Here is a 72089-nt window from a genome sequence, read left to right on the forward strand (position 1 = left end):
TTCTTCCTGGTAAAAATCCAAAGGGAGTGGCTTATAAACTGGCAGAAAGTTAAAAATGAAATACGCATATAATACATGATAGTTCATCAGCCTTGATGTATTGCTTTGAACTGATTGACTTGAGATGACAGCCTTTAACACAGAAAATCCATTTCTTTGGGAAAGCATTGTAGCTACCAGAGTTTCTGAGGCTTATCTACCCCATCTGCCATAGGTGTATGGCAATTCCATAGGGCAAATAGCTTACATCATCACACCACATCTTAGGAAACACCTGAACTCTAATGCTCCCTGTGTCCAAGGTGTCTTAAGACCTACCCAAATTATTCTGACTCCTGAAGTTGCTTATGACAGTTTTTACGTCCTCACACCTAAAAATAAAGAGGATATGAAAATCCCACTCGCATGTGAAGAGAAACTAGGGCTAATCTAGTAAATCTAGCAAAATAACTTGCCTGATGAAATGCCACATGAGCACAATAATAACAGTGTTCTTGTGCAAAGCTTTCAACGCTGAGGACTGGCCAAAAGGAGGAATGGAGGTGTCTATTCCATTACCCTCTGGAACGCCATGCACAGAGGAGTATTTGCAAGGATATCTGTCAGGTATGTGGAATGTCAATTTGGTATTTTATCTGCTAAGTCTATTTTTAGGTTTTTTTCCCACTGGTTTCAAACTCAAAGCACAATGTTTGCACTCAGCGCTGCCTTTTTACTGCTTGTTGCCCACACATGTGACTTGATTTTAATGGAATGATACACACATCTTGCAGAATGAGAGCCTTATGTTTGCACTTGTCAATTAAACACTGAAATGAGAGAATATTTTGCTCAGCTTTTTTTTTTTTTTTTTTTCTTCACTTTTCACTGCAGATTTTTCAGTTTACTGCTATATAATAAGGATTTTCTGGATCTTTAAACAAGCAAATTCCCCTTGGGTCTAATACTACTATTAAGTTGAATAATCTGGAACCAGCAAGAGTCAATGAATGGTTTGACTGAGGAATGCCTTCCACTAGTCGGCAATGTAATTTTTTAAACTCTGCTGTTAAATTATTTAATTCTTTTTAACTGGTTGTTGTAGCCACCCTTAGGGAAAGATGGTCTCTTCTGACAGGCATGGGACATTGTTGGATTTTTATTTTTTTTTAGCTCACAGAGTAGCCTGTTTCAATTAAAAGAGGATTTGGATTTTTGTCAAAAGAGTTTCAATTTAGCTGGACAGGCCAGCCAGATAGCAGCACAGTGAAGGTGTGTTTCCTAAGAAATGATCTTGTCAAAGGGGGTCAGCTGCCCTAAAGGGAGAATGTCCCTGTCCTCCTCTGTTCCTCCAATCTCCTGAATGCTCCCACTGCTCTCCCTCAGGCTAATTTGCTCGTCATTTGGCAGCTCCGTCAGCTCAGCTGAGTCAGGCAGCAAGGAACAGACCCAGCAAGTTGGATAGTTGTCTACTGTGATGGTGAACAAAATTAGCTTATGAAGAGGCTCAGTGCCTGCCACAGCCCTTACAAGGGAGGCCCCTGGACTGCGTAGGCAGAAGGAGAAGGAAGAAGAGCTGCGTAAGCAGGTGGGAAGAGAAGGACCTCTTCCTTTTAGCAGCAGGGCATTAGCTTAACTCACCTTCCCACAAGGCTATAGCTTCACTTTCACCAAGTGATGATTTCCCTTTTTAACCCCTTCAATACATGGTTGTGACGACAACCCGAGGGAACAGTTTTCATGTGGGGTTTACTGTGATTTCATCCCCTCTTCTTGCTTTTCGTGCCTCATGCATGGCCAAACCTTTTGTTTCCAGGTCTGAAAACCAAACGCTGCAAAAACCAATGCTATGTTTCCTTAGAATCCTTCCTGGCATACTTGTTGTGGGGATGCTGGTGCAGGCATGAGAGAAGCAGTGGCTGGGGCTGGAGCGCCGTACGTGCATCCATTTAATCTAGCTGTTAAACTGCACCTCACTGGCTTGGACCACCTCATGTTTTCCTCTGGCTTTTGATTTACACCCTCCTGTGGTAGCACAAAATATAACCAGTTCCAAAGTTTTATAAGAATAGAAATGAGTTACTCATCATGATTTAGACGTTTGTCTTTTGTGTGCTTAAAGAAAAATGCTAGGCTTCACTGGGCTTCTAAACAGTCCCTGTGAGCTTGGGGGTCAGTATATTCACCAGCAACACAGAGGACAAAAGCGTCTTTCCTGGCACCTGACCCTATTTCATCGCGTCACATTTTGGAAAGGCTCAGGCATCGTTCTTCTGATGTTATCATGGGCTGTTTCTTATTGCTGGAAGAAAACATCTACTGTTGGGGAAAGTTCCTGTATTATCTTCCTGTGCTCAAGAAATGACCCAGTTGTCACTAGGGGATGTTTAAAACTGGCTGGCAGAAGCCTTGGTAGTACATGGGATACTGTGCACGGTGACAAACTGCTCTGTTATTTTGATGAGGAAAGGCGTATCTTCCCTCTTTCCACTCCTGGGCAGAGGGGTGTCAGTCTCGGGCAGACACACGAGTTCTCCTTGTACTGCCTGTGGGAAGACACAGCTTCTTGCAAACGGGTCTCAGCAAGTCTGTCTGATGGAGAAACCTGATCCCTTAGCACAGCCTGCTGGCTGCTGGCGAGACGGCAAGCCAGGGAGAAAACTACAGGTTTCCATGAAAGAGGACAAATAACAGTGTTACTGCTGTAGGCATGATGGTCTCGGTCTACATCTGAGCAAATTTTCCAGGGAGGTGACAGCATTTGCTGCAGGTGGGAAAATGGAGACAGTGTCTGGCACACCAGCCCTCTCCAGACCTGAAACAGCAGCAGTGAACTAAAGCCAGGTACAGTCTGAGGGAAAAGATGCTCTGTGAGGAAAAGCAAGTCAACACCCAAGAGGCCAAGGCGGGTGCTAGGAAAGGAGAGGTGGTAAAACTGGGGGCAAAAAGGGGTATCTATTGCCTGCAGAATAAAGAGGGACATGAGGTCAGTAGAAACCCGCAACCTGCCATGCAACTGATGTCTCAGAGGGGATAGTTTCAATATCTGGTTAGTCAACATCCATGCTACTCCAGTATCTATCTATCCTTAAATAGAGGATGACATGGCGTTGACAATCAATGGTAACGTGGTGAATCTTTCAGATCTTGAGGACTGACGATTCACAGGTAAGTCACTTCAGGCTACTTTCAGGAGGTTCTGTGTAATGGAAGAAGAAAGCTGAAGGGATTTCCTGCCTAACTGTACCCTCTGTCAAGAAGTGCTGCATCCTGGAGTTGACCAGTGCAATTAGACCCCATGATCCCAAATCTCCTTATGTGATTTTGCCTCTCCTGAGGGCAGAATATGGCTGTGTGCAATTGCACACAGAAATATGCAGATGAGCTGGCTTTGAGCTGGCTTGGGTGAGTTCAACTCACCTGAGGCAAGCAGTGGGGGGCTCAGCTGGCACCCTACGGAGTGGGGCTAAACAGCTGAACACCCCCGTCTTTTTGGCTTTATCGTTACAGAAGTCAGGCAGTATAAGGAGGCTTACCTGTGCCACAGGCATCTGACTCTCATTTTGAACAGTGGGAGGTTACCCTAAAAATCCACATCAGGCCCCTTCACCTCCCCAAATTAACAGAAAAAAATAGGGCACTGATGAATGATTGCGTCATGGGCAAAACACTCTTGACTGATTCTTGTCAATTAACACAAATTTTTCATCAGGATTCAGGTACTGAGGAATCAACTAAAATGTGGTCTAAATACTATTTCAGTGGCCTCAGGTAGTTTCCTGAGTGTGGGTTGCCTGCAGCCACAGTCCTTTAGGGGTGTCCCTGTCCTCCTTGTTACTTATTATTCACTTATTGATTTGACCAGAAAAGGTTTCACTGTAGCATTGGTGTTGTGGTAAATTAACATGAAAAAAAGATTAGCTATGATTTTCCAAAGACCATTCAGTAATTTTTGCAGTGACTGACTTTAGAGCTATTTGATTTTCTCAGAACTATGGGGTCTTTTTTAAAATCATGCTGAGTTCTCTTGAAAGCCTTTTCCTACGAACAAACTAAAAGGCCTCATATAAATTTTTGCTTTGTACCAAACTTTGAACTGCATCATCTAGGATCAAATTAATTACTTTTGTGACAGGACTGATAATTGATTGGAAAATACATCATATAGGGTTTGTCAATTCTGAAATCTCCAAACAAGGCAACAAGATCAGCACTTTACCTTCCACTGGTATCCAGTTTCTAATTTGCCCATCTGATGTTTCTCTTGAATTTTTAAAAATTTTCTTCTGATTAGTGCTTCCATGTATTATATTTTAGCAAATAGAATGAAGGCAAAAGTACTTCTACTTTCATATATTTTGGCTGAATTTTTACTAGGCACAGAGTCATATTCTTCTCCTTTCCCTCCCCTGAGATTTCTAACAATTAATGTTTTCTTTTGCATTTTTAGAAGAGCAATGTATTTGTGAAAAAGACACACTTTCTAGTTCAGGATAATCCATAGTGTCTCCCATTGCTTAATGAGTCTGTGGATGTACTTATTCAACCTTTATTAATGAGTGCTTGCTTAGTTTAGTAAATGGTGTAGACATGATACAGACTGTTCAAATTTAATTACTTTTTTTGTATTTCTTCATTGGAATATTTCCTTGTGTCTGATGTTCCAGAGAATCAGAAGACAAAAGAAAAGGAAACAGGAGGGCTCAAGGCATGCACCATTCACATGTAAAAGATGCATCAGTTGGGTGTTTCTGCACATCTGTTTACTGTCACAGCCTCTCTCTTTAAATGTCCATTTTATTTTTCTCTTGTAATGCTCTTAGTATGTAGCATCAGAAGAAAGCTTTCTCCCCAGTTCCCTGCATGTTGAGTCAGAGGGATAAATACAACCTGGTGGATCCAAGTGTGTTGGGGGTCTGATGTCTGGGACAGCCAAACCCTCCTGTTCTGAAAGATTTACAAATCAAGATTGTTTCCATGTATCTTAGTGCAATTACATAAAAGCAGAGAATGGTGGCAGCATAACACTGGCTAACAGAAAAGTTATTATACAATGTTTAAGAGGTTTATTTTTTTCATGAGAAGATGAGATCAAACCTAAGCATCAGCTTATGATGGATCAGAATTCATACATTGACATTAACTCTTGGTAATGGAGAAGATGAGTACAATCACTAGAGGATATCTGAACAGGAGGCCTCTTATTGGTTTGCTGTTGCTAATAACTATAACCTCCCTCTGTGCTGATGATCTCTGGCTTAATGCAGTTCATTACAGAGTAACACAAGACTAATTTTTTTAAAGTATTTGATGATAGAGCATTTACATTGCATTTTTATATTGCTATCATTATCTCTGTCATTTGGAATTTGAATATGGGATAATTGTAAGAAAGCTTTTATCTCCAAAGAAAACCATGCATTAGAGGTAGCAGAGAAACTCCATGTTAATTGTACAAAAGTAGGAAAAGTAGCAGCAGAATTACACATTTGCAGTCACACCACCTGTGTTTCTGTCTATTGGTTTTGCTGTGGTAGAATCATAGAATTACAGAATAATTTATGTTGGAAAAGACCTTTTAGATGATCAAGTCCAACCATTAACCTAACGCTGCCAAAACCACCACTAAACCATGCCACTAAATACCACATCTACATATCTTCTAAATACCTCCAGGGATGGTGACTCAACCACTTCCCTGGGCAGCCTGTTCCAATGCTTGACAATCCTTTTGGTGAAGAGATCTTTCCTAATATCCAATCTAAACCTCTCCTGGTGCAACTTGAGACTGTTTCCTCTTGTGCTATCAATTTTTACTTGGGAGAAGAGACCGACCCCCACTTCCCTACAACCTCTTTTCAGGGAGTTGTAGAGAGTGATAAGGTCTCCCCTCAGGCTCCTTTTCTCCAGGCTGAGCAACTGCAGTTCCCTCAGCCGCTCCTCATGAGACTTGTGCTCTAAACCCTTCACCAGCTGGAAGTTTTAAATTTGAATGTGGATAGTTAATAGATTTTTTTTAAAAAAAAACAACGAACCAAACCCATGTATTTATTTATTTTATCATTAATTATCTGGAGTTAGTTTTTAGGAGATTCAAGAGTTTGCTTCAGTTTCGTGTTCAACTTATGTTTGTTTGCTTATTATTATTTTGGCTTTTGATGATTGACCTTAATAAAGGAGAATCACTTGAACCTTGTATGCCTTAATACAGGCAGATACAAAATCATGGATACGGGAACAAAAAACTTGCTGAAATAAAGTAACTGTGACACATTTTTAGACAAAAGAAAACAATTAAATGAGTAAGAGCTCCTGATATGATGCTGAAAAAGTGAATAAATTCCTTGGAGAATAAAACCCCTGGATGAATGTGCCCCACTCTAAATATGCAGGAAGGACAGTGACAAGTATATGAATGTATTTCTGAAATTTCATGCATGTGTCTGAAACTTTGGGTACTGTTCTCATTTCCATGCCGACAGACATTGGTATTAGCAGGCTAGTTGGCAGCAAGGGATACGCAATGAATGGAAATCTGGAAACCATGCCTTGTAGGAATAAAACTAAGAAGTGCAAAGGGTTTCATTTAATATATTCAGAGAAGTAGAAAGGTTTTGCAACAGTCTGTTTTTTCCTAATGAGGCTGAGCCTCATGCTGGTTCAGATGAGGCTCCCAGTGATAAATGCTCTGAACTGCCCTGGAGGAACATGCCTCTCTGCCTTGAATCAACTCAAGGGAAAGTTGGAAGAATAAATTCACTAGATCAAAGTTATCCCTGTAAGATGCATCTCATACTGAGCCAATAGGCAAGGACATGGCTTCTAATAGCGGGGAGTCCTTTAACTCTCAGGAAAGGCGTTGCAATAAGTAAGAAGTGAAGCAATGGCTAATTCAGGTAGTTCCCCTGCGTAAAACATATGCAGCAGATACAGGTTTTAGACAAAGTATCGTGAGGATATAATAGGATTTCTGTCCTTTAAACTGATTAGATAAAGAATACCCTCCTTCCCCTCTTTTCTTAAAACAACCCAATATGTTACAGCATGCAGTGGGATCATTGGGACTTAGTACAAGATTAGCAGAATGGTTTTGTAGAAAATCTGAACAGAAGGTTATAGCATTTGGTTATTGCCTTCAAATTTCTGGATTGGTGAATTTGCCTGTAAGGGATGAACAAAACACTATTTGAAGAAATCCTTAGGGTGTTTTGGTTTAAAAGTAATAATACAGGTCACTAGTAGCAGTAGATTTTTGGTAACCATGGCAAAATGTCAGTAAATCTCTTACAGGCTCTGAACAAACATACATCAACAATAATATACAATTAGAAATGTGTGAGAAAAAGAAAACAAACAGAGCAGTATAAGTGAATTTATTATGCAGGAAAATTCAGTGAAACTAGGATTACCTATACTGGAGTAAAACCCAGGGCAAGTTTTAAATGTCATGTAGGTGGTTATCTCCACAGGGTGTTTTATTAAGGTTTCCCCTTCCCACTCCCCCACCCTTTTCCCTTTAGCGTTACTGCCTCTGCTTGGTAGTTGCTACATTACCTCCTGTCTGGTGTAAGCTCAGTGGACCTACTGCTGCTTCTTCCCCAACACAGCAGCAATCTTCTGTTCGTTCTGTAATGCTTTTCTTTCCGGTCCTATTCCTCTCTAGCAATGATTCCTCCTTTTAAATGTATAGTTTCTTTTAAAGTCTTTGATGCCCGTTGCTGGGCCTTTTGTGGCGATATCAATGAGAGTCTAAAGAGAAACACGACTTTTTTCCTCTAAGTTTATGATGAAAAGAACAGTGAAATAAAATGTTATCTAAAAAGTGTTATGAAGCGAACAATACTGTGAGTGTTCAATAATTTTACAAGCTTTAACACATCTTTCTTCAAGCTCAAGGTGTTATGTTGCAACCAATACCAGCACGTTAACCTGTGAATCTGCATGTATGTGTAAATTTATGTGTAGTCTAGAAAAGGCTGCTGGATTAGAAGTAATTAATTGGAGTAATACACAATAAATGTCTGTCTTCCATCTTTAGCCATACTACTTTTATATTCCTCACTAATGTAGCACTTAGGAGTTTAGCCTGATAGTACAAGTCACTCCAAAACTTTCACTGAATTGTCCAACAAAGAAAAAACTATCTTCTGTTTCTTCAACTAATTCCAAAGGTGAATTTGGTGCAGTGGAATTAATTTGATGCTACATGAAATACTGAATACAGGTTTGTGTATAGTTATTGTGCTGATCCTTACCGTAAATCTTAGTAGAGAAAGGAGGAGTACAAAATGGTTGCAAAGATCCTGATCCAAAGGAAACAGTATGTCCTACCCTTAACCTGATGAGTCATTTTACTGTGGGACTTTGGGGGGTTGCAGATGGCTCTACATCCCAGAGGCCAGCTATGTCTTGCTGGGGAGCTGCTCAGTGTCTGTGAAACTTCCCTTGGATCATAAACAACATTTAGCACTGTTTCCTATCCAGTCAGTAGACAGTGCACCAAGGAAGATGTAAACTCACATACTAGGGTTTCATCTTACATGCTCTGGGCAATCCTGCTTCGGCAGGGGAGTTGGACTAGATGATCTTTATGATCCCTTCCAACTCTAAAAAATTCAGTGAAATTCAGTGAAAATCTCCTCCAAAGCAATAAAATAATTGAAAGATTGAAGGCTGGAGAAACTGGATTGTCAGTACTGCCCAAAGTGGCATCACTGTTCAGGCCATGTTCTGCAGCTCAGGTTGACCTAATGCAGCTGCCCACTACGTACAAATTGTCTTCCAGAACTGAACCTACTTTGGTTTCTCTCTTGTTACCTCCCCATCCTTTCTTGAGACCAACATATGGTTTACTACATCTGGATGCTCCCTTACTTTTTGGCCAGGTGTTGTCTATGAAACAAATAGAACTTGGGGACTGATGTGGTTTTGCATAGTCTTTTTTTTTTTTTTTTCTTAGTGGAATCCTCTTGCCTTGTGTCATGCTAGTTCCTGATGTCAGTTGATGTGCTCCCTGAGGACAACAGTTCTTCCCCAGGGGCTTATGCAGGCTGGGAACAGTTGAGGGCAGTGTGCTCATCAGCTACCAGCTTGTTTCACCTCACTTCTACTCAGAGAGAAATATGGATGTTGAATGGACATAAAGCAAGGCCATTAATATAGAACATTTTTTTTGCTTTCTTCTATATCAAAAAATTCACTGTCTTATGTCCTGTACTATGCAATCACAGAATCATAGAACTGGTGTTTTGAAGGGGTCTCTGGATATAGTAAGTTATTTCTGTGGTATTTGTGATGTTTCTCCAAATGATGCAGTGTCTGACTCTGACAGTGATGATAGGTTAGTTAGCTTTTTTGCTATGGACTTAGCTTCTTGACTACTCCTGTTATGTGTTGGCACTATGAAAAAATACTATTATGACCTAGAGCAAACATAACATGACTGGAAGGCTCCCAAAGGTCCAATGAATAAGCAGGAAATTAGAGATGTTGCAAAATGAAAAGATGTGTCAATTCTTCACATGGGAGTTCATTACAGAGAAATTTAGGACAGTTTCTGTGTTGCATCCTCCATAGAGGAGAAGCCTGAAGAAGCATCTCAGAGTGAAGGGTTAGCTGAAGTGGCTTAGAATAAGTCAAGTTTTCTAATAGGATCAAATAGTGAGTTATTCACTCAAGGGTTTTAAAAGAACTCAGGTATGAAATTGCTTAGCTATTAACTGTGTCTTATTATGCACTTTAAAATTTACTTTAGAACTAAAATAATACATGGCAGTTGGGAACCTCAAATTTTTTTTTTTTTAAAGAAGACCCTGAGTGTCTTGGTTTCAGCTGGGAAAGAGTTAATTTTCTTTCTAGTGATTGCTGGGAAAGGAATGTCAATAATGCATATTGGTTTAGTTGTTACTAAGTGATGTTTATACTTTTCAAGGACTATTTTCAGATGACCGCAGCTGAATAACATGCTAATCAACATATAATTGGATACAGTATGTTGCAAATATATAAGAAACACAAATATTTTTATTAAAGGTTTACAATGAAGACACAGAAGTTGTGTAATAATATGTTACTGCAAAGCACTACCAATGAACATTTATGCCTTCTGGGAAAAAACCAAGACATTTTACTTATTTTTGCTAATGCTTTGCTAATAAAATTTGCTTCCTCATATCCTTAGACCATCAAGGCTACAACAACATTATTACTGCTAAAAATATTTACAGTCAGGTTGCTCGATTAATTATTGGACTGCAGGAACCTAAAACACCTTTACAAATATTAGGCTGTCTGTTGCCAAGTTATAGTATTTTGCCTGTGAGCTTTATCCCATTCTAAGTACACAAGAAATAATGGTTTCAATTCATTATGTAAATTATGTGAAAGGTGATGAACTTTTGACTAGTCCTGAAACTATGATTTTAAGTTTAGTTACATCGGATCGGTGAGGTGGCATCAGCAGCAGCACGGGCGACAAGAACTGAGGTAAGCCTGAGGTGACGGTTGGATTGCGCTGTCAGGCACTGGAATGGCCTGCACAGGGAGGTGGTGGAGTCACCAGCCCTGGAGGTATCTAAGAAACGTGTAGACGTGGCACTTCGGGGCATGCTGTAGTGCCCAAGATTGTTGGGTTGGGTGTTTTGTTTTGTTGTGGTTTTTTTTTTTTGTTGTTGTTGTTTTGGTTTGGGGTTTTTTTTTGTGTGTGTGTATGGTTGGACTCAATGATCTCAAAGGTCCCTTCCAACCATGAAGGTTCTGTCATTCTGTGATACATATATGTCTGATTTATCAGTTAAGACTTTTCAAATGGTCATTCAATGTATTTAAATTTTCTGAGCATGGCAGACTACTGAGAACCTGTCTGATGGTAATGGAGTTGTATGATGCTATCTTGTTTGTGTTTCTGGTGTATTCTATGTTCTTCTTGGTATCTAAATAATGCTGCTGTGTAGTGCAAAACAGTATGTCAAATTCTTCCAAGTGCTTAACTTACGCTGTTTAAAAATTAGATGCAAAACCTCTTAGGATGGTAACAACTCTGGTTTAAACTTTAATGATGACTATGAGGAGATCCTGCTAAACTAATATGAAATTAAATATTAAATCTCTATGACAGCACAATGGAATTTTCAACAGAAAAGGGAAAAAAAAATAAAGGCACTTCTGCTATATCTAGTTTCCTATTCTGCTGATGTAAGGGGTTTCATATTTAGCTGCAACACACTGATGAAACTCACGTATTACTTTACAACTTGCATGGATTTGGCCTTCAATCTTTATTATGCAGTCCATGGCAGAAACAAACAATTTCACATTAAAAGCATATTGTTACATATATGGTAACAATGAAAATAAGAAATACATTTTGGCTGCAGAAATAAAAAGAAAAAATCCCCAACCTATACCGTCGAGTTGTATTTTAGAATACATTTAAATTCGTCAAAGTATATTCTCCCCTGGTTAACTACTGATGATTTATTTACAAAGCATGTAGCAAACAATGGCTAGAAAATACCATTGCACCACAAATTATCTATATGGATATTCCTATTTTTCATACTAGAAAACAGCTAAGGTGGCAGTCACTTCAGTACAATGTTTCTTCCATAAATCTTAATGTGTTTTAGCAGATAATACAAAAATGGAGATGCAGACTGTATTGCATTAGTTAGAAAAGCAAACATATTATGGGTCTGGTTAAGAGAAAAAATAGATTTCTAGCAAAACATAAGGTCTAATGCATTAACCACTCCAAGCGCTTCACGTAGGACCTGTCAACAACTTACAAATTCGAAATGTTGCTGACAGGGCAGTTGGAATTTGAGAAACTAGTTGAAAGAGAAGTCATCATCAGCCTGTGCCAGCCCCGACAGGCTTACAGTTAGATTTCTGTTCACACAGGAATTTATGTTAATAGAGTCTATGCTTTTTTGTGGATCATTCAACAATCAATAACAACATGGAATACTTTAATTTAGTCATCACTTTTAGAAGCAGTGATAACTCATTGTTCTGATTTTAGTTTTGATTTTAAAGTCTATTTTTATGTTAGAAATAGAAGCAGAAGGTGAAGCCTGGAGTACTGTTTTTTGTTAAGTGAGCACTGAAAGAAATATTTTCCCTTTGAAATTGCGGAACATGCAATCCTTGTAAGAGAGGACCTCTTGAACTGCAAATGTGTTGTCCTAGATGATCTTGAGAGACTTCAGCACACAAATAACCTGGACAGAAAACATCTCTACAAATAAATTTTAAGAGTAAATTGAGTACCCAACAGTATTACAACTTTGTTTCCCATTTTCTCCAGTCATTAAAAGCTCACCTTTATTTTTCAAACTATAGTTGTCTAGCCTTTGAATTCTTGTTTCCAACCTGTTTAACACCACTGTCACTTGCCAAGAGCATGCCAGATCGCTACAGTTAGAGTAGCTTTATTCAGACTAATGTATGTATTCCTGGTAAACATGACTGTTTTAAACACTGGAGCCTGGCAAGCCCCCGTATCTCTTGGCTCTGCTTGTTGTTAAGTTTCATGCTTCTGTTATACGCAATGTAGAAGTGATGCAGAAGCAATTTTTGACAGACTGGAAAAGCAGGCACTTTCCTCTGTGGTATTTTTTTGGGGGAAAGTGTATCCTACACCTTCCCATAGCATACTGCCCAGCGACACTGTGGCACTGGTGTGCAAGTGCTGTGAGAGCTATGCGGCAGGACACCCTGTCACGGCAGTGGAGTAGTTTCAGCTTCTTGAAGTTCCAACTGAAAGGAAAGAAATTGCAAATACAATGAACAATTACTTGATCTCTTCCCACCCACAAGTCTGTGTGCGTGTTTGTGAGTGTGGGGTGCTTTTTAAGAGGCATTTACTTATCATTTGCAGCTACTGTCCTGCCGTATAAAGCTAAACTGGTAGCCCAGACAGTAAGGCAAGACTATGCACTTGCAATAAAGCAACAAAGGCAGAGGGAATGGTCACAGAGAAGTTTCACATCTGGCCTTTAAAGATAATGAAATGTTAGTAGATCTGAAATTTGAATTAGAATTGGAATGTATTTCATACAAAACCAGTTTTTCTCCTTCTAGAGGGAAACCTTCTCTGAATTTCATAAGCATGGAAGGATTTCACTCCCTGCCTGTATTCTTTTTGTAGCAGTTGTAGGGGAGTTAGTATTTTAGATTAACACCTTCTGTGCCTACATCGGTATATTGGCTAACTTTTGGATTTGCAGTTAAAGCCCAGCTTAAATTCTGTGTGAGATGGACTTACATCAGCAAATAAACCCAACAGCCTCTTAGACCTGTGTGTCCACAGTATCCATGTCAAGTCCCATTCCCATACAGGCACAATAGCACTAGAGATGTTTTCATCAAGAAAATCCACCTACTGCACTGCACATCATGTCCTGAAAGACTGCAACCCTTTTTAATGCCCATTATCCTGGATAATGTTATCTGGCAGCACTAGAACCTATTGAAAACAGGGTGGGAGACACTGCAAATAAAGGGTTTATGGTATGAAAAGCAGAGTCGTGGATGCAACCTGACTGAGCCAAGAGAGGGAATGTGCTCCCATGAGAGTAACAGCACGTGGCTAGCAGTTTTAGGACAGGGAGAAGGAAACTGCATTTTCTAACTGCATCTCTTTCCAAGCACGTTCAGCAGAGGGGAGGCTGCTACGACTACTGATTTGGAGATAAATTTCTTTAAGGCTACAACATAATTCAAATGCTTGTTCAATTTAACATGCTATACTTAGGGATTTTCTTTATTCTGCAGTGAAAATGTTACTCCTTAGTTCCTTTTGGACAGAAACTGACCTGATCTTAAATGTGAATGTCCCTAGCTTTTGGAGAAGTCTAGATCCAGAAATTAATTTTGAAGTTTATATTCACTTATCTTTATGGATAGGTCTGTGTTCATACAGACAGATGTGAATCTGCCAAGGTCTGGGGTTACAGAATCTGTCCAGCTTCTGTCATGTATCTGCATAGGACTCACCAGCATTCCCCATATTTGTTTGTATCTGTCATATAGCACTAGGAAAATTAAAATGTAAGAAAGCACTTTCTTAATTTATTTAATTAAAGTGAAACTAGCTTTCAACTTTTCCTTTTTTTCAACTTAAAAATATTTTTTCTTTAATCCAATATCTTTTTTATTTGTTCATGTGGCTGCCAATCCAAGAAATAAGGGCAAAACTTTCAGAGCTGGACAGAAATACCAGAGCTTCTGGTTACTGAACCTATCTGAGGCCTCATTTTCAGCATATGAGGAGGATTTGCAGCTTCCATTATGGCATTTAGACACTTCAGTGGTTAAGGAGAAAGCACCAGAAGCTAAAAATACAAAAAAAAAAAAAGTTACATAGGACGACTAAATAGTCTTGAAAATGTGCCTATACATAATTTGCCCAGTTGCTTGGACACATTCAGGTGAGGCTGCTATAAAAACTTAAATGGGTCACAAAGAAACTAACTCACTGAAACAAATTAAATTTATCAGCTTTCTATAATTATTAAGAAACCATTTTCCTAAGTATTTAGGATTTGTTGTTATTAACAGATATGAACAATGGATTTTAAATGTTAAAAAATATTCAAACTTTTTAAAATCTCAGGATAAATTAATGCAGAGAGTCTCCGTGCATCTGAAGTGAAAGCTATTTCAAAATATTTGTCAAGGTCTTTGTTATGAATCAGCTTAATGTCAATGACATCAAAAAACCTCAGCCATTTGTAAAAGCTAGTATTTGGTCCTTTATTACTGTTCCCAGCCAATATTGGGTCATACAGAGAAAAGTTCAGAGTAAGTGGTTTTGCTTTACAAGCAATTTTTCCAGGATTCCATCACTCCTACTCTTGTTTTAACTCTTCATGTAAAAGCGCTTATAGGATTACTTATGCCTTCCCTAAAAAATAAAGTGAGCTGAGCCTTTAAGCTCACTTTGGAACAAGTGTAACCCGTGCATTTTACAGCAAGAGTTAGTTCAGTTGAACAGGATACATCTGTCACAGATGTCAAACACCTCAGTCTCACAACACTTCCAGTTTTTTGCATGTTTGATTAGCCTTTTCTCCCCCAGAACTATGTTGTTCCACTGACCACATATATTTCTATAAATACTCATACCATCAGTGTTAGGGATCAGATGCTACTTTGTGCATTTGAAAGAAGGTACATTTCTGGAGGAGATCTGAACTTGTTTTGTTCTTCCACTTTTCATAAATGCTGATAAAACAACAATCAAACCCTTAATCCAGAAGAAGTTTTTGGTAATGTCAAAGTAGATGAAATGCCACTATCTTAATGCATAGTATGAATATTTGTAATGTTTTCTGTTACTGCTTTTGCACTCTTATAAAACACAGTTCTTCCTTCCAGTGACTGCCTATTTTTAAGAGTGTGAGGCCCTAAGCTGTTGAGCAACTGAGTGCTTGCAGTTCTCATTAACTTTAGCAGGAGTAAAGAATTCTTACTTGGCAAAAAAGCAACTTGTAGAACATCTGTTTCTTTGAAAATGACTTGGACTGCGTGGAGTACTATACAGCCTGGCAATTAGAATTCATACCAAATGCTCTCCAAGGCCTTGTCTATACAAGAAAGAGCTTGTCAGTATACTTAGATCAATACAGATATACTAGCTAGACTTTCTTGTACAGAAAACATTTACCTGTAGAAAGAATGCCCTGTCAATAGAATTTACAAAAGCTCACTGTTTGAGCAAACAGTTGTTTGTTTGTTTGGGTTCTTTTTTTTTTTTATTTTTGCTTTTATTTTTCTTTTCTGAAAGCGAAAGCTGCATTCACTCTAGGGTTTTCTCTGTTTGAAAATAACAACAACAAAAAAAAATTAGATGTTACACTTGTAAGTAGTACCCCAGAGAACTTTTTTAGTGTAGATTAGTCCTACAACACTGTCATTCTGATAGTAGCAGACAACAAAAATGTCTTTTACTGAAAGGTTTTCTGGAAAAGAAAAAAAAAATAGTTTAAGATTGAAGTTTAAACATGGCTTGGTGTCAATGTATTCTATAGACTTTGTGGAGAGTGAGAAAGACTGCACCTGATAGCTGCGGTGCTGTACTCCAGGGGGTGCAGGAGTGAGAAGGCTGAGGTCAGCATCCAGCAAGCACATCTGGCAGAAATAAACCAGCAGCTGCTGAAGCAAGGATTGCAGGGACGGTGGTGAGGGAAGTGAAATTGGGCCCATTTATGGCCACTTCAAATTCTTTCAAATACCAGACCACACAAAGAGTCCTATCCACCCACCTATGAGAGTATGAGGTTTCAAGCGTTGTCTTATTCTCCATAGCCCTGGGGAAAACTGATGGCTAGTTGATACTGTGAGCTACACAAGTAGACAAAGCTGGGCAGTCGCACAATTTCTTACAGCTCTGCATACATCTTTTTTGTTCTGTGCATATTGGCTCTTCGCTTCAGTTTCCTTCCTTGCTACCTCACTCAGACCTCATTCCTGATGTTCCCCTTTCTCCTCTGCCCTCTTCTTCTCACCTCGCTTTTCCTTCAGTGTCTTCCCCTTCACTTCTCTTTACGTACGCTTTATCGCTGTCCTGGGTTGAGAGACACAGGACTAGCTTTCCTTCTAATGCTGGGGACAATTGCACTTTTAGAAGACTCTAGTATCTGAATTTGTGAAAATATTTACTTTATAGCCAGCCAGGCTCTGTGGGATTCAAGGTTAGTGTTTTCGAGCCTTGCCAGGAGCAGGGACAAGGAGGACCAAGGCCTGGGCATTTGACCCAGGCTGGCCAAGAGGAGTATTTCATACCATGAACGTCACATTCAATATAAATTAGAAAAGTTTGCTGCGTAGCTGGCTCTCTCCCTGATGGCGGCAGGTCCAGACAACTCCTTGCCCCAGTGCCGGAGCCCTGAGACCTTCCCTTCCTCCTGAGGAGGCTCATTGAGCTCGCAGTGTCCGATATTTACTGTCCACTGCTGGGAGTGCACAGCTTCCTACTGATATGGTTGGCTGAGTATAATTCCTGTATATCTTATATCAGTATCGGGATTAATACTGGTTCTTTAGTATTATTGTTAATTATTTAGTCTTAGTCTGTTAAATCTATTTATATTTCAACCCTTGTGTTTCTTTGTGTTCCCTGACTCCCCTTTCTGGGTGGGGAGGGGTCATTGGGTGATAGAATAATTGTCTAATGACAATAGATTGTTATGGGTTCTCTCAAACCATAACAATCGCTGAACTAATTCCATCACTATTCCCTAAATAAAAAAAACCAAAAACCAAAACAACCACCACCCCAAAACAACAAACAAAGAACCCAAATATGAGACTAGCTTTCTCCTTATTACCACAATAAAGCTCACTTCACTTGCTTGGTCTATCTCTGCCTCAGCTGGCTCTCTCCCTTGTTGGTGTAGGTTGAAAGGTCTTTGTGGGAAGGGTCATCTTCTATTCTGTGTTTGCTCAGTGCCGAGGGAAATAGACTTTATTTCACTCAGCCTCTGGGCAGTAAGTACCACATTAATCTTCGCTAAGGGTAGAAGTTTAGAAGGCTACAGCTCTCTTACAAATATTATAAAGAAGCATAATTAAATGTAGAAAATGTGTGCATACACACTGCACTGTAAAAAGCTGGAATTGTACTAGATATAGAAACAATCCTGTTGTCAGAGACATGCACATAATTGACTCCACTGAGGGTTACAAATGCATTATTAACAGATGAATCTGTCTAATAAGTTTTTAGTACACCTTGTAAATGCTACACATATGTACATACATACAGATATACGCCTCTGCCAAGTTTGGCAGTTCTGCTCCACCACCAAAGTGTGCGTAAGACTGAGCAGGTACTGATTTCACAGGCCACAGTTTGGCAGGTATGAGTCGGATGCTGGTGAACTACAACACCAACTGTGGATGCTCTAATAAAGCTTCCTCTTTTCCCTTTAGCCTGCTCCCTCCTCTTTGCTGCAATAACTATTTTGACTGTTTGGAGATGACAACATTCTGATGTGGGTTTTCTGGCAGCAGCTGAGTGACAGGTATGTGATTGCTTTCACAAGAAGCCATTGACGTCTGCACCTCGAGGAGGCAGCTAGCTTGTGGCTGAAGTGGCAGCAATGAGAAGTTGGTGCAAGAGCAACCTAAGTATATTGTTGAAGGATGGTGTGTCAAGGAATGAACTAGGCTTGTGCCTTTTGTTCTTTTTCATGAATTACAGAGACGACTCAAACTTTTTCTAGTGCTTGTGCTGTGCATGAGTTATTCCCATGAATGTTAAGATTTGCCTCCATATTTTGCTTGATGTTAACTGAGGGATGTGCATTGGAAATTCTCAGGACTAGTCACTGGGACATGGATGTTGAAGATGTAACAAAACAGCTTCTTTGCGAAAGCTAAGCAAAACTATCCTGAATGAAAAAACCGAAACATCTGTTTCTCTTGGTATCTGCTGTGCCATAAAATCCCTACTTCTCAAAGGCTTTTTCTACATGGAAAAGGTATGTTCTCAGTATACCTTAAATAGCAAAAATGGCACAATACTCTTTAACAGGTGGACTAGATGATCATTGTAGGTCCCTTCCAGCTATTCTATTCTATTCTATTCTATTCTATTCTATTCTATTCTATTCTATTCTATTCTATTCTATTCTATTCTAAACATGTGTATATATATATTTATATGTATATGTATATCTCAAAACCCACCCTGATACTAGAACTGCATGTAGACAAGCCTTTGTCTACTTTTTGTATGTCTTACAGGACGAACAAGGCCAGGTAGGCTGCCTTTGAACATCAAGAAAAAGTGTTCAAGCACAGTTTCTTCTCTTTTTTATTCACTGTTGCAATGGGACAAGAAGATTCTGTCCACTCCTGTCTCCCTCAGCAGACAAGGAATATGAATAGAGAAATCTGTGATTATTCTCCAGCCAGTTCTAGAGCAGTCACCTATTGTAAACATCCTGCAAAGGAAACAGTGTTTTTTGTGCTGTGTAGATGCATGCATGTTGGACCCAATCATACAAGGTACCTCTGAAAGCCCTCAGATTCTGAGCACCAACTGGAGGACAAAACAACTAGCACCATGCAGCACTGGGGTCTCTGTGTATGCATACACCAGTTTAAAATATAACCTTGAAGGTGTTTAGACCTTCAGATAGCTACAAATCAGTATAAACCGTAACTTCAGAATACATGTCATCTCCAAGCGGGAGGCCTGGATCCAGAGATGACATCTCCACTGCTAGTCATACCTGATGGTTAGTCCTGTCCACAGTGTTGGCAGTGGAAGCATGGTCACGAGTGTTTTGTCGGACTCGGGTGGAGTTTTGCTGCTCAATGGTTGAGGAAGTGGGGATGCAGAACTCTCTGAAACACCTTTTGAAATTCTCATCTAGAAATGCATAAAGGACTGGATTAAGGCAGCTATTTGTATACCCTAAAGCAATACAGAAATGCCAGGAGACAGTCTGGAAAGTAGTTTCTGGGATGTTGACCAGGGCTTTAACGATGACATAAATGTGGATGGGAGTCCAGCAGACGATAAACACTGCCACCACTACAAGAACCATCCTGGTGATTCTCCGCAGGTTCCTGTCCTTCTCTTTGGAGCCAGATAACATGCGAACGCTCTTTAGGCGTAAAATCATCAGCCCATAGCACACGGTAATGATCAGGACTGGCATGATGAAGGCAAAGATGAACACACAGATTTTCAGGAGGTTCTCCCAGTACCAAGCAGGATGGGAGAATGTAAGTGTGCAATCAATGGAGCCTAGAGACAAAAAGAAAACAGCAGAGAAGAACAAGTGGGTCAGTTTTTAATTTGTTTTTCTTCAAACCTTCTTTGTTAAATATCATAGGCAAATGCATGAAGATTTACTAAGTAAACAGCTAAACCGAAGCAATCTGTGACCTGTCATTGGCACAAACACTGATAGGACACAGTGCTGAAAAACATTATGAATCGTGAGTTAGAGAAACAAAACCAAACTAATGTGTTCTCTTTTGCATTTTACGGCTTGAAATTGTGTGTATGTTGGACAAGAAAAAGTGCAGAATTGTCATAAACGCTTGAACTTTGATTCATTTTCACTTTCAGTATAAAATCTGGCAAAAAAAAAAAAAAGAGAGATGGTTTAACCACCTTATCTTCTGAGAGTTTGGGCATTTCAGGGCAATGGGGAAGTGGATGACATGACACTTGTTAACTGTGCGCAATGGAGGGTTTGGATTTATGTTGAGATGCTCTTGCTTCATGGAAGGTCTTTAAGTGCCAGTGATGAGGTGGTGAAACAATGGAACAGGTTTCCCAGAGAGGTGGTAGATGTCCCATCTCTGGAAACATTCCAGGTCAGATTGGATGGGACTCTGAGCAACCTGATCTAGTTGATGATGGGCGGTTGGACTAGATGACCTTTAAAGGTCTCTTCCAACCCAAACTATTCTATGATTCTATCATCCAGAATGTGCTCTCTGATTTGTATGATGGCCTGCCAGACTAGGTACAAAATATCTATGGCTGCCAACTTCTGTGGGAATACCATAGGTAAAGCACAGACTTCTGTGCTATAGGAAAGTGCATAACCACCCCACAGCAGAAGGCAGGCAGGCACAGATGCTTTTCTAAACACTGTGCAGGACAGTAGGACTTGCACAGACCCAGAGATGGAGCTGGAGCTGCCTGTTGTAAAAGACAGACCACGTGCAGTTATGTGTCCCATCAACTACAGCCAGACGCAAAACTGTTGAAGGGGTCCATTTGCTCTGATGCCTGCTTTATACAGGCTGGAGGTCAGAAGTTAACTCAACGCCTCTACAATAAAGTGAAACAATGCAGAAAGGAGTTTAAACATCGAAATATTCAACTTGGGAATGAAAGTCAGACTTACCGTGCCTGTATTTAGTAGTTGCCATGAACATAACTGGCAGGCCAATGGCAGAAGAAAGAATCCAGTTGCAGACATTGACAATTTTGGCATTTCTGGGGGTACGGAAATCAAGGGCCTTAACTGGGTGGCAAACAGCTACGTAGCGATCCACACTCATGGTGCAGAGTGTGAAGATACTGGTGAACATGTTGTAGTAGTCTATGGATATAACAATCTTACAGAGGATTGTACCAAATGGCCATGTTCCCATCAAGTAATTCACACTCTGGAATGGCAGAGTACTTGTTGCTAGAGCATCTGCCAATGCAAGATTGAAAATATAGATATTGGTGGCAGTCTTCATTTTCGTGTACCTAGAAAAAAATCAGCAAAGCATGTGAATGACCACAACTGACAATGCTAAACAAAACCGAGTCCAGTGCACCATGCATAAGAAAATCCTGTGAAATAATGGGCTTGATACTATAAAAGATATTTTCTGCTTTTAACCGAATGACCTTGCTAAGGTTTATCTAAATAATCTTTGCAGTTCAGTGAGACGTTAGTTAAATGGTGTGAGAAAGAAAAGATTAATTTAACTTTTACAGAGAGAAAGGATCCACATAGAAGAAATACTATTATGGATGCTAAAGAACTGAGAAATTATTTGGATAAATTGCATTTGTACATATCGGACCCTGTATTGAATGGATAGATTTTCTGCATCTGCTGATGTCATATCAAGTATCAGAACTGTGGTCTACAGAAACGGGGAACTCATTCGTAGGTTGCGGAGTATTAATGATATAATTCCTTAGGGAATAAGTACCTAAAACATTAATGTAATTATCAAATTCGCTGCGTCTAAAATGCAGGCTTTTAAGAGTTTCTCATTTGTTTATAATTATAGAATTCTAAAGTCATTTGTAATGATGGTTATTACATTGCTTTACTAATCTTAATGCCCTATACAAGTTGGACAGATGGTTCTTCCAACTGAATGAGAGGACTGATGCTATTACCCAGATGCGTTGAGCGTATCAATAGAACGACTGCCCGTGTGGATGCTGCAGCCCTGTTGTTTGAGGTAGGAATGCCCGCTCTGCTCCACGGTGCCTATTTCAGCAGAAGGGTCTTCAAACTTCTTTGTACCTCCCTCCCTCTTGCTAAGTCTGTGCCACTAACTACCCAAACCCCACTTTTTGAATTTTTAATATGTCACACTTCAATCACAGCTGAGCAGGGGGAGTTTTTTTATGTTTTAATTTGTGTTTGCATCGCTAAAGGTAGAATCCAAATTCCTCCTTAATTTTAACAACTTTTGTGAAGACCCCGTTACAGTTTCAAGTCCTTGTGTCACCTGAGCAGCACTTGACACCTAATGCTGATGAGGATGCTACACTTTTGCAGTGGTACAATGACTGTTTCACTCTTAAGTTGTGTTCCTGGCTATGCTGCCCTGCTGTCCTGCTTCCTGCCAAGGTTTTCGGGCACTGGCTTTTGTGGGGACAGATGGCTTGCTCTTTTGATAAAACTCCCTTCTGTTTCTACAAAGTAACAAGTACAGTGTTTGATCAAACATTTTACAATTTATGGAATGATGTGCAAGACAAATAGACCATTTAAAAAGATCTTTCAGGCAACCTGCTGGGGAAGGCAAGGTGTAAAATCCAGTATTTCATAGTTTTTTGTCTCTGATCTCTTCAGAACATGAGTCAGCTGCAAAAAAATGGTGGCAGGGCTGTGTAAGGAACACATATTCAGAGCTTTTTTGGTAGGGTCTGGAGAAATTTAGACTTCATGCTGAGGGTATCTAGATAGCTTTTATGATGAACACCTGAAGAAGTTTGCCCTGCCTTTGTTCTCTCATTTTCTAGCATTATGTGTGAGGAGCCACTAGCAACCCTAATTGCAATTTAGGGTGTTTTTTAAGAAAAGATTTCTAAGCTCTTTCTTGACTGATAGTTTCTTGAGAAACTATGATCTGAGTATGATACTTCGAAGCTTTAAACAAAACCTACATTCTGAAAGTACTCTAAAAAACTTTTCTTACAGGAGTGCACTACATTTATCCAACAGATTGTAACACTAATTTAGGAAGAGGTAGAGGCTGCAAGCTTTCATGCCTCTCTCTGCTGGGAATTATTTAGAAAAAATGTACAGGATTGCAGTGGGGGAGAGGTACATAATAAGCTGCAGCTCTAAAAACAGTTTGGAGGGAGAAGAAAATATTTTCTGGACAATTTGCTGTAGAATCTTGCAGAACAGAATGAAAATAGCAACATTTTTATAATGACTTTACTGTTACTGAGAATGAAAATCTTGTACTAAGCCCTCCTTCTGCCATGTCTCCTGTTGTTTGTCAAAAATGAATGTCTTTTCCATAGGTCTGACAACAGACCCAGGACTAGGTACAATTGTGTCCAGAGAGCTAACTTGGAGGTTTAGTTGTGTTACGAGTAGATGTATCCAGCTTGCTCCAGTCTGAGCTGCACAGGCAGCAACAGCAGTGGAGGGACAGTGGCTCTCAGTTCTGCACAGACAAGGACAGGCAACAAGGATCCTGTGCCCTCACCCAGGCTGCTGATCCCTACTCAGCTCTGAGGTGATTGTCCTGTCTCTGTCGTTATGGCTGGGCAAGAAATCACGCTTAGAGATGCTGCTCAGTGCTGCTGCCATCACACATGATTCTGGCACAATTCTGTCTGCAGAGCACATCATCAGATGATAATGATTTTTTTTGTCAGTAATTAAAGCCACTCTGATGATTTTAAGACAATGCTTAATACAGCAAAAAATAAATGCATCAACCAATATGTAATTGACTCCCAGGCTAGCATGCCAGAGGATGGGCAGAGAAAAGCTCTGAATAAACGGAATAAAGCTTCTTCATTGGGACTGGCATAGGTGTTATCCCGCTTAAATGCTACACATTTTTTGGTTTTGCTATATTGCTCTCATTGTCAGTTTAAGCTTAAAAGTTCTTGGACTTATTTTGTTTAATGGGCTCTATAGGCTATTAGTGAAGGATTTTGCTTGATGTACTCTGTAATATTTATATTTCTAATCACTCTGTTCTTACAAAGAAAGGAAGCAGAGCTTTTGTGGTGATAGAAAGTATTTACCTCCACAATTGCCTAATCAACAAAAGCCTATTGAAATTTACAATATTCTTCTCAGTGAATTTTATGGCATTTTGGTGTTTTTCTGTACTGAATATTTCAAGACTTTATAAAGGGATTATTTCTAAAAGGTACATTTTGTTAAACATGTATTTTTCCAAATAAGTAGATTATCAGTGTCCCCAGGATTGCTTTTTTGGTACGAACAAATACATACTGAAGCAATTGATTAAAAGTAATTTTAACAGCATGAAAAATAACAGTCCCTCAAAACTGACCTCTTGAAAGCCTTGATCTTGGCTGTTGTTATATCTTGTGCTAAGGTATCAGTCTACCTATTTGAATAAGCAGCACAAACATTTCCATCATCCAGACACAGATGTGTATGTGATGACATTTTGATACTTCAGAGGGATTGAATTTTATATGTAATTAAAGTCACAGGATATCTGTATGACTTATAATACCACAAGCATGGGATTTAGAAATGCAATCTTTTAACAGATACTGTTTTTGCACTTTCATTCAAAGCCACCAGAGAACCTAAAAATGAACAGATGTGTAAAGAGAGTCTTAAATGCAAACCCATGAAAATCTGAATGCTGACATTTAGATTGCATTGAAATTTCAGCATCTGAAATACTATGTATATTAAAGTTTGCATGACAATGAGAAAGGTTGCAAGTGAAGACAGAAGCTGGCTTTGGGCAACATTACTTTTATTTTTACAGCTTTGCAAAGAAAGACTAATAGAGCAACATGATGATTCAATTTTTTATGAATATTTAGCTTGATACTGCTCTTGACACATATTCAAATTAATTATGCTCATTATAATACTCACACCCACTAGTATGCCCTTTCTGTCTCCTCAGTGCAGGTTTTATGTCATAAAATATCTATTTTTATGAAACAGTTTTTGTTGGTAGTATGTAATAGATGAGATTTACAACAGTAAGGATATACTTTGTGTCTGTCTAATTCTGTAGGGTAAACTCAGCCTTGCCTTTATTTTCAATCCAGCAAAGCTTTAAAATATACTTAAAGTTTGAAGACCTGATTTGTAGAGGTCCACTCAACTGGGATTTGCTTGGAATAAGAGAAAGCAATGCAGAAAATCATGAAAATCCTTCTCAGCTAGTCACTAAGTTCCTACTACTCAAGGATAAATAGAAAGTCTTGAAATGACCTCTTCAACTGGCAGCCCATGGGCCACATGTAGTTTGCAAACCAAATAAAAGGTTCACCAAACTGACCTAGAGAGACCCTCAGCTCCATTGCACAATGTGTAACAGCATCTTGAGGAGCCATGAGCACCTTCCCTTCCACCTCAAAAACATTCAACAAGAGAGATGTGAGCACGCTCGCGCCTTTTTCTGCAAGACAGATCTGTTTCTGGCCTGCCCAGTCCAACGGTTTAGCCTCCGCCTTATCACCTCCAAAAAGTATTCCTAGTTGAACCAATTTAAATTAACTTTAGTTTCCATGGCTGCTCTGGTGCATCTTGTATATGCAACTCCAAAAATTTTTCAGCTTGCATAGCTGAAAAGTAAAGAACAAATAACATGATGACTGTTTCTTTTCTTAAAAAATCATGACATTTTTAGTTTGCGTCATGCTTTTTCTAAGCCTAATAGACACAGTTGGTGTACTGCCATCTGAGTCTTGTCCCTATCGCTTCTTGGACAAGCCGTTTACATCCGTGTGGATTGTTGAAATATACCCTCCTCCAGACCCTTCAGCCCTTCTGTACCAGATCAGTTTTCTAATACCCTTGTACCACGAGGCTAGTGCAAAGAAGTCAGACAGGGGGTCTGTGTCTAGCCCAGTGAATATAGTAGCACATACCATTACAAATAAATTTGAAAACTGCTCCCATCTGAATAGGAACAGTGAGGAGGAAAGGAGAAACAGTCTTTTGCACGTAGGAAATGGGCTGGCTGATGATAGATTGGTAATAACTACTTTCAGCAACACAAAGGCCTGCAAGCTTTTGTCCACAGAATGCTAATTTGGAGACAAAGCCTGCTTCAACTGATCTGTGTTTTAGTTCAATGCAAAATATATGAAAAACTGGCTTAATTACAGGAGATTCATTGCAGAAATCAGTCATTCATGAAAATGGCTTGGCTGCTGAAAGAAACAACAGCCAGCAATTAGGTCTTGCATACAGACAACCTGACATAACTCTTGTTGATGCTGGAGGAGATTAGGTTAGCGTTTCAAATTCATGTTCTTCTTGCATAAATGACTTGTTAAACAAATGAAGAATCATTATGTGCATACATTAGATTAGTTGAGGTCTCCTTGGGTGGGAAGATTAAAACATGTGAAGTATGCCTATTTGAACAAATTTAAATTAACTTTTATTTCCATTGCTGTTCCGGTGCATCTTGTATATTCAACTCAAAAACACTAGGAAAGTGGGATTTTTTTTGCATGTTTTCCTGAGATATCAGGTACTTTCATTTTTCACTGACCCCTTATGTTTTGACAAAGATTATGTCCTATTCAGGACAGTTTGGAACACCTCCCCCCCGAAAAAAAATTCTACTGTCTGCCAATCCAGTAAGTATGTTTGACACTGAAGTCATGTGTCTCTCAGATAGGTCATATCCTGGAAAGGACCTTTGAGCTAAAGGGTCTCAAAGAAAACACTTAACTGATGGCCACACTATCTCATTGACCTTTTTATTTCTTTGCATGGTAGTGGCTCTCTATAGGGTGAAAGACCCATACTGCATTTCAGCCACAGCTGTGATGTGTGCTGTGGCAAACTGTTACCTATTAAAGTTTCGAAGCCTGTATGAGCCTAGCCTACCTATCTATGAGCATATGACTTAATTAGCTTGAAGATTTTTCTATTGATTTCTGTTTGATTTTTCTATTCAGGGATACTACAGAATGCTTATGCCTTGAGCCATTAAATTCAAGCTCTGGGTACAAGCATCATAAATCTGTGTACAACCCTTACACATTATTATGTGCTCAGGCCACCCAGAGGTGCAATACTGTGATTAACATCTACTCAGTCCTTCTGATTTATATTCATCTAAAGAGATCATATACAAGGATGTAATTTAAAAATAATAAGCCCTCAGGGAAAACAAACAAACAACAAATCAAAAAAAATCCTCCAGCAGGTACATGGTAACAGAAAATGTTCACACTTGGTTACAATGAAATTGTGCAATTTGCAGGCACATTCACTTACTTCCTGCACTGATCCAGGGTTTGGGGATAAAAGCTGAACTGGGGAAGGAAACAAGAAAGACAGGGGCAGTGGTTGTTTCCTCCTGTTAAAGCTTTGCGTCCTGGCTCCCAACATCATGCCAGACGGTCATCTCTGTGACCGGTGATGGTGGTTTAATCAGACAGATGAAAAAATATACAAACACCAAGCGTCACTTCAGGTGTCAAGTCATGACATGCTGGGGGCGTTTACTAGATCTAAAATAGAAAGGCCTAGTTACTCGACCTGCTTGGTGGGGAATGCAGCAAGGCCTCCATGTACATTATGCTGGAGCAGCCTTTCCTTTGCTTCCTCATGCACCAGCAAGGGGATGCCCATTTTCTGAAGCAGTTTGAATGTACGTGTTAAATGTAGCTATGAACGCAGGGCAAATAAATGCTGGACTGTAGTTGCTTGAGCTGCTACCTCTTTTCTCCCTAATGCTTTGTTTTCCCACTCTCAAGTTCGTTTTTCACTTTATTCTCTGTAGCACAAATGAAATTAATCCAGACTTTCACCAAAGTTTACATCCCTCAGGTTATCTTGCTAGCATTTTTGACTTCCCAGTTTGTCCTGTCCTTGCACCAGGGGCTGTCTCAAGGCAGATCCACCAGCATTTGCTTACGGGACCCAGGCAGGAGAAAAAGCAGAGCACATCACTTCTTGTGGAAGAGCATCGGCTTAGGGCCATTTCTCCTGTTCTCAGAATCAAGTAGCGACTCTCAGACCTCAGCTTTGGGAGAGGGAGTGCTAAATGAAAGTCTTTTAGGCAGAGTCAGCTTTCTTCAGACTCCCGTGCAGGTCTTTTTGGGAACAATGTGGCACCAAGAGAGTTGGGAGAACATCTGACTCATCCTGTTTTCAACTAATTACAATACTGTATTGGGCTTTGGGCTAAAATTCACTTGTTGCTTTCTTTATGGCTTTTCCTGCTTTTTTTTTTTTTTTTTTTTTTCTACTGAAAGGCACCATATAGGGGTCCTCTTTCTGCTGCTTAGTTTGAATAAGTGAGTTTGTCCCTTCCCAGAGAAAACAAAACAAGCTTCTCTCTTTGCAAAAAACAGCTGTTTTGGCTGCTCTTTTTCCTTGATATCTGACAGAGAGGATTAACGAGCAAGGAGGTTACTTCAGACAGAACACACAAACTCCACAGCAGTAATGACAGGTAACTATTTTATTATTTATCTTTTATTATTTTGTGCCTTTTAAAATTACATCTGTATGCTTAATACCTGGCAGAAATCCATGTAAAATAAAGCTGAGGAGATGCATTCTTTCTTCTTCCAAAAAGGGGAGGGGAACCAGCCAGAACTGGTCTTTATAGATACATTCGTATCAACTTGCCACACAAACACTTAAGATGTTGCAATGTCTTACAACTCCCATTACCCTTTTCTTTTTCTTTTTCCCAGAGACAACAAAAATCTACTTAATGATAAAAACCAAAGGACTGCAACATATATTTTCCAATGCCCAAATAGTCATCTGCTGGCACACTGCTTTCCACTCCAGCCTAGTTAAATGTGGGAAAAATTATATGCAAATTATTCCAGGGCTTTATCTGGCCTGTTTGTTAAACCACCTTTAGCTGAGTTTCTGTTTGCCTGGTGCTGAGGCATACATGGGGCTCCAGTAAAGGTTGCTGCTTTCACGGTTATTGTGTAACACATTTCTCAGAAATAAATCAACGGTGTTAATAAGGCTAACTCTGATATACTGTCATTATCCAGCAGAGGGTGCTTATTGCTGAAATTTTTGCTTTGCCAGGAAGACATGGAAAGGAAGACTGTCAGTTTCTGCAACTTACCTTTCTCCCCTCTGCTTTCAGGGAAGTGTGACTGAGAGTAAAACCACTGACTACGTCTATGATAGCTGTGGTGATATTTTTCTAGAGGGGGGCAAGTAAACAGCTATTTTCTCTGGTTTCCAGGTGCTGGTTCCCTCCTCCTGATTTGTGGACTGATCACCTCACCCCCAGCTCGGCAGGGAAGCTGGCAGGGAAGCCTTGGAAAACAGTTTTACCACCACTACATGTGAGATCCTCAAAGGTGTGATGGGGAACAGCAGAGGCAATCGCCCCTGGTAAGAGGGTATCAGAGAGGTAGCATGGGGCTCGAGGTAATGCCAGAGGCTGTATAGACCAAAGTAACATTACGTATAGAAGGTATGGTCTCTTGCATGCAAGAGACCAGGATTTTCTAGTGAAGCTGTCAAGTGTGATCTGGAAAGGAGTGACAGAGCTGGAGAGAGCATAAACATGGAGGAAGACTTACTTGTGACAGGGGAGATGGGGAAAGCAGCTGATGACGGAGGCAGGCATGACAGAAGGAAGGAACACGATTATGTGTTTTGAGAAGACCAGATGAAAAGTACCAGGACTCATGGATTTAGTCTCCATGTGACAAGGATGAGACTGCATGTGAAACTGGGGCTCTGAGGGAGGTACTGAGACCATCACCTTACGAGAAGGCTTTGGGTAACTGGATTCTTGCATGATTTTTCTGTAAAGGCAGCACATCCCAGAGCTGGAGGTTAGCACGGTGCAAGCCTACAAGAGAGCCGGAGAGGGACTCTTTGTCAGGAAGTGTAGTGACAGGACAAGGGGTAATGATTTTAAATTGGAAGAGGGAAGATTTAGATTAGATATTAGAAGGAAACTCTTTACTGTGAGGGTGGTGAAGCACTGGAACAGGTTGCCCAGAGAAGTTGTGGATGCCCCATCCCTGGAAGTGTTCAAGGCCAGGCTGGATGGGGCTTTGAGCAACCTGCTCTAGTGGAGGTGTCCCTGCCCATGGCAGGGGGTTTGGAACTCGATGATCTTTAAGGTCCCTTCCAACTCTTACCATTCTATGATTCTGTGATTCTAACTGCTGCTCCCTGCTCCCCCTTAAGAGATTTCTCTCAGCTGGGATTGCTCCGTAGGACACAATGAGGAGTAGGTGCTCTGTTTTACACAAACATTTTTGCTTTGAAGTTTTACTCCTCATCTGAGATACAAGATCTTACAGCTGATAATTGAACACTTCTCAGTGAGAAGGTGGACAAAATATGCTATTTCATGTCTTTCACAGTTACCTGACAGCTATAGCCTATCATCCTTACCTTTTTTCATCATGCAAATTCAAAGGGAAGTATAAATAAAATTTAAAAGTGTTTAACATTAAACAGATGAATGGGAATGCTTCTTAACACACCTGGGCTAACCTGTGGAACTTCTTGCTACTGAACACTATTAAAAGCCAACTTCCAAAAGAGAGCAGGCTCTTTGAAAGATGAGAGCAGCCCTACTTAGCATACCATGAACTCAAACTTCATGGTATAAACCAAAGAAGGCACGGATAGGTATAAAAAGAACTCTGTTTGAGACCAGCCTAATCACAGCAATTCAGATTTTTTAAAAATATAGTTATAATGATAAAGGATTGAAAACTTACTTTCACTTGAAATCATAATGAAATAAATAATTTTTTATAAATGTCTGTTAATGAAGATCTCTATAATATCCATCTTAACATTTAGGCTTAAAAATAAACAACTTAAAATCTTTAAAAATGTTTCAGAACTCTGAAATTTTACTTTAGAGAATGTTTGTTTCAAAACAGCTTTGTTTAGATATGGTAATATTTGTGACCTTTTATTTCCAACATTATTTTTGATTCTGATTTTTTTTTTTTTTTGGACTACTGATGGTAGGAATGTCCACAAAAAGCTATTGAATAAAATGCTGATGCAAACTGCAGCTCAGAAAGTCCCTCTGCAATCTAACAGACTGTTAGAATGACTCTCATAGTGATGCTCCTTTTTCTTCCGCTCTTTGACTAAACACCAGCTGCTGCCTATGGCTGGAAAAGAGGTTAGTAAGCTACCCTATGATTCTGAAGACATTTGGTCTTACAACACGTTACATTTAAGATTTTTGTGACTATGTCACCTTTTGATCTAGAAAAAAATCTGAAAGGCTATCAACAGTGTTCAGCAGAAGCTATGCCTGACAATTTGAAAAAAATACTGTAAATTAAATTAAAATAAAGCAGTACTTCAAGATTATGTTAGTTCATTTAGCTAATTAGTCATTAGCATGCTAATAATTACATAATATAATATAAACAATATGTGCTTACAATATTTTCTAATTTTACTGAAGCCATGAAAAGTTGGTACAATTTGACTTATTTTTATGAGGAAATGAAAAAAAATAATCAGGAAGTGGTTAACATTATTTTTCTTGAGGGCCATTACCAAAATGATACTCCAGGAAAAATACAGTGGGATCAGAACAGCTTTTTTTCCAAAAGAAATTGAGTGAGAGGGGGTATTTTCTGCCCAGAAGAGCCTCTAGCAGAGCAGGGGAGTCTGCCCTCCTGGGGCAAGTATGCTGGCCCGTGGGCAAGAGCTGGCTGGGAGTGGGCACAGGGTGGCACAGGGAATGGAGATGAGTGTGGGGCTGCAGAGCCAGCTGCTGCTGCTCTTACTTAACCCGCAGTCACCTCTGCTTCCTCAGGGAGACGGGGGTTATCCCCATGTTGCAGGCTAATGTATTTCAGGCCAAATTTTGACCATATCCATGACAAAACAATTTACAAAAAAAAAGAGAATACAAAGGTATAGATGCTGTTTTATCTGCCTGCTTCCCCTGATCTGGGGGGAGGGAGGGGAGCGGTTTGCTAGTCAAACATTTACCCACTAGCAGAGGTTGGTTAACTTCTATCACAAACAGTGGGCAAACAGGGACACCTGCCTTTCTGTAATGCAGGATGCTGAGGGTCACCCCCTCACTACGCTGCTCATTTAATTCAGCATCTGTGCTGTTCCTGCCCAACCTGGCTCCCTCGGTTCTGTCCCCAGATCTCTGGCTTGTGCTGGTGAACGTTATCAATTCATAATTCACAGGACTGGTCATGGCTGCTGTGGCTTTAGGCAACAGCTCTTAGCAATGGGGTGGAACCTTTTCCTTGGAGACGGTGGAACTGGCAGGACACACATTCACACATGCAACGCCATGCAAATGCAGGGAAGGTCACGCAGCTGTGGACAGGAAAGAAAAGAATGAATTTTATGCATTTCTTGGTTTGAGAGATGCTGTAGGTCTTCTTTCACACTGCATCCATAACTCCATGTCACCTTATAAAGAAGAGCCCCTGTTTTTCAGAAAACCTTGCTTCGCTTAGCCACTTTCAAGCTTGGGATCATTTTCATTTCTCTAAACACTCTTTCTTCACTTCATGTGTTATGACGTCTTTCCAAATCCCTCACTTTTCTCTTTCTGTGCACTTGTGTGAGAATATTTATTCCTCTGGTGACATCAATTCTTTCTACAATTGAAAATTCACCTCAAATTCCGTTCTACTTAGTAAAACAGTTTTCCTCAAGTGTGAGTGAGCTGGGCAGAAGTAACCAGAGCTTTCAGTACTGCATAGTCTTTCCAGATTGGATGATGTTTCAGTCAGAGCTCTTTTTTTTTCAAAACACTATTAAAAGTTTGTTTCGAGAAACATAGAAAGAAGTCTCTTTGTTTCAGAGACAACTTCTTTCCCTGTTTTAATTTTTTTTTTTTTTTTTAAACCAGAGTAATCATTTACTGTAATGAGACAAGACATTTCCTTCCTCCTGCGAAGGATCACAGAGAACCTGAGGCCCCTTTGTGACAAAATTAATAGCAAAGCAATTAAGGAATCTCTTAACTTGAGTGACTATAGTGGCTGTTGTTGGAATTACAGTCCTCTCAGGGCACTTGGCACTGTGGAGGACTGGGGCATCTAAGAGCTATTCCTCTCTTCCAGACCAGCGATGCTAAAGATTTTCATCTATGATCTATTACAGCTTTCTAGCATATTGCCTTAATCACAGGGCATATTCTTCTTCCCACTCTAATGTGTGACTAATCCCACTGACTTGATGAGAAAGCTGGAAAAGCCTATAGATTACTGTGTAAATTAATTCAATACCACATGGTACTAATTGTACACTGTCTCGTTGTACTCTGCAGCAGCTAGAAGTAGCATTTGCTGTTGACATAGCCATAACAACACTGTGTTCATTTTAGTAATTTACACTTACACAAAACACACGAGGAAAATAGATAATAAAAATTATCTAGAGATTTTTCAGATTACAGGAAATTCATGGCTGGCAGTAAAACCTGATTATTACTGCTGTCACTCAGAAGACATTTTTTTGTACTTGACAAAGGAAGCATCTCAGTGTTAGTAACATGAGGTTCAGCTTCACACACTACAGATATAACGTAAATACTAATTCAAGGATAAGAGAATTCATCTGGACAGGAACCATTTGTGAGAATGAGGACAGTGGATAAGAACGCATTAATAATAAAGTAACAGGTACAGAAATTGGAAATCCATGGAACTGCTTTGCAAGAAGAGCCTGATTTTTGTATCAATAATGACAACACATTTCTACCTCCTTGTTGGACATGTCTGCAGTCTGAGCCCTGTTTGCCCTGTCTGGGGTAACAGGGTGGCATTGCGGACTGAGAGTGACAGTACCACATCAGGCAAGAACTTGCACGGCTCTGGCTCAGAACCCATGTATCTGCCTCATGTGGAAAAGTTGTAAGAATAATAATGTTTATAAGGATAATATAATTGTTATTAAAAATATTTATAAAGAATCTGAACATGAGATATTAGCATCCAGCACACTGAATACAAAGTCACTGTTGCTTTCACTGGGGCCAGACTCTGAAGGGTAGAGCAGGGACAGAGTTTCAAATATTTAAGGGCTTACCTCCCAACTCCTAGTATTTTCAAGGCAATCTAGGTACCAGTATCATTTTAAAATCTTATGTCTAGTAGTCTCAATTCTTCTGAGAATTAATACAAACTTCAATATTTTGTTCTTCCTGAGCAAGCATGGGGTGAAAGGGAGATAAAGAAGTGGAGCTTTATATGATGCCAAATTAAATTCAGTGAAAGTTTTGCCTCCTGTCTGAGCTGGATCCAAGGATACATGAACATGAGCGCGTATGCTCACTATTTCATATATGCATATTATATGATTCAAAATACTGTCATGTTAGTATAGCTTGCAACATGAAATAAATAAAAAAGTTCCCTATTGCTGTCCAGATATACTAAACCTATAGAGAAACACAGAAAGGAAATGTATTTTATGTTGCTTAAACCACAGATCCTGTTCAATCATTAACACGTAAACTTTTTTTCATCCCAAATTTGTAAACAGCTGCATGATATTAATTGGGAAGGAACTCTGTCATACTGAAAGCTGTTCTTGCACTGGAGACCTGGGTTCCATCCCCTGCCTTTGCCATAGAATTCCTGGATGGTTTTGGAGAAGCCATTTAATTGATTTGTGTTTTCCTCTGTAAAATGAAATTATATTTTTGCTTTCTCCTATTGCTTCTGGCTTTTGTTTTTAAGCTGTAATCTCAGGGAGAGATGCTCTCTTTAGATAGAAACATAAATGCAAGTGCCTCGTTCAATTTGGCTTTCTGGTGCAATTGTAATCCAATTAATTAATATAAGAAATACAAACCTAGCATGGGTTATGCCCGGTATAAATATATAATTTCAGCAAAAACCTGTGGCATATTTCTCTGCTGACAGTTATCCTGGCTCTGTTACATTGTGCATCTGTTTCTTCTCCCAGAGGAATGCATTCAAACACTTGCTCAGCCAACCGCAGTCATGTCCCTGTTCAGAAGCCTTTCTGCAGCTGTATCTTCACGTAGATAGCCCAAATCTCGGACCGACCAAACCACAGGGCAAAAAAGAATCTCCCTACCTCTGCGCATTTTAAAGGGAGCATCTAAACTATCGTTAAAACCACCGTGTTTCTGAACTACTGCAGTTTGAACCACTGATGCATATTATTTGTGCTCCCATTAGGTCTATGAGCTGCACAGGCTTTGCAGGCACATCCCCAATACGTGCTAAAGGAATCATCCTCCACCGTGCTGCAGCACTCTGCCTTGACCTCACCCTCGGCTTTTGGTGGCTACCGCTGTCAGCACGGCACCCACCATGAAGCCACCCCGGTGCCGCTGGCCTGCAGGCGATGCTGGGCTCCAACTTCTGCTCCTGCCAGCTCCCTGCAGCCACGGCACCCCTGCCCGACGGCTGCTCCCCCGACTTCTTGGGAAACACAGTGTTCAAAGGGAAAAGGGATGCTTTCTAGACCTGGGGAAACTGGAAGTGCCGGGGCTGCCCCGGCAGGGCTACCCCACCTTCAGCGTCGCCCGCTGGGCTCTGCAGGGCTCAGCGACTGCTTGATTTGGAAACGACGAGCAGCCACGAAGGAAGAGACGCTCGGTCAGGCCCGTCCCGTCGCGTCCCGCCGCGTCCCGCCGCACGGCTCCCGGGAGGTGGCGGTGTTCCCCCATGGAAGCCGCCCGCCCCGCTCCCAGGCGAGTAAAGGAGCCCGTTTAATGTCACTCTCGCTCGCTTGCCGCCGATTTACGGGCATGGGATTTCTCGTGCGTGAAAGGCACGGTTGGGAATCACCGGTAAAAGCCCGGGTGTGTTTGCGGGAGGGAAAACTGCGAAGTGCTGCAGCACAGCCGGGAAGCCGGGATTACGGATAGCGGCCGCCATCCGGGCGCATTTGTACACGTGTATACGTCTGTATGTATATATACATATATAATCGTATACGAATATAAACATATATATCAAGACTTGAGGCAGGGGATATATAAATCCGGGCAGAGAGATGCTTTTAGCCGCGATGCCGTTTGCATTTTGCTTGTGCGCTTGGGAGAGATGGGGAGGAAAGACGTGAGGATGTGTGCCGGCTGTCCGTGTGCGCCTGTACCCGCACACGCTCCCAGGCAGCGGCCACAGTCCCTTTAAATCCTCCCTCCCCATCGGGCAGGTGCGAGATTCGGGCCTCGTCGGCCAGAGCGGCTCGCAGAGGTGCTGCAGCACCGGGGGTCCGTAGAGCGTCCCCGGACCTGTAGCGGTTTCAGACGGACCGCCCAGCCCGGCCGGTCCTCACGGCCCCACCGCAAGTTTCTCTTCCCCGATCACCTGCTCCGGCGCTTTCTCAAAAGCCTCCTGCCCCTTCCCCGCGGGGGCAGCAGCCCCTCCGCGCCCCCCACTCTCTCTCCGCCCCCCGGCGCGGTCCTCTCCACGCTGCCTGCCGGAGAGGGACGGCAGCATCCCCCGTCGGGACGCCGGCCCGCAGCCCGGCTCCCCGCGGTGGGGCGTCCGCCCCGACGGCAGCGGCCGGGGGCTGCGGGACAGGGCAGGGCGGGGCGGGGCGGGCCGGCACTCACCTGACGATGACATACATGACCAAGAAGTTGCCGAAGAGCCCCACGACGCATACCACGGAGTAGATGGCCATGATGGCGATGGCCGTGACCACGGAGGGGCCGCCGCCCGCGGGCGCGCAGGGGCCGCCGCCGACGCCCGCGCTGCCGTTGGCGCCGCCGCAGGGATCGGAGCGGTTCCAGCCCGCGGCCGCCGCCACCGAGGCGTTGCCCCAGGCGCCCGGAGGCGCGGCCGCGCAGGGTGGCGCGGCGGGGCGGCAGGCGGCGGCGGAGGCGTTGGCGGCGAAGGGGACCTCCAGGGCGCCCGCGAGAAGCGGCGCGGAGCCGTTGCCCAGCAGGTAGGCGACGGCCATGGCGCGCAGCGGCTTCAACGCGGTCACCGGCTCTCGGCGCCCGAGGGATGCCCGGCGCCGTGCTGTCGCGCTGCGCTGCTGTCGCGGTGCGCGGTGCCGGGGAGGCGGCAGCGCCCGCCCGCCCCGACGGCGCGTCCCTCCGCTGGGTGCGGGCACATGTGTGCGGCGGGCGGGGCGGGCGGGGGAGGAGGGGCCTGTGGCGGCAGGAGCGGCGGAGGGCGGTGGGGAGGCGGGGCTTCTCCCTCCGGTTTCCCCCCTCGGGCCGGCGGGGCACGGGCAGCCCTCCGGAGCCGTCGCCTCCCGCCGTCAGCGGAGCCCCCGCCGGGGCGCAGCTGGTGCGGAGCGGAGCCGGCCCGCCCCGTCGCGCCGCTGGAAGGCTGGAGGGAGCGGGGGGCGAGCCAGCAGGTTTCCCCTTCCCTGCGGGTGGCACTTGAAAGCAAAGCGCCGAACCCGTTCCCTTCCCGAGCGCCGCAGTCATCAGCGGCGAGCACCGGAGAGAAAGTACCAGTAGAGACTGACTTCGCGGGCTTTGGATCGGGGCAGGGAGGAAGGAGATCAGTACGCGACTGATTAACGTCATGAGTCAGGGATCTTGACAAAACGATGCCCTCTCTGATTATAGGGATAGCTGAGCCTCGTGATAAAATGTGGTGAACTGTACGGCCCCACGCTGGGAGGGGTGACTGTGAACAGAACTGTGCTTTGGAAATCACTTGGATCTCACGGATTCTCAGGATTTTCAGAGGACTTTTCTGCTCCAGAGCTTCAAGGATGCTCTCCCCTAGGCATTGGTGTGATTGTTATCAAATGCAATAACACGGATGAGGAAGACATCCAAACCATTCTCTCAACTGTACAAGCATTGTACCAGGTGCTTGACTTGCACACTGCTGATTTGCATCAGCACATTTCTGTCATCAGTTTGTTCCAGATGAGTGGAGAGGTGCATCTCCAGGACTATCTGCTGGATGGCTGATTGTTGATTACTAGGACGTAGCTCTTTTACTGTTTCATCAATGGCATCAGAAGGGATCCTTGGTAAGGCAGAAAAAACACCTGCTAGTGAGCAGGAAGGACATAAGAGTGGCAGTGATTGCTCCTGCTGCCTCATCATGGACACACACTTAGTATATCTGCTCACCATGTGCAGAGTATCTCCCACTACTTCCAAGAGTGGTAGTGGCAGAAGTGAAGAAGGAGTAGCAAGCTGCACCCTGACAGAAAGATGCAAAATCCCAGGCATTTTAGTCTGAGAAGTTCCCATGTTCCCATGCCACAAGCAATGGGAGCCAGTGCCAATTAGGGCAGGGTACAGTGGCAGAGGTAAACCACGCACTCCTGCAAAGTATCTCTGATCATCAGCAGTGAGGAGGAAGAGGAGAGAAAGGAAGAGGGGTGCCACTGGGCTTTGAGAGGGACAGAGACCTGGGTAACCAATATTCTTTTTTTCAAGTTATGTACTGTCAACTCTTATCAGGCATAGAGTGGAATAGAAAAAGAAGATCAAGTAAGCTGTTAATGGACACTTTTTGTAGATAGCGTCTATTACTTCATGGCCAGAGAGAGTATTTTTGGCATCTTTTATTGACAGGAGAGAGCCATTTAGCAACTTATTCAGAAAAAGAGCATTGGAATAGGAGTTATATTGTTGCTGGAAAAAATTGTGGACAAGGGGAAATGAAAGCAAGAACTCAGATTTCACATGTCAAAGTCACTTCCTCTTTACACCCTTCTGAGGTATAGCATGTTTAGCCATACACAGAAGGAGGAACAAGGCTTTAAAACTTGGCCATTCTCAAAGAATGTTATCTCTGGGTACATGCACACTGTGCAGCAGCCTCTCTCTGTGCTTGCCCTTTGTTCCACCAAAGCCATCCGAACAGTTTAATGTAAGCCTGGACACAATTAGCATTTAGCCCTTTGAATACACCTGTGTCTCGCTGTGGAAGGGATGGGGAAGATGGGGAACAAAAATCCAGACTGCTAGGAGATCCACTCTGTACCCTGTGTCACAGCCAGGTTTGTATCACCCTCCCTGTCAGAAGGGTCTTTGGTGCATAAAAAACTAGTATCTTTAAATAGCCTTAGAAATAGATGCCCATCTAAATCTAGTGTTATATACAAGTCTTTGTTATTAAAGACAGAACAGTTATTATGCACGGTTAAATCTACCTTTTGGCAGGTGCAGATGAAAACTTGGGCTGCAGAGAAGACTGGCAAAAAGCCCTGGGAGTTGAGCCAGTTTAAGATAGGCCTCGTTAAGCAGAATCTCAAGGTAGGGGAATGATAGTTAAATGCACGTCTTTGAGAAGTTATAACAACGTTATTGCTCAAGGACATAGGCAGTATGAAATAAACCTTTACAATAATGTTTTCAGGTGGTGAGGGACATTTTAAGTATAATAATGCCTGAGACCCTTTCTTCAAATAATTTCAGGTAATGAAGGAATGTGTAGTCAAGATTCTGCTGAAAAAGTTGCAGACCAGTAATTGCTTCTTGTGGGTAGTAGCGTAGTGCATGTAGGAAAGGGAAATACATAGCTTTGAGATGTGTACATTTTAAATGGATACCTCAACATCAGGTTGGGGTCAGAATCACTATCTCCATCTCAAATCAGATTTTTGCTTGTCTCTTTTCTGCAAAGCACTAGGAATAGGAAAGTTCCCAGGGCTGTAACTAGAAATGGATGGGCTGAAGACTTGAGCAAGACTCAAGACTTGCAGAGAATTTTAGGGTGAAAATAATATATCAAAGACTGTCCTAGGAGTACTGGTCAGTGAGGTAACTCTGATGGAGTTATATATACACAAATATATAGATATATCAAGATCAAAACCAGAGTTTCATGTAGCAGGTTTACTTCCGCAGTCTCTTCCTGAGTCCTAAACTAAAGTCTAGTTAATAAACAGAGTTGAGAGATGGGTTGCTGTGGCTTGGCACTTTGTAAAGATGGGCTGTTGCACTGGGTTTGCATGGCAGGGCTTTGGTAGCAGGGAGGATACAGGGGTGGCTTCTGTGAGAAGCTGCTAGAAGCTTCACCTGTGCGTGATACACCCAATGCCAGCCGGCTCCAAGGCTGAGGCTGGGCCAGCCAGTGACGGTGGTAGCCCCTCTGTGTATGTAAGAAGGGAAAAAAAAATATGCAATTACAGCCAGAGAGGAGCAAGAGAAACAACTTTGCAGACACCAAGGTCAGTGAAGAAGGAGGGGCAGGAGGTGCTCCAGGTAGAGATTCCCCTTCGGCCTCTGGTAAAGACCATGGTGAGGCAGGCTGTCCTCCTGCAGCCTGTGGAGGTTAATGGTAGAGCAGATATCCACCTGCGCCCGGAGCACCCTGCACGGAAGCAGGGGGATGCCCAAAGGAGGCTTTGACCTGGTGAAAAGCCTGTGCTGGAGCAGGACCTGTGGCCCCGAAAAGAGAGAGAGGAATCCACTCTGGAGTAGGTTTGATGGCAGGACTTGTGACCCCATGGGGGATCCATGCTGGAGCGGTCTGTTCCTGAAAGACTGCACCCCGTGGAATGAACTCATGCTGGAGCAGTTAATGAATAACTGCAGCCTGTGGGAAGAACTCACATTGAAGAAGTTCATGGAGAACTGTGTCCCATGGGAGGGACCCCGCACTGGAGAAGGGGAGGAGTGTGAGGAGTCCTCCCTCTGACGGGGAACGAGCGGCAGAGACAACGTGTGATGAATTGACCACAACCCCCATTCCTGACCCCCTGCACTGCTAAGGGGGAGGAGGTAGAGAAAATTGGCAGTGAAGTTAAGTCTAAGAAGAAGGGAGGGGTGGGGGGAAGGCAGTTTAAGATTTGAGTTTTATTTGTCGTTACCATACTCTGATTTCTAATTCTCAATAAATTAAACTAATTTCCCTGAGTCGAGTCTGTTTTGCTTGTGATGCTAATTGCTGAGTAATTTCCCTGGCCTTATCTCAACCCACCAGGCTTTCATTACATTTTCTCTCCTTTGTCCATCTGAAGAGGGGGAGTGATGGAGTGGCTTTGGTGGGCACCTGGCATCCAGCCAAGGTCAACCCATCACACCTGTATAATAGTTTCTTCTAAGGAGCAGGGCTCTCCTTCAGCCTTGCCGGTGGAACTTTCCTCCTCCTTGCACTGTGTTACCTAAGAGCCTGTGCTGCATCCATGTATCCCGAGCAGAGTGGGGAGCAGAAGTTATGCAAGAGAGGGGAAGGAGGACACTATCTCAGTAATCCCAGAGCCATTTGCATCATAGCCTTCAACCTGTTCCTGAAGTCCTCCAGACATCCTTCTTTCTACCCTCAAGGACATCCTCAAGGTGATATAGTGATAGTGTTTTGGTAGCAGCATTGTGAAAGCTATTTTAAAGTACATATACCATACTAACAGGCTGCATGACCTAGCCTCAAGTTTGGCTGGTGTTTGGGCAGAGCAAACCTCTGCATGTCTAGAAAAGACTAAATGTGGTTCTTATCTCTTGGTTCCTTAGTACTTTTAGCTTTCAATTAGTAACTTTTAGCTTTTTTGGGGGGTTTGGACTAGCTGATCTCTGAAAGTCTCTTTAAACCCCTACAATTTTCTGATTCTGTGATTCACCTGTGTAAAATGGGTGTGGAATTCTATCACGTGTAAGCAATAGCACATGGTCCTGAGCAACAGGAGGATGAGATCTTACAGCTCTTTACCATGTCAGACTGCACTGCACTTACCATGCAATGTAAGGAAATGCAAAATGCTATTTAAGAATTTACAGGCAAGTCTGTTAATTAATATTAATATTTCAGTGGCCAGAAGAACCAGCTGTGGTCACATTGGTTGATATTTTATCTAAAGTAACTCAGTTCTCTATGTCTTGTTTCTTCTTTAAGCCATTTACGCAGAGTCCCAGTTATTGAGATCTGCATGTCTCCTTCTCCTTAGTTTAAGTGCAGTGTGTTATTGAAACAGATTTAGCTTGGATATCAGGAAGAAATTCTTTACTGTGAGGGTGGTGAGGCACTGGAACTGGTTGCCCGGGGAAGTTGTGAATGCCCCATCCCTGGAGGTGTTCAAGACCAAACTGGCTGGGGCTTTGATCAACCTGGTCTAGTGGAAGGTGTCCCTGCCCATGGCAGGGGGGTTGGAATTAGATGATCTTTGAGGTCCCTTCCAATCTATACCATTCTATGAAAGCTTGTCTTTCTTCCCTGAAGTAGAAAGCAGTTCTCCTCCATTGTTCAATGTATAGAGATTTTAAGTATGATTTTTACATAATGTTGCTCCATAACCCTTGGATTTAGACCTAGGCTATAGAATTCAGATGATGACAAATACACATAATCTGGAATTGTAGATTCCAGCACTTTTTTTCATAAAACTTCAGGATTTGTAAAAATATTTAACGTTGACCTATGTTCTTTTGAAAATTCTGCTCCCAGTCTTAGTAGACAATAAAAATAGTTGTGTGGATTTTGGCAGCAGGAGCTCAAGAGCTAGCCAGTTGAAGAAAAGGTTAGGGTAAATGGTGATTATAGCTAATGAGAAGAAATGCAGAAACCAAGGTATGGAGCAGTTGGTAGGAGGGGGGTGGTAGTGAAGAAAAGATCCGGGGCATGAGAGGCTTGGGTAGGTAGGACTGTGGTGTGCCTTAGTAAAATGGAGTGAAAGGCAACATCAGGTCAGTTTAGGTGTCTAGTACAAGCCAGCATTAGAGAGGTTAGATGCGACAGATCACTGGTCTGACGTGGCAGTGTTTTTCCTTTGCTCTTGCATGTGTTTAGCTGTGAGGGAACCACTTGCTGACTTGGGAAAATGAGAGTTGTCCTGACTTCTGGCATAAAATCTGTGTGCAGATCATTTAAAACAATATGTTTAGAGTTGACTACTTTGTGCTCTTTAGTAGCCACGTGAGGATTGGTTTTTGGAAGTGAGGGACACCAGTGCAAACAGCCCAAAAAGCCTGGAGGGCTGCTGTGAATTCTGGGGTGCTAGGATTATGTGACATGCTTACTACAGTTTGGGTCCCTAAAATTAATTGACTGCTTTAACAAATTTGCTACTAACATTTTTGCCTCATTTCCTAGCATGCGGATAATAATAATGTATTAATAACTCATGTACGAGGCTGGTCTCCAGTCAATTATCTTTGTGGAAAGTAGAAGTTTCTGTGTTCAGCTTTTTCCTTCTTCACATCAAAGAAGCAGCCTCAGTCATTTGCGTTGCTTCCGTATTAGTGACTGAGGTCACCTGTGTCTCCTTGCTAAGTTGTGACCAGTGAGTCTGCAGATAAGGGTAATATGCGGGGTGGCATATACTAAATTCATTAGTTGAAAATGAGTACTTTAGGTTCCAGGATCTCCGAGTTCTTCTGCACTTGTGAAAAATAAAATGTATCTTCAATTTTAATAAATGTAGTTATGAGTGACAGCTTTTGTGTTTGTATAACCAGTCTGAAGTGCATCGTAGACTCGAACTTCCTAATCTGGCAAGGCTACTAGACAGATTCATTAGTGTGTTTGTTGAGAACTGTATTAACAGAATGACTCTTGAAGAAACTAGTAACTTAGCATTTTCTGAGTTGGAGCTACATATTGAATGAGAAGAATGGAAGGTGTTCTAAAAAACTACTGCTGTACTGAATGACATAAGGGTCTAGAGGAAGTTACTATGAGATATACATGTATGTTCATACACTCTTACATTTTCTAGCTCTTGAATATTTTGATTCTGCATGTTTAATTTATGGTCATTGACTAGGCTTGCCAAATCCAGTAGCTCAACAGAGGGGAGGCTGCTGCATCTCTTTGCCCTCAGGTCTAACCAGTAACGATGCTAGGCTGGTATTCCCGATAGGTATGCACGCAAACACCTCTATAGAACCCACACATAAACATATACACGTGGCCGGACACGCAGACCTGCACAGACACATACTCAGCAGTCACAGAAGTTCAAACAGCACCAACGGCCTCATCCTGTTCCCCAACTTTGGCTGTTCAGGATGAAGGTCTGCTAGTAGGAATATATATATACATATATGCCATGTGGCTCTCTTCAGCGATCAGCTGGGATCAGACACTCAGTCTGCCCAGCAGCTGCTCCCTGCATTCCAGCTGTCGGCACCTGGGCATACGAGCCCTGAGGCTGCAGCACCACTCCAACTGCAGATATCTGCCCACTTACAGACACCAACACACACACGGGGGCACATACTAAAGCCCCCTGTCCTTAGACTCTTAGTCTACCCAGTAGCTGTCCTGGATCCCTCCCTTTCCCCACTTGTGCTTCCTCCCTTAAGCATTGTGTCCTAGGTTTTGTTCAATCCTAAGATGTTCCTTCCTTGCATGCCATATTGTGCCCCATATCCCTAGGCAGTGACACCCCTCAATCTGTGAGGTGCTACAGGAAGCTGCTCCCTTAGACCCATGGTGCTGAGTGTCATGCCTGGCCCATGAGGCTGAGGGTCCCCTGTGACAACCTGGGGACAGTCTAGGGAGGGATCTTCTTTCTCTGATGGCATTATTGGAGTTTCCCCCACCTGGTGCTCTCCCTGTGTAGGGAGATGGGTCTTTGATGGGCTGATGGCTCCTGTGGTGGCGCCTGGAGTAGCCAAGGCGGAGCATTATTTGGGCTCCCTCACCTGCTGATGTTTCTCTGTGCTCCTTGCATGTGTGGAGACACATATCACATAACTTAAGAATCATCTTTGGCAATCTCACTATTAAACACTGATTTCTCTGACATGCCAGAAAGATAGCATTAGACATATGCAAAGGATGCACCTGCTGCAGAAATACTGTCCACAAAGAGCCTTAGTCCTGCCCAGATGCAGATGGTAATGTAGGGAAAAATGTTTCTGTGGCTTTTGCTGAAGGGAGGAGATCCAAATAGGCAATTTAAAAAAAAATTATATACTTTTAGGAAATCCTTAGATGCACTACTAAAGTACTTGTTATGGGCCTCACAGTTTCCAGAAAACATTTTGAAATAAACAAAAGACTCCGAGGAAACATCATAAATTATCCTGTAACAAATATCACTTCTAAATCGCAGTTTAATGGCATTTTGCTAGCACTGAAAATGGGGCATTGTGTGACACTAAGCAGTTGACACCCATTATTTGTTTAATGAAATTAAGTAATTCAATATTGCAGAATAAAGGTGTGAATTTGACTCTTGGAGTGGAAGAACACTAGTGAAATTGCTACAGAGTGGGCACAGGGATGCCTAGCTTTTTGATTTCTCCGTGTGATTTTATTTTGAGAAATAAATTCATTTCAAAATTAAAAGGGGAAGGAAAATGTTGATTGTTTTTGAGAATTTTCCAACGTGTGTTTTGGTTAATTTTAGAAATAGTTAAGAGCTGCAGAATTTAAAATCTGACAAGCTCTACTTATATTCAAATGAGGAAATAGTCTCAATTTGCTCCTGTGTGAAATGTGAGTTTATGATTCTTTCCATAAACCCAACTCTGGGATGTTGTTGCCTGGCATGTTTATGCACTTAGCATTTCATTGCCTCTACCTGCTTACATTTCTGAAACTTTTCCTGGGCATATGTGCTAGTTTTGGCTGGGGTAGAATTAATTTTCTTCAGAGTAGCTAGTATAAGACTACATTTTGGATTTGTGCTGAAAACAATGTTGATAATACAGGGATGTTTTAGGTGTTGCTTGCACAGAGTCAAGGTCTTTTGTGCTCCTCCCACTACCCCACCAGTGAGTAGGCAGGGGGTGCACAAAAAGTTGGGAGGAGACACAGCCAGGACAGCTGACCCCAACTGACCAATGTACTGACCAACTGATATTCCATACCATGCGATATCTTTTATTTAAATCTATTGATAGTTATATTCCTAATTATTCTTACATACACAAATTTAAAATGTCAAAGGTAATGCATACCTTGGTCAAGAGCAGCTGACCAAGCACAGTTTGATCTCCACATTGTGTGTAGGATCATTCTCACATATCACAAACCTCATTGCACTAGTGGTTCAGACTTGAATGTATCATCAGTCATAGTATGCATATTCACCTGGTTATCAGTGTCATCGTCAATTCAGGCTTGGAATTGCTGAAGGGCAGTTTCATCTGTCAAAACTGAGGTGAAGGTGGCATTGAATATCTTGGTCTTTTGCTTGCCCTTTGTCACCAGGTCTTCTGCCCAATTAAGACATTAATCTGTCACCTAATCCCGACCCATAAGCTCTCATCTGGCTCCTCATCCATTCTTAGGCAGAGCTCTGCATTCCTGCTGCTCTTTCCTGTCCTCGCTGCCTCAGCCTGTCCTTCCTAAAGAGCCTGTAGCCATCCATTGGAGCTCTCCAGTCATGTGCTATACCACTTTTTCCCTGTAATCCTAATGAGATCATAACCCTGCAGAAGCTCAGAGACCTCTAACTCTTCCCGTGTCCTCCCCATGCCACATGCTTTAGTGTACAGGAACTTCAGAGAGGCATCCAGTCATGTGGGTTTTCCAGAAGAGGTGTTAGATCTTCCCCCACCTTGTTGTCACTTGCTTGTTTGTGTGCATACCCTTGGGGTGGGTCCCCTTCTGCCCTGTTTTGTTAATTATCTCCTGTTCCCATCATCCTGCCCACTTTGCTTGTCACCCCAGTCCACTACTTCCTCACTCAATTGTTCGTTATATTCTTCTTCCCCATCATTCCTAGTTCAAAACTCTCCTCACAGGCTGGCTAGCCTGTCTGCCTTTGCCCTACCGCAGGTGGATCCCATCACTTCCTAGCAGTTCTTGGTCCTCAAAGGGCGTTCCATGGTTGTATCATCTCTAGAATCATGCAGTCACACATGTCTGGTATGGTGCGGGGAACAAAACTGTAGAGAGCTAATAAAAATATAATATGAGCTGCACCTTCCTGCCTTTCTAAAATTTCATGGCTTAGAGAAAGAAAAATAGGATGCAGAGTCTGAATCTACTGAGTCTTTCCTAATAATAATCTCAATATTGGGATATGAATCTCAATTTTTTGAAGTTTAGGTAGAGCACATATGGCAGCTTGTTCTCAAGGCAAAAACATGATCTTCAGCCCTCAGGAAAGCCAGCTGTAAGCTTCCAAGGTTGGAAAATTGAAAATGTTTGGATTCTGGCTACTGGAACGATGGAGAGAGTGGAGGAGACAGGATTTGATTTAAACAGCTGATTAACTTATCCCTGGGGCAGGTCCCGTGTACCACGAAGCATATTTATCTTTGTTGACACTTCTTTTAGTCAAATTTAGTCAGATTTTCAGCCTTGTCTTTTGGCATGTAACAGTGAAGTTGTTCTTTCTATCAAAAGTGTGTGTGTGTGTGTGTGTAAAGTCCAAAAAGCACAAGCAGTAAGCAGTAGTGACTTTAGTCACAGTTATTCATACATGTTTTCATAGAGAATTTTCAATGTCTCACTTCTTAGAATGGGCCTGACTTGGGGAATTAATCCTCCCTGGGCTGGCCAAGATTAGACTATCTGTTTTTCCAATCTTAAATTTATGCAACTTAAGAAAAAATATATACTGAGTTACTTTAAAAAGCCCCCTGGTGAAAACAGCTTAACCACAAAAGCTGAAAGCATCATGTTCAAACTAAATCTGCAAGTTCCCTCTGGTTATCAAAGGTATTTTTGGTGGTTTTTTTTTTTTTTATGTCAGGAACTGTTGCCTCCTTAAGTTGTAAGAGCAATATTTTGTTAAATTTCAAGAACATAACTTAAAATCTAATGGCTGGAAAAGCTTTGGCAAATTTTCTTTCCTGTTCTGATAGTGACCTCCTGGTGTTACATGTATTGCAAAAGTCATGCTGCATGAAAAAGGCTTGCTGCTTCTTTGTGCTATGATGTTCCTACTTTATTGCCTTTTTGCTGCTGTTTGCTCACAAGGGGTGAATACACTGAGACAAGATGAAAGTACTGAAAAAAGTGTGCAGCTGAAGCTGACAGCGCAGTGTCAGCAACTTGCCTGAATCAGAGATGTACGCTTTTCCTTCTGAGGAGTTAATTTGCAGCTGCAATATACTTTCGGGGTTAGTTAGATTTAAATATTAGGTGTTCAGCATCCTAGTGGATCATCCTGGTAATGTTTCCAATAAAGGAATGCACTGGTTTTTATGAGCATTCAATGGGAGTTTAAGTCTCTGTGTTCTTCTGGAAGGACCTCTGAATGTCTTCATGAGCTTCGTTTAGGTCAGTGAGTTCACTCTTTCTTGTCTGCAGTCACTTCAGATACTCCTTTAGTTTCTATACAGTTTACTTAGGAGTTGTAAGTTGCTGTAAATGAACTCAAATATCATCCTGCCATGGACAAAAATATCAAGTATCAAGAGGATCTTGGTCGGCAGGATATCAGCATAGTTTGGGCTCTGAGGTTCAAAATAATGAAGCTGTCACCTAGATTTTCACCTCCAAAGTTGCTCAGAAGCTTCTTGCTTATGCTTAGATGAAATTCAGCCTCCACAGAAGGAGAGTGAGGATTTTTTGGTAAGGGTATGTGCTTTTGTGAGATTGGTAGTCCTGCTGCAAAGATTGTTTATGCATTTTCTATTAAGTGCTAAATAGAATATGTTTCTTTTTAGGGGGAAGAGAAGGTCTTTCTCTATGATCAAATTATTAGATTGCAGATTTATGCGCTTGCTTTCCTCTTCTTCATCCACTGAATCTTGATTTTTCTTGTATTGATCAGACAAGCTCAACAGGCATAGCAGACTGCTTCCAGAAGTTTCCACAGGGTAAAGGAAAGATTTGAACCCATGTCTGTCATTATCCCAAATTACTAATTGTTCTCTAAAATCAATCTTTTTCAGCTTTATTTTCAAAGACAAAACTTTCCTTTTCTTGGGCAGGGTTTGGGAGAAGGATCAAGTGGAGGGACATACCTTTTGTTATCTCTGAGGAACGAAGAAGGACAGGATGTCAGACTCAACTTTGTCCTTGCATATCGTGTCAGCTGGTTTAGGGGTCACATCCTTGGCAGCTAGATTTTGGTGGATCTCATTCAGAAGTGCCTAAATCTGCTTGTTTGGTGCACAAGGAAACAAGAGTCCTGGACTCCTGTGTCCTTGGTTTGAAAGATGGATCAGCTGGTCAGCTAAGGACACAGTGGTCAATGATGTGATAGTTAAGTTTAGAGTTTTGTGTATGTGTGAGCTTTGCCTCTAGAACAGTCTTTTTGAAATCGAGTGAGTCCTAAAGACAGTATTTTAAATTTAAATCTTAATGAAGGGAGTTATCATCTCTTTTTCGTAACATCACTGGAAAAGTTAAGAATATGCTTTCCAGAGTTTTGTGGGGAGATATTCCTTGTGTTTTTCAAGTAATTATTGATTTTTAAGCTCTACAGTGATACTTTATACTCAGATAGCTTCTAATATAAGACGACAGTGGTAATATGAAATGATCTTTATATATTTGTTCACACATACTAGCGTTTTATTTTGAAATCAACATAAATATGCTTGCTGTTAATGTAAAACATAAAAATAAACTTCCTAGAAGAAGCTTCTGCCATTCAGAAAATCTAAACGAATAGCAGTGTTTCAGAGTGTTCCACTGGAGAATTGTGTATACTGTATGAAGGTAGTGGAAGATTTCAAAGGGCTACTAAAAAATGATATTAGATAGACTGTAAATTACTATGAAGAGAAGCAGAGAAAAGATGGATTTCTTGGCTCTGCTTATGGACCTTAAATCCTAGAAAAATATTTTCTAAGAAATGTGATGTTTCTTAACAAAGAGTAGATGTTATATGTTAGGATTTTATTTTTGCTTTTTTTTTTTTTTTTCAGGCTAAGTTGAATAAAATATTTTAAATGGGGATAAAGAGACAAAACTGTTGATGTGCCCTTCAAATACCCTGCTTGCTCCCTCATGAAAACAAGCCAGAGCTGAGAGACCACTGGAATGAGCCAAAATAAAAATTCAACACACCTCCTCACAACCATTATCTCTGTATTCTTCCACATGCAGAGGAAGCACACTTCACCATATCTACAGTAATTTATGGGAGATAATTTTAGATGCTCATATAAATCATGAAAGTAGTGTCCTCACAACAGTTCTTGTAAAAGGCGCCAGTAACAAACCTGGCTGGGAGCAATTACCTACAGGCGTGCCATGGGCTTTTCTTTTCAAACATTTCCACAGTAACTGATATTGTAAGGTGAATTAATCTCTCCTTTGTCTTCCCAGTAAGTATCAATTAGTGTAAAAGAAGGCCCTCTGTTTGCCAGCTCATGACAGTAATTGTTGTTTCCTGCTTGATTTTTCTGCTATGGCAATGAATACTCAAAATACTCTTGAAACATTTGTGTGCGCTCTTGCTGCAGGCAGTGTGTCTTGCTGCTTTTAAAACTGGTCTGGAAAACTGCCTGTTTTCTGTAACTGAGCACTACAATTTAAAGCTTGCACTTAACAGATGTAGACCAGAAGGCAGAAGCAGGGCTAACGACTAAGCAAAGTTATAAAGAACAGAAAAGGAAGAGATGCCAGAAAAGCTTGAATTCCATAAAGAGTCTGATGTCAAATTCTGGCTTCTCATACACACCAGGTGCAGCCATAAAAAACCCTGAGAATAATGAGGGAGCCTGAACCTCAGTTTGGGTCACTGGGTAGTGGGAACAATTGCCTTGAGGTGCAACACAGCTCAACTTGAGTTAACAAAGGTCAAGTCATCAGTTTAGCCGCAATGGGTCACTTTGACCAAAGGGTTTAGGTATGCGATCACCAAATCAAAAAACCTTTTCCAAAATATAAATTCCACACTTCTATCTGGCTGCCATTCATCACTAGATGCTAGCTATTTTATCCTTACAGTGTTAATTAGAACAGGAACTGGTACTGAGGTTCAGCTCAAGAAGGAAAGCTCCTTAATTGCTGAATTAGGAATTATCATTGTCCCTTTGCTCTGGCTAAGTAAATGGTTAATTATCCGAAGTAAAATGGGGTAGTTTCCAAAAAGAAAGAGCTTTCACTTCCTCTTTTCTCCCCAAACGAGAAAATATCATCTACTGTTTAGGCACTTGTGTAAAAATTATGCTTAAGTCTTTTTGATCTCATGAGAGAGGTGAGCTCAGGCCTTCCAGCAGCTGGGCAGGTATTCTTGTCCTTGAGGTGCTGGTTAGGGTGTATGAAAGAAAAAAACACCACAGCAGTAGCAGTGATTTAGGAAGTGATGTGGAGATGGGCACTCAGCAGTGGAAGAAGTCGTCATGGCTGTGACCTCAAACTGAAGGGAGGCTTCTCCCTGAAATGTAGGGTTAGGGAGTGTAAGTCCCCAGCAGAACTGCTGATTTTGGTGTTCAGATTCCTTTTAACATTTGCAAATGCCTGCTGTAAAGACACCCTTGGGTTTGAAGTCAAACCACTTATATAGATGACTGTTGCCAGATAATAACATTGTCTAAATGGAGTAGCTTAAGCAGAATGCTGATGTAGTCTCCTGAGCTTCAGTTTAGATTTATGACAGAAAATACACTTATCTTTCTGAGCTTGCTTACTTGCATTCATCCTTGTCATACCTTTGACAAATGTTCAAGATTGCATCTTACATGTATTGTGTCTTTACATAATGCACCAAAGAAAAGCACTAGGAATTCTCCACTTTTCTTGCCTCAGGAAGCAGAACTACCTTGGGAGGACTCTTTTTTCACCTGTAGTTTGCCAGTTCATGGGCTGAGGAAAGAAGTGAACTGTTGTAGCCTTATTCCCACATGACTCCATTTGAGTGATGAACCTGGCGAAAGGAGACATTGCAGGAGGACAAAGAGTTTTCCTAGCTAATTTTTGTCATTAAGGTATACTTGCTTAGCTTATTTCTGTGAAGCAAGTGCAAGAGACAACTTACGAGCACTTGGTGCCACACGGCATAGGATTTCAGTGGAACGTGAAGATGTATTATGCATTCACAGTATCATAACGTAGTTGTGTTGTGAATGTGTGCAAGCATGTATAGGCTCTGCTCAGTGAATTATTAAGTCTCTTTATCAAATGCATAACAGAATCAGCAAACTACACAACTTGTCTGAGTCATAGTTTTCACATTTGTATAGGAGGGATAATACTACTACTTATAACAGGATGAAAGCTTGTAAGTATGTCCTGTATTTATCTATGTATTTTTAAGTAACATAAAGACTAAAATTTGAAAGAAACATTTGTTTCTGATTTCTCTGGTTTTTGTTCTGTCTTCCTTCCTTTTCGATTTTCTGTTTATTTATAAGTAGCCTGCAGTTACTAAAAAGAGAGTGTAAGAGATGATTCATTTCCAAAAAACCACAATAGTAGAAAGAAAACAACTTCAAATGAAGCTTTCACACTTGTCGGTATAATAAGCACTTGTAATTTCTCGTCAATTAGTGATTGCAAAAGCTAATTCGAAGTAGGAGATGACATATGGAAAGATGACCTTTAATTTGTCACTAAGATTCTGGATGCTAGCAGCCACTGGCAATAGGAAGGTGTCTTGTTGGGGTAGACTGACATTTGAAGTGAAAGAAATAGTCTTTTTACCCCCCTCTCTGGATTGTAGAAATGATTCATTATGGAAAGTTCCGTAATTTCAACTGTGTTAGAAAATCTTTTCTGTCTCCTATGAAATATCTGTAGGTTGAAATATCTATTAGGTTGAGATTTCTTGTAACCTCTGAAGTGTGACTTTGATGTTGTCTTTGGCTGGAAGAATTAAGAGTGAAGAAACACGTGCATTTTTCCCTGAGGTAAATGGGAGCACATATGGGGAATGCAATGGTAAGTTACATGATGGATGAATAAAAACATAGAATCATAGAATGGTTAGAGTTGGAAAGGACCTTAAAGATCATCGAGTTCCAACCCCCCTGCAGGGGCAGGGACACCTCCCACTGGACCGGGTTGCTCAAAGCCCCATCCAGTCTGTTCTTGAATACCTCCAGGGATGGGGCATCCACAACTTCTCTGGGCAACCTGTTCCAGTGTATCACCACCCTCACAGTAAAGAATTTCTTCCTAATATCTAATCTAAATCTCCCCTCTTTCAATTTAAACCCGTTACCCCTCATCCTATGGCTCCACTCCCTGATAAAGAGTCCCTCCCCATCTCTCCTGTAGGCCCCCTTTAGGTACTGGAAGGCCATTACAAGGTCTCCCTGGAGCTTTCTCTTCTCCAGGCTGCAACATGGGTGTCATAGTTGCATTTTTTGGTGTGTTTTAAAATGTTTTTATGTGTTTGAAATGATAGAACGGTAGTATCTGTGTTAGCCTTATTCTTAACTGTTTTGGGTATGCTACCCTTAGTATCACATTCAAATAGCAAAACTGTTCCTTTTGTGGCTTCCACTATCTTTATGTACCATAAATCATTTAATCAAAAACTGTAAGTCTAATTTGGCATTGGTATTACTGAGGTATACCTTTGGTATTATAAGGTATAATTCCACTGAAATCAGTGGAGCTGCACAGGGCAACAGGAACTTGAGGAAAGACTTGTCAGTTATTGTTACCTGGGGACACAGATTCTGTCTGGTGTATTGATTTACTTAGACTGCAAGTTCTGGGGGGAAAAAGGCCTGCCTTTTACCATAACTAACTGTGTAGAGCACAAGGGCAAAGAGTCGCGGCAAACATGGTCACTAGAGCCTTGGCCCATGGAGTGGGGCTGCCAAGGAGAAAGGAAACAGCATTAGTAAGCCCTTCACCTACTCAGTGGTGCCTGGGGCCACAGCCTGCATCTCACACTGCAGGCATGTCAGGGCCCACAGGTTTGGAAAGTTCTACTGTAGCCATATTTAATGGTATAGCTACCACATGGTGACAGCAAATGCTGCTGGAGGTGGAGGAGAGAAGCAATGCATGGCACCTTTTGGCAGAATTGTTACTGCACCAGTATTTCAGAAGGAGCTTGGGGGCACTTTTATTACTAAGGATCCACTGTCCTAATAGGAGAGAAAAGTGAATTCCTGACTTATGTGTTCATTAATGATCCAGTAGATTTGATGTAAAAGGAAGCTTTAGCCATCTAGAATAAACTGTTACTGAATTCCTTTTGTTTTATTTCAAAGTAATATGCTGTCATTTCTCACTTCCTGTTGAAGTGTTTATATACTGTCAGATAATTTCTTGGTTCTCTCTTGGAAGCTCGCACATTTTACTGAGGAGCTGAAGCATCCATTACATCTTTTATGTATCTCAGAAGGGTATTACAAAGTTCAATTAACATTTGAGAAATGTTCTGCAATCCTCAGATGACACGTACTGTGGAAGCACACAAAATGGTTATTACCCATTGAATGCATAATTTTTCATATGTATATATCTTTCATCAAGTCGCTCTCGGGTAGAAGTGTTCTTTTCTTGGTTAGAAGGCCACTTGAACTGGTGCAGTGGTACTAGCCAAATATAGCATTAAGAGGTGTGAGGTTTTTTTTGCTCATTGATATCACTCACATCCGAAGGGAGAATGACAAATCGTTGTCAAAGATTTTAGTTATATGAAAATCTTAACAATTCTAAATCATGCAACTCATAAGAGCTTATGAAGTCAATGTGAGAATGAGCACAGAGGAAGGGTAGAAGGCAGGAGCCATGATCCTGCACTGTGAAGATTTCACCTGCCATGCATGACTGTCTTTGCAGTCCCTGCACCACTTCTCAGGTCAAGTAGAGTAAGCATAGTAATTAGAACATGAATTTAGAGTTCAGATCATCTTTGTAAGTTTGCCCTTTGATATGGCAGATTGTGGGAGGATGGATTGCCAAAACCTTGAAGTTTCATTAGTCCTGGAATGAATCATTTGCACAGAAGAAAGGCTGAAGTCAGTCTGCCCTCTTTGAATGAATAAAGGCTTTTTATATACAAGTATGGTGAAGCTGGTTTCGGAGCACCCAGTGATTCATGCTTTCCAACAGCCCACTTGATCAGTCAGGTGGCCCTTCTGATGGAGCTCTCGAAATGCAAGCATCCAGGAGAGCATTGTACCATCAAATGCTATTTGGGGTTAGAGCATGAGAGCAAAGTAAAATGTAAACAAATGCATACAGTCCTTCAGCTGTAACACAGAAGAGTTAATTGCAGCTGAGGACCTGGCTATAATAAATAACTCAGCAAGCTAGCGAGCTTATTTCTTCCATTCCAGGTCCTGCTAGGAAAGTTATGCTTTGTGCTCAAGTATCAGAACTTCCAGTATCGCTTTTCTTATGGCACCTGCTGTTATTCCAGCCCAGCCATAATGAGATTTCCTTCCTGTCGGGAACTGAAGAAAGAGTCCCAGCTCTGCAGGATGTACGAGAGGGAGAGAGAACAGAACTACAGTGGGGAAAAGTATTAGTTACCGGCAGAATGGGAAGTACATTGAATCGTGTGCGAGAGGGATTTCTTCCTCCTGAGGAAGCTTCTATCTCTCCATTGACTTTGTCCATGCTGGACTATGCTGGACCTCCACATCCCTAATGCAGGTGCCTCTGTTCAGTGCCCAAACATAATTAAAATGAATGTAGATTTCAGTTTCATTAATTCCCATGTGATAACTTGCCCATGAGAACATGCTATGTCCTATATTACCCTGGGATAAGCTGAAATCATTTTGGTTGACTAAACCCATGAGTTTTTCAGGCTGAGGCAACAGAGGTTTGACTTAAGTCTATGTATGTCTTTTCTTCCACGGTGTTGTAAGACAGGAAGGAACAACTTTTTTGCTCTATTGGGTGTAAATTGAGGTAAGTTTGCAGGTGCCAGTGGACTTTTGCCTTTTCAAGACAGCTGGTACTATATTATCTTGAATTAATTCTGCTTAGTTTTCCTTGTAACTTTGTGATATAATAGAGTACTAGCTTCTTTTGTGGGATAGACTCTGATGTTTCTTGTCACGGCCCTGGAGAGGGGGAAAGGGATGCAGGTGAGCTGCAACAAATGAGAGGGGGTGGTTTGAGTCTTATTGTCAGCGTGGATCTGAGAAGGAGTGGGGGAGAAAAGATCGGTTGACCTGATGTAACTTGCTGATAAAAGGAGTTGTTTGCTACTCCTCGCTTCTGCTTCCAGACACCAGTGCATGCTCAAAGGGTTTGAACCCTGAGCTGGGGCTGGGCACATTCCCTGTCTGGTTCCTTACAGACTGCTCCTTGCTGCTGTATCTCTCAACATGCATTCAGATCCCAAGCTGCACCCTCACTGTGTTGAGTGCCCACTCTCCCACCTGCTTCTTCTGGCAGGTACCCTTGGGATGTGCCAGGGCTGATTCCTCACTTGGTACATACTGCTCTACATTTTCCTCATTGCTTTTTGTGTGGTTTTCTATAAGCTACATGAGCAAATAAATCAAAGTATCTGTCATCAGATGTTAGTAGGTGATGTGAGTGTCTTCTCATCATAACTATCTTACTATTTTTAACTATTGATTCCAACTTTTGCTGGTGGTACAGAAAAACATGAGTGAAGGGCTGATTTTTTCACAATGTGCTATCAGAACAACCCAATATCTCCTTTTTAAAGGATTTGCTCATTCCATCTAATACTTATTTGTGTGGCAGAGGGGATGAGCCATCATTACCAGACATTTCCAGTCATCTTAGGTAGTAGATTTGTGCCCTGCAGGCTAGAAGCCATTCACTTTTACAAAAAGAGTTCGCTTGTAATCCCTGAACAGTGTTTAAGGATGTATAGGCATGGGTATTATCAACATTTATGTGATGTTCTTTAATATAAAGATGGATCTATATCTCTATTTTGGCCTTAACTCCCCACTCCTACAAAGCCCACCAAACTTGTGAAGATTATTTCTAGCAGTAAGAGTAGAGGAAAGGGTAAAGAAGGGAGAGAAAAAGAGAAGGCAGCCTACCCATGGAGAGACATATTACTTATACAACACATGACTTTGTATTGTCCTCCAGATAGAAGAGATCAGCTCATTTGCCTCTCTCTAAAATCTCTTTCTGGAAGGACACTGTACAAGAAGGCAGGAATCTCTATTCCAGATTGAAATTGGGGGCACCAAAAAAAAAGTGACCCATTCTGATATAACTAAGGTATGTCTCCAACAACTCCACAAATGGAAAGCAAAAGTCGCCTTCTCTCGGAAGTTTACAGCTTTTAAAATTTACTTTTCTTCCAATTATATATGAAACCTGACATTTTAAAATTTGCCAAAAATAATTTCCAAAAAAAGGTAATTCACACAGATCAAAGTTTTGCTTTCCAAACATTTTCTTTTTTTTTTTCTTTATTTTCTATCTGTGATTTATTCTTACTAGTCTCATCTGGTCTAATTGTAATTTTAAAATGAAAAATTGCAGTCAAAACAAGTTTGTACCACAGTCATGGCAGTCTGTGTAATGTTTTAGCATTCCCAGAATGTCCAGTTCAGATACCAAGATCTTTTGTCTCTTTTTATCATTCCATCTCTATAAGGTTCACAGTGTTGCTTCTGTGCGTAGAATGGTCTTCTCACTCTGCACCGTTGTACTACTCAGTGTTGGGAGTCACTGATGTTTCTCCCATTATGGTCAAAAGATTGGAATTACATTAATTAATGAAATGAACAAAATCTTCAAGTTTCTGACCTTCTCCAGACCAGGTCCTGGAACATCCCTTCTCATCTGGCTTGTAGAGAATTAGTACCTTCTCTGTGTCCCAAGGCAGTAGAACATTAAGTGCTCTTTAGCTGTTATCTGCCTAAAAGCTTTGTGAAATGTGGGCTGCTGAACTTGAATTATCAGACTCAGTCCTGAACTGTTGTAGCCTTTCTCAGTGGCCAGTCCAGACAGGGTGAAGTTCAGTTGCTTGAACATAGACATCTACTGCCATTGAAGATATCCTATATGGTGTTCCCCTGGCCTCCTGTTGTGTCTTCAGGAAGTCTTGTGTCATTGCAACCACACGATGCCCTTAAATAGTACAAGAATCCTGTCTTTAGGTTTTATTTAAAGTGAATCAAATCAGCAGTTCCACTGAATTAAGTGTTAAGCAAATGCTGAAGTTATATCACCTACTGACATGGTTCAGCAGAACCCAGACATTTGAAGGATCAAGGCTGTGTTTACTTGGGAAAGTCAGAATTCCATTTATGGTTCACAAAACCACATACAGGGTAAGAATATAAGGATGTTAGCCTAAATCCTGACTCTGACAGTGATCAATAGCAGGTGTTGTTGAGAACAGGGTATTAGCTGGCCAAGCCTGTAGCAGTGCTTCCTCAGATTTTTTTTTCTCGATTCCACAGGTTTTCACTTGGGGACTTCCTGAGACAGAAGGGATATCTTTGCACTGACTAAGACACAACTTATTTTTTTCTTGGAATTCATCCAATCTCTTCTGAACTTATGTAACCTCTTACCATCCACTGCATTCAGTAGTACGTGATTTAACAATCTATTATGTGAGAAATATTTCCTTTTGTTCACTTTGAACCAAGTACCTGCTAGTTTCTGCTGAGATGTTCCAAAAAGAAATTGTGGGGAATCACTCTCCAGTCACTGTTGCAATGCCAGTTACGAATGCCTACATTTCTTATTACTCAACCATCATTTTTTTTTTCTTTTTTTTTTTTTTGTTTTCCCTAGGTGGAAGAGTTTTTATTATAATATGGTAATGAAGAGCTATAATCCAGGAGGAACTGTCAGTGAGCCTTCCCTGCCCCCCATTTGTAGCTTCGTATTTTTTTTTCATAGACAACTAAGTATGGTATGTGGTAATGCTATTTTCTACAGTCTGAGATCAGCCTACGCCTATCCTTATTCTGTTATTCACAAATCCACTGTCAGCTGTAAATAACAACAGAATATAATCGTAAGCATTTTGTATTTAGACCTCTCTTGTCTAAAAGACATTAACACCCATCTGCACTTAATGTAATATTTCCAAATGTCAGTGTCTCTTCCTCTACCAATGCATCATGACTGCCAGTAGGCAATGCAATTAAGGATGGAGTTCAATGATTTCCAAAGATATAACACTATAATGTTAGGTATGCAGACATTTTCTACAACAATTTTTTCTTGTATGCTATTCTGCTTTTTTTTGGCCACTGTTTACCATCCACTACATATGAATTCTTAAGAGTGACTTGCTGACCTCTAATTGGCTTTCTGATTAATCTTATATCATGCCATTGTCAAATCTGAACTCAAATAGTTGTCATTGGGATGATGCCAGCGTTTGACTTTTCTGTTTTGGCTCTGGTTTGCATGAGACTAACAGCATCTTTTGTCAAGTCTGTAGCAGCTGGAAAAAGCTTTTCCCAGTACTGCAGGGCAACACTACATGGCATTCTTCTTGTAATGAATGAAACAGGGAAGAATCCTTCCCTATTTACTGATTCAGTGACAGTTAGGAATTTATGAACCTCTGCATATAACTGGGAAGCACTGCAGATGCAAAGATTATGTATTTGGTTGCATAGTTTTGGCCTTAAAAGTGCTCAGAGTGGTCTGTAGAGGCTGGAAGTAGCTCACACTTTTCAGACTGACTTCCAGGTCTCAGGCTGGACCACTGCCATGCGAGGTCTGCAGGAAGGAGGTGTTTCCCGAGTGCTAGCATGCAAACATGCACCCTGACCATCCAGTTTGCCTCAGCATACTTTACACATACATGTAGTACTATCTTTGTGAATAGTTCCTGGAGTGGGAATACGTTTCTCCTGTTCATAATTTATGCGGTCTGAGAAGAAGATATGTTTTGTTTTGTTCTGTGGTGTTGTGTGTGGTTTTTTTTTGTTTGTTTGTTTGTTTGTTTTTTGCTAAAGCTGCACCTACACTTTGCTCCGCATTGTCCTTTACCATATCAAAACTGAATGAATTTGCTAAGCATGTCCTCATCTGCCGTTCCATTAAGAAAACTACTGGGACAAGTGTCGAGGTTTCGGCTGAATTTACCAAAACCGGACTGGCAGATGGCCCTTCCCCCCCCTTCCCCCCCCTAAAAGAGGAGAGACGAGGAGAAAGAGATAAGGAGATTCAGAAGTTTAGAATGAACTAAACTACTTTAATGAAGAATTAATATTAAAATAAAAATAAAGAAGAAAATAATGAAATAGATACAATATATACAAAACCGTATCAAGCTCCCAGGATGACAGTCACGTCACCGGCAGGCACTGGGGAAGTCCCAGACTGGACTCAGTGACGAATGGGAACTGGATTCCAGCTCTGGAGTCAGGAACACACGGCTTGGGATCAAAGGCAGATGAACAGACAGAGTCCTCTCTGGACGTCGGCCATCGCAGGAAGGGGCTGACCCTTTGATCCCTCAGCCTTTATACTGAGCATGGGGCAGATGGGATGGAATACCCCAGTTGGACAGGTTTGGGTCACCTCTCCTGTCCGCTCCTCCCCACCGATGTGACGCCTCTACGTTTTTTCCGTTTCCGACCCTCTAAGGGGCAAATAACGAAATTGGCTGACCTTGGTTGTTATGGCAATAAGTATAAGCAAGGGCCTCCCTGCATACCATTCCTTGGCATGGAGCACAAACATTGGTCTTATCACTCTGAGAACGAGCAGTTTTCTCCACAATATGCCGTTAATTTCAGAGAGTTAGAGGAGGCCTAGCTAGGATGTAAAGTTACAGAACAGAAAATTGGTTCGGTTTTACTTCAAACCGGGACAACAAGGCATGCAAGGCTAGAGAACCTTGGGGTTGTAAAAAACATTTCTGTCAAAGAAAACAAAGTGCAAAAACAGAAAAGCAAGCTTTTCCTTTTTTTTTTTTTTTTTTTTTTAGAAAAAAAAAAAGCTTCCTTTTTTCCTTTTCTTTTTTCTTTGCCCCTGCCTCATAGTTTGAGGAAAACTGGCTTAGGACAACAGGTCTTACCTCATTTGTTTTCTCCTCAGGAAGAGAGTGCTGTTTACTGCATGAGCAAAAACCCAGTGATGGATTAATTTTTGGTGTTATTTGAATTGCTGCCATGCTTGGAGGAAAAAATCGAATCTGCAGACATGCTTTATGAATGTTAAGAAAGCTGTGACCTTAGCATATGAATTCCTGATTTACGATTCAGCCACAGAGGTATCCATGCATTCACCTCCTATTTAAATTACATGCTTTAAGTTAATTAAAGTCAGGGTTGGCTCTAAAAATAAGAAAAAAATCTCAATTTCTTCAGGTATTATTTATTTATTTAAACCAATTCTAGCAGTCCTAACTGTGGGAGTTACTGACAGATAATAAAGGAAATATTACATGACAACCACTAGGGACAGAGTGGTGCTCCTCTGGCACTGAATTCATATACATGCTGAGTTTCCCACATGCTCCAGAAACCTCCTTGAAACTTTCCTCTGATTTTAGGCAAAATTTCCTACTTTAATGAGTTACCTTTAAATATGGGTCTGACTTCTGATTTGTAATAGTTTTTTTTTTCCTCTCACATTTATTTTTGTTTTCAATTGGTATCCACATAACCACCAATGATACGCTGTTCAATGCATTGTCAAGTAGCTAGAAACAACTGTGGTGAAGGGATTCTTTTGAAGGCTGTAATTACATTAGACCTGTTTTTCTCCCAAATCCAATAGCTACAAATTGTGGTTTTACTCAGTGCCAGGTAGGCTTCCAGATTTTAGAGGAAAGAAACATTTTTTGAATTCACCTCTATTGCTTAATCATTTTTGTAGCCTGAATAATAGGTATAATTGATATAAAATTTGTTTTGCACTTACTGTGGTGAGATTCTTGATTCAGTCTTCCCTGAACTGTGGGCTTGAGCAAAACACAGGACAGAAAGGTTAAGGGAGGAAGTCTGGTTTCATTCCAAAGATGCTATTTCATATTTGATGGATTGATTTTACACTGTAATAGCTGAGCTCTTTTTTTAAGCGTAAAACCTATGAGTAGCTTAGTAGTCAAGTGTAAACCTGATCTTTGAGGCATACCCTGGAGCTGAGGCTGTATAATGGGCCATTGCTCTGCCTGATGCTTTGGGGACTGTTGTGTCACAGGCGAGACAGGACTGCTCACTGCCTGGGACAATTCTCTGACCCTGCAGTGGAGTGTCTTCTTTGGGGACAGGTAACCCTTGCCTAGGGAGGTCATGGGATCTTCATCACTAGAGAGTTTAAAAGAGTTGGAGAGTAGCCCACCTGTCATTCATCAGCAACTAATCCTGATTAGGGAGGCACATGGTAGATGACCTTTCATTTTTAGGGTCACTTTTAGTTTAATCATTTTTATTATTCATTCAGTCAGTTATTCATTTTAATCATTCATTCAGTCATTCTGAGTAGTGTTCTCCATAACTTCTAATTTAATTTTGTTCAAAACGAGAGGTAAAAGTAGGGTGTCTTGACAGCTTTTGGCTCAAATTCTTAATTATCACATGGGATGCCTACAGGTTTTGTTATGTCAACTCAGAAGTACAGAGTTAAGAGAAGAATGGGAAGGAAGAAAAGGGAGAAGACTCAATAGGTAGACTTTTGCTGCTGACAGTTCAGTCCTTCCAAAGATTTCAGTCTGATTTTATTTGAGAACAGGATGGACCTGGTTCTGGTACCAGGGGAAGGAGTTGCCACATGGGCAAAAAACTGAGGAGAGTTAAACTGAACATTGTGACACCTGCAATCTGCTCACTGGTACATGAAAGACAAGCACTGATAGCATGCCCCATGCTTTATGAAATTTTAAATACGGAACTAACAATATATGTCATATGTCTGACTGTTTAAAGAAACATAAGAAATGAATCAATAAGTAGGCCCAGTTTTGCATTTCTTCTGCGCAAGTAAGTCCCTCTGAGGTCAAATTGCTCTCTGCTTACTAATTCAACTCTATGTAAGGTATTGACCACTGATAAATTCTTTGAGGGTTAGTTAGGGATATAGTAATCTTTCCATGGACTTCATTTTTTGTAAAGTTTTGGTAAAATAATTGCAAGGGAAGATTAAGATGCTGAGTTTTGGGTAGGTGCAGAGAAAGGTGATGTTTGTGACAAGCAGAAAGCCACAAGTTCAACATTTATAGTTTATTTAATGTAGCATAAATTAAAGAACAAAAGAAGGTTACTTTATGTTAAATTTCTGTAAAACATCTGTATATTCAATCTTCTTTGGTGGTTGTGGATTTGAAAATGAGCAAAGGGAGACTTCCAAAGCACTATAACTAGCTTCTGTGCACGATTCAGAGATAATATTGTATGGAGGTATATGCATTGCAGAAATGTTAGGTTATGGCAAGATCTGTGAAAGGACTGCAGACATCTGAATTAAGACTTAACGATGGACTTTGGCACTGACTTAAAGTTCATTTCAGCTATCCCCACTGGCAGCTACCTGAGAATATTCTGTAAAAAGGCTAACATCCAGTTGCAACCCCCGAGCTGCTAGTAACTTTTCTCTCGACCCACTGTATCAGACTACGACAGTTCCATTTTATTGCAAAGTAAAGGAAGTCCATATGAGATGTGTTTGAAGGTGTTCCTCTGCCTGTCTAGACTGAGGAGTTTGATCTTCTGGGCAATTTCAGTGCGCGCTGCCCAGGCTGCAGGCAATACTGCAGTGACCATTGCTTTCTTTCCAAGCAGGTGTCCCCTTGATAAGCAAGAGCTCCCTGGTTACAACACACATGCAGATGTCTGCATCACCTGCCATCTCTTTACATTTCCCCCTGAAAAAAAAGAATCTATATTTTCCTTCTCCAAGGATTGTGCTTTTGTCTTAGGAAAATATTGTCAGGCTCTTCTGTTACAGTTGTTGTGTTATTCATAGAAGAGTTGAGGGTAGTTGTGAAAGAAGGTAAAAAAAAAAAAGGGTCTGAGCTGTAGCTACATATTTAGGATGTTCACCTGGGAGTTAGATAGCTTGAAGCTCCTGTTTCAACAATCTCTTGTGTATTTATGTCAAGCAACCATTGGCTAGACTACACAAATGGTCTGTAAACCAGGGGTGGGAACCCAAGACTCCTCACTTTAATCTGAATGCTCAAAATACTAAGCTACCAAGCCACATTGTTGCTAGTATTCTATCTTGGCTCCCAATTAATCATTAATATTCTTTTCCTAGAGGTTACATTCACTAAGCAATTTACAAACAATAGCAAATCAGATAAAAAGGCAAGAGTGGCTTTCTGCAATAATAACAGAGCACACAATAAAAAAGACCCAGACTTGCCAATACTATCCAGATAAGATCACGTTCAAAGTGAGAATTTACACCAGACAATGAGGTTTTTTATTGAGGTGCCATGAGAGGAACATAATTACTACCCAAGTAACTGTAGATGAGCCGATACCTGTGATGGATTAAAGTGAATCAGAACTTCAGAGTCTCTGAAATATCACAGTATTATATACAGTATTGTACTGTAGTCCATGAAAAAATCTTTGCTAACCTTGCTCTATATTAACTGTATGTGAACTGTAGAAAGTATGCTAATACTGCTGTAACTGATGAAATGCTTTCTCTGAACTTTTGGTCTAAAAACCTCACGAAAGTCTGTGTCACCAACACAAGGCGAGCAATAGTTGCTGACCATTAAAACCCGTAAGTTAATAGACTGATTAAACTCTGTGAGAACTGAGAAATGAATACACAGAGAAATAGATTTACTCCACAGAATTGTAAGGCTGGAAGGAACCTTGGGACATACTTAGTTCGTCCCTAGCGTTAAGACAGAATTAAATACGCAAAATACTTCTGACACGTTTCTCCATCCTTTTCCAAAATGTGCAGTGATGTCTTGCCTGAGGTCATGTGGAAGATCCACAATAGAGCAGAAGGTAGATTTGGGTATTTCTAATATTCTAGTCTTCAAAGAGATTCACTGTCTAATTTCCACAAAAGAAGAGTGTTGTATTTTAAATAGCTGTACAGAATAGCAGAATGGGTGAAATTCTCTCTAATCAACCATTCTGTACTAGCAGCTATAAATAATTGAAAGCAAAGAGAACACCTAGATATAGAGTAAGATTAATTCCAACCTTCTTTAGTTTCAGAGAAGACAAACTGAATCACTCATTGATATGTCTCATGAAACTACATTTCAGGTATGGGGAAATGGTGCATGAGAAGTGGAAGGCTACTGAAATTTACTGAAGATACAGAGGTGGGCCCAACGCACACACACAAAAGGAGCAGAATATCACACTGAGGATTTTGGCTGGCATCGAAGGCTCTAGTACTAGAAATAAGATACAATTTAATTATACAAAAATACAGTATCATGAATTTAGGGACTAATAAGGTGTTTTTCTATGACAAGCTTGGAATTCTTCAATTGGAAATTATAGATGAAGAGAAAGACCAGTTATACCGCTTGGTCATGGGGTGACTCGGAGTTGAAAAAGTCCTGCATTAGCAAAACCCAGCTGCTGTTCTGTAAAGTCTCAGATTAAGTATTAGCACTACAGATGGGAAATGTTTAGTCCTTCTAAAAGGCACTGTGGAGTTGCTCTGCAATACTGTGTTCAAATCAGCTGCCCCTTGTTCAGGAAAGAAGACCTCGCAAGTCCCTGCTGAGAGGGACTGTTAGGGTGAGGAGGAGAGGAAGAGAAGACACTTTATGAGAAGACACTAAAAGATCTTGACTCATTTAAACTGGCAAAATGCAAGTTGTGAGAGGGTATGATTGCTGTCTGAAAATGTGTGGTGGGGGTGGGGGTGTGAACTGCTGAAGTGGAAATAACTAGGTTAAAGTGAATGGCTAGCAAAGCTGGTGAGCATGAATTGACCACTAATTGGCTCAATACTGGAAGGAGGTTTCTGCTCCAGACAACGAGGCTCTGGAAACATTTTCCAAGATCAATAAAGGCATTGAAACATTAACTAGTATCAGGATTGGAGGTCCATCTGTTTGTGAAAGGGATCTGTGGTATAACTGCTGGTACTAATAGGAGACTGGAAAAAGTCTGTATCTGGTCTATATTCCTTGGAGGACCTAAGTATTCTGCCAGGATTAATATTTCATTCAATTCTGGAGAATCTAGGCCAAAACTCTAACTGTAAATTTGTTTGCAGAGTAGGTGTAAGCAAGATGCTGCAGTGCGAAGCAGCAGTGAGCACACCTGGGCTCAGCCTTAGCTGCTCCTGCCCTTAGACAGGATATAGGGAGGAAAACATGGAAACACAGAGGAGAAGAGAGACATGGAGGGGAGGGAGGCAAAGTCTGGGGCAGCCAAACTTCTTGTAGGTTGAACCAAAGCACAAGTGTGATGCCAACTGCCTCCTTCCCCATCAGCACTGTCCCTCTCCCTCACCAGCTGCCAGCCTGGCTTTCCAGGGCCCTGGCATGGGTAAAGGAGGTATACTAGCTATGACCATTGGTTGCTGTCCTGTTGCTTTAGGGAACTTCTTACATTGCCTCTGCTGAGCTGTTCCTGCCTGCTTGTGAGCAAGTGCCATCAGAGTCAGAAAACCATGCCCGCCTAGCTGGCCCAGAAAAAACTTGTCGTGATGGCTTGGTGCCACCAGAAGCCTCCCATGTCTTTTTCTCTTCTCCATGGGCTGTAGCAAGTCCTGATGGCATATGACCACTTCCCAAGTGCTGCCAAAATAATATTAGATCGAAGCTCCTAGAAATTACCCCCCTTTTTGCTCCCCTTCACCATTGATAGCATGACTTTCAAATGGGAGGAAGAGCTGCGTGGCTCTGATAGGGCTGAAATCTGTGCCTTTTAGCAGATGTATAATCATGGTAGATGCTGGTTCTTGTTTGACTTAAACTGCAATCCAGATTTCCTGATATGCCACTTCTCCACATTAGATATTGTCTTATATTTCTCAGGGGTGAAATAAAGATATTTTCAGAATTAAACTGTCAAAGAAAGTAAGTTTTATTAGCAGTAACAAAAATGAAAAGCGAGCTGTCTTGAGTATATGCAAGACAAAACTCCATGAATACAGATAAAAGGACAGTTTTTATGCAACGACAGCCCTAGATCAAGAAACTGAAAAAGATAAGTGATAAACATACAGAAAACAAATAAATGCACATCAGGCTGCTTGATAGGAAGGCAAAATTAATTTTATCTTGCATAAACCAGCATGACTGAAGAAAGTAAAATATTCAAGAAAGGCTGGTAAGTACTGAAGATAATGTAGGATAGTAGGATATTTTGTGTAGATTTTCTTTGTACCATTCATTATTTTTTTTACAAAGGCTTGTCTATGTTTGCATAAAATTCTGTCACCAAATAAGAGTACTATGAGTAGTTTTAAGCTCTTTTGATTCATCCACAGGCAAAAACTTCATTTAAGTAGAGTCCAGGTTGAAAACATAACTCAGCAGTTTAAGTTGAAATATCTTTAAATATATTTACAGGCTGCTGCAATGAATTAGTCAAACCCCAAAAGCAACAAATTAAGAGAATGTATTATTAAATAGGTGAATCTAAACATTAAATGACATAAGAATATGTGTTTGAGTGAGCTAGGAACTGCAATATTCCATTTCAGAACCTTTCCAAATTTTCACCTGGTTTAAAGGCTTCAATTCTGCTTACTAAATAGTTCAGATGTTGCCTCCACTTCTTCTTCATTTATGACTAAAATTGCTTCCTTTGGAAGAAATCTTGACTTTCATCATAGTGACATTCTACAAAGCATACAAGATTGTGATTTGGTAATTTTAATGTTTATTGATTCATTTACTCTACTAAATTTTAAATCTCATCAGTTTTATCTCCTCGCTCTTTGGTGGCCTTGTTATAAGAAAATATTAAGGCATGAAATATTGTAGGGATTTGGGGGAGCTGGTCGGTAAAGATTGGGTTTGTACCCCCAGCTTATTTTGTGGACATGTTTTTCCAGTTTGCAAAGGAAGTTTTAGCACTGCGTTCAAGGCAGGAAGGTTGAGAACTGTAAGTTGCAAAGGTAAAGCAAAGTATGTTTATACCCTCTGGTAGGGTGCTGGCTAAAAGAACTCATCACGTTTGCTCTGAACTAGTTTGCTTTGGTATGGGAGCTCTGCAGCCCTGAGAGCAGCTCAGGGCAACTACTGTGCTATTCTCCTGTTATCTCTGGCCTGGGAGGACAGCCTTGGGTTTTCCCAGTGATCTTCCCAGCAGCATTCCCATGCCGTGGTGTGAAGTTGGCTCAGAACCCAGAGGGGCTTTCACATCATTGGGTTGCAGTGGAGAGATATATCTTACCCCCTGAAAATCATTTATACTGGCAGAAAGAACAGAGAGATGAGGGGCATGCTGGTGTGTTTTGCTTTTAAGTTTCATGTGGAGCTGGTGCCTAGGAACTTAATGTAAGCCTTTGCTTTGTTCCTTTCAAAAAGTGTTATCTTCTGTCAGTGCTTCTTCCTACTTTCAAATCATTCCCTTGTAAAGGGAATCCCAAAGCCCACTGAAGTCTATTGCAGGATTCCCACTGGCCTGTGTGGATCTGGGACCAGATTCTATTATGTAGCATATCTACAGTGCAAATAGTCAGCTCTGAACATAAGTTATGCTACACCACAAGCTGATCCACTTTTTATTCAAATCAAATTTTCTGAAAGTGGATACATGACAGAATTTTTCTAAGTAGTTTAAAGGATCTGAATGCATTTAACATTCTTAATGAATTTAGCACAACTAATGGCAATTCTGAGAGTGTTCTGCTTTTATTTTGTATCCTCATGTGTTGTTTGGGCCAGTAACAGTCCCCCCTTCCAGCTTTTTAGCAACCTAATTATACCCAACATGTGCTACCTTACCATCATATAACTTACCCCAACACTTGGTTCCTTGTGAGCTACAAAGCATGTAGTGTTAGATCCCCAGATGTCATAAATCAGCATCCTCAGGTGACATTTATTGCAAAAGACAGCCTTATTCCCACTGTCAAGGCATGACATCTCTATGAGAAATCAGTATAACGCTCTTGCCAAGTGGCCCAGTAAGATCAGTATTGCTATTGCTTGTAAAAGTTCACAGGCCCCATGCTAATCTTGCAACTTAAGCAACAATATTTTTGAAATAAATGTTTCAAATAGGTATATGGGTCAGAAGCTGATCTGCTTTTGATTCATTGGCCTCTCAGGAGGAAGCACTGAAAGCACTTTAACTTTCAATGTGGCACTGGAAAATATCTTCAGTGTAAAGGCAGATTTATCAAAGGGAGGGAAGGCAAAGGTTGTCAAGAGAGAAATCCATTGGTACCGAAGTTCCTGACTAGACACCAGACTATGTTGCTCTGGTGAGACTTTGACTGGGGTGTCTCAGCTGAGCAGAGGAGCTGACTGTGGAAAAGAGGGAACCAGCCAAATGATGAAAAGCAGTAACAGATCATTAATTTTTTAAAAATGTAGTTCCATAAATATGCTTTTTGTTGTAGAAAACTGTCTGTGCCTGAGGTGGATGTCTAGAAAATGGAGTAGTTTAAAGAAAAATGTTGTCTCATAGTCAAGGAGAACTGTCAAAACCACTTGGCAAACAAACACACAAAGTACTTAATGCCAGAAATATTTATGCATTACTCCTAAGGAAAAAAAATAATGTGGAGTGTATTTGAGAATCTAGCACAAGCTGCCACAGAAGTATTGTGAGGCAGAAGGGATGGGATGTAAAGAGCTCATAAACTGGGCTCTGAAATTGTATTTCCCGGTCATTAAGAAAAACAGAACAAATGTGCCTCTCATTTTCGGTCTATCTGATTCATTCTAAAGCAAAGATCTTTCTAAGTATTTTATGAGTTTATTGGTCTCATTTCTAGTGTGGCTAACCATCTCCATTGCCTTCAAACTCCACCACCACAAGGAGTATACTTGCTGGGATTTACTGTCACTCATTCTTTCCTAGAAAGCCATCTGATGAATGGAAACAAAGAAGCAACTTCAGATCAGGATTTCCTTAATTGTCTTATGTACTACTTCTTATATGCCAAATCAAAATTTCTTGCTGATTCTTATCTTTTTGTGTGTGATTTTTTCTGTTACATTTTTCCTCCTTCTTCTTGCTGGCTTTGCCCTTTAGGTAAAAGATATCCACCATATCTTTGGAAATGCTTTGTTCCAGCAGTGGAACAGGCTGCCCAGAGAAGTTGTGGACTCCTCTGGAGATATTCAAAACCCACCTGGATGCATTCCTGTCTAGCCTGTTCTAGGGGAACGTGCTTTGGCAGGGGGGTTGGACTAGATGATCTCTGAAGGTCCCTTCCAACCCCTACCATTCTATGATTCTGTGAAAATGGAACCCAGGGTGACTAAGCAGACAGGCTGAAGGTAATGACTGAGCAACTGGATGGGCTGCAAGTCTCCTGAAAGGAGCAGCATGGCAAGCCAGCCTAGAATTTTTTAGCAATAGGTGTGTGACGACAGGGTTTAGACCTGGCTTGTGGAGATGCCAGAAGGGCCGAGAAGGGGCACTTCAGATTCCTCTTCTGCCATTTATTTCCCTGCCTCCTTTTGTTTTGTTTGGAGAAGAAAGACCAAACGGAGCAACAGAGTGTTGTGGCCTTATTCCTGTTCCCTCTGAATGCCATGGAAGTGGAAGCCCCTATGGTTCCTCCCCATGGAGAGAAGCAGGACATGGCTGGGTTGTGGGAGTGAGGACAGCCGACGTGGGGAGTGTGGCCCCCTGGACGGGGTGAGGCTGCCGGGCGGCAGGCTTGCCGCCCGGCAGCCTCACCCCATCCAGGGGGCCCAGGCACAGACCCAGGCAGCCCCCGCCATGCTCCTGGCCCTGCAGTTGTCATTTCAGACCCAACAGGTGGCAATCACAGCCCGGCCTCCACCCGGCACCTGCACAGGAGCATCTCTGCCTTCCCCAATCCTCCAAACCCAGCAAAGCCGGCGCTTAAAATTCAGCTTCCTCTGGACAAGCTGTTGCCTTTCAGGTTTCTAGGACGTTTTTGTGTGTGACATAGTGCTCTGCTCCTGGTCAGAAGTCTGAAATAAAAGAAAGCAGCTGCACGCTATGGCTAAAGCCCCAGTCTCTTCTCAGTGACATGACTTGAAGTCACACTGAAGACCTCAGGCCTTCGTAGGTTTTAGCCTGATGCAGATTTGCCTGTCTTGTTCTATTTTCATTTCCACATTTGTTCCAGAGGTACAAAAAAATAAATAGTCTCAGAAAACGAAGGAGGGGGGGTATAGAGAACAGTGCTGTTAGTGAAGCTGAAGAGTTCACTCATTGCCATGGAAACGTTCACATCCTAGCAACTGCTTATTGATAGCAAGATGACATGGAAAGACAAGAGCCGATGCCTTTGACTCATGGGAAAACAAACTATCCTGGATTTCTACTTCTATACCTCATTTTCTTTTCCAAAAGTGCATAGTGGTTTAACATAAAAATCCCTGATCAATATTTATTTTTCTTAACTGTTTGTGCTTTTGTGTTGAAATGTTACCTATTAAGAAAAAATGTTACAGTGGAAATATTATCATCATTGGCTATCTGGCTAGAAAAATTATTAAAAAGCAGCAAAGAAACCCAAAGGGACTAAACTGTTTGGTTGTTTTTTTTTTTCTTTAGAAATTTAGCAAGATGTTTTTGGACTAACTGAAAACATCTAGAAGGTCAACGCACCATTTTCTGTCCATCTCTACATTCCCCAGAAGGTTTGCTGCAGCTACCATCACTAAGATGTCGCTTGGTGAGAAACACAGCGGAATTGGTTGCGGTACAGTCTGCGTTCCTCATGATGCCCAGGGAATGCACGTGCTGGGAAGTACTGAAAAGCTTTCTTTATTTGTGTACCCTTGGGTTAGGGAGGGTGGAGCAGCACTCAGGTGTGTTTGCTCAGAAAGTGCATTTCCTTCACTTTCCTGACACACAGTGGTACAAGAAGCTTCTCCTGGGTGAAGGTAGGCTACCACAGCAGTCACTGCGTGTGAAAGGAGATATCTTTGAGAGCAAGGATCAGGCTCTTGTTAATACTATTATTATTACTATTAAGTACAATAGCATTGTGGAGTCCCAGTTGTAAAGCAGGATTTAAATGTGACTTGTTCTACACAGACACAGAAGGTCTTTTTCCCTAGGAGCTAGGAGTTTATGATCAGTTCTTTGCCAATATGATTATTCATTAGTAGGAAAAAACCTCAACAATTCCTTTTTTTTTTTTTTTTTTTGTTGTGGTGTATAGTTGTTGGAAATGTGTCTGTCAAAGTAGATATTCCGGTAATCAGTTTTGGAAAACAGGAAATGTATGCTGTTTTGTACATAGCATCACTGCAGTATAAACATTTAAGAGCTTTGCTGAACTGGATCCATCTAAAGGATTCCCTGAATGTTACATTTAATGTGAGAAGAACACTGAAGCATAATATTTCCACAGCTAATAGAACCCACTTTTCAGAAATGTAACCCTTTATCTGTATATTAATTAAAAATGTAGCTAATGAAAGATCTCAAGAGAAATCAGTGATTACACAGTTTATAAACCCTGCTTATTTATCTACCTTTTTTGACAACAAAAATAACTTAGATTTTTCTGAATTTTTTATTCCATT

The 72089-nt window shown here is 41.3% G+C and overlaps 1 protein-coding gene across 2 annotated transcripts; it reads right to left on the reverse strand.

Moving 5' to 3' along the window:
* Positions 1-12184: 12184 nt before the first annotated feature.
* Positions 12185-36800, reverse strand: OPRM1 (opioid receptor mu 1). 2 transcript variants are annotated; one of them, XM_074144549.1, is made up of 4 exons: positions 36451-36800; positions 20862-21214; positions 19224-19744; positions 12185-12217 (listed from the first exon to the last, which is right to left on the reverse strand). In XM_074144549.1, the coding sequence occupies exons 1-4, from the start codon at positions 36798-36800 to the stop codon at positions 12185-12187; spliced, it is 1257 nt and encodes a 418-aa protein (XP_074000650.1). The 2 variants fall into 2 exon arrangements, with proteins under 2 accessions (XP_074000650.1, XP_074000649.1); XM_074144548.1 differs by lacking the exon at positions 12185-12217 and adding an exon at positions 12700-12738.
* Positions 36801-72089: the final 35289 nt, after the last annotated feature.

This window comes from Numenius arquata, chromosome 2, assembly GCF_964106895.1.
Source record: "Numenius arquata chromosome 2, bNumArq3.hap1.1, whole genome shotgun sequence".
In the NCBI taxonomy this organism is placed as follows: Eukaryota; Metazoa; Chordata; class Aves; order Charadriiformes; family Scolopacidae; genus Numenius; species Numenius arquata.

What these genes read in the sequence shown, in the direction of transcription:
- OPRM1 (XM_074144548.1), bottom strand. Translation starts at nt 36,800, where the DNA reads ATGGCCGTCGCCTACCTGCTGGGCAACGGCTCCGCGCCGCTTCTCGCG. An exon ending in GTCATGTATGTCATCGTCAG is followed by an intron (nt 21,215 to 36,450) that starts GTGAGTGCCGGC and finishes ATTTTTTTCTAG; the next exon opens with GTACACGAAAATGAAGACTG. An exon ending in AACTACTAAATACAGGCACG is followed by an intron (nt 19,745 to 20,861) that starts GTAAGTCTGACT and finishes TTTTGTCTCTAG; the next exon opens with GCTCCATTGATTGCACACTT.